Below are 72,089 nucleotides of genomic sequence, written 5' to 3' on the forward strand. Positions count from 1 at the left end.
GGCTTACAGAAGGCTGTCTTCTCTTTGTTCTCACATGGCCTTTTCTCTGTGAGTTTACATCCCTGCTGCCTGTTCTTCTTATAAGGATACCAATCCTATGGGATTAAGGTCCCACCTTTATAATCTCGTGTAACCTTAATTACCTCCTTAAAGATCCTAACTCCAAATACAGTCATATTGGGGTTTAGGGCTTCAACATATGAGTTTTGGGCAGAGACAATTCCATAATATTCCTTTTTCTGGACCGCCAAAACTCATATCCTTCTCACATGCAAAATGCACTCACTCTCATCTCAGACATTGGCAACATCTTAACTCATTTCAGAATCAACTCTAAGTCCCAAGTGTCACTGAAATATCATCTAAATCAGGTATGGGTGAGACTTGAGGTATGATTACTCTTGAAGCAAAATTTCTCTCCAGCTGTGAATCTGAGGAACTGGTCAATTTATGTGCTTCCAAAATATAATGGTAGGACAGGCATAGGATAGATGTTTCTGTTGCAAAATGAAAAAATTGGAAAGAAGAAAGGGATCATGGATTCTTAGCAAGTTCAAAATCTAGCAAGGCCAAGTTTCATTAAATTTTAAGGCTTGAGAATAATCCTCTTTGGCTCAATGCCCTGTCCTCTTGGCCTATTGGGGCAGAAGAAATTCCCCTCATGGTCCTCAGAAGTGGCCCTGCTTTTGTGGCTCTGGGTAGCATCCTTTGCACCTGAGGCACTGGTCAGCTGAAGCCTGGCCCACTGAATCCTGGGAGGAGACAGCCTTACCCTTTAAACAGAGGAGAAGACAGCCTTGCCCCTGGGCAGTGGCACGTACAGGATCATTGTTCCCTTCTCTGTTTATCAATTAATAACTGCTAATTTTGGCTGCTTTGGGTCTTTGGTACTGCATGCAGTCTTTCTCTAATTGTAGCAAGCGGGGGTTACTCTTCACTGTGGTGCCCGGGCTTCTCAGTGTGGTGGCTTCTCTAGCTGTGGAGCATGGGCTTTAGGTACGCGGGCTCAGTAGTTGTGGCGCACGGGCTTAGTTGCTTTGTGGCATGTGGGATCTTCCCGGACCAGGGATCAAACCCATGTCCTCTGCATTGGCAGGTGGATTCTTAACCACTACACCACCAGGGAAGTCCCCTTCCCTTTTCTTGAAGGATTAGGCATGTTTGCAGCTGGATAACTCTAGTGTCCTGTCCTGTAGAATCTCGAAATCTGAAAGCCTTCATTATTTTGTTCTATCTTTGTCTCTTTTAGTCCAAACAGGAATATCTCTGCTTGTACAGTGCCATCTCTGTTCCTGGCTTCTGCTGAGATGTTTGGTTAAATCCATGGGTATCCCTTTATGGAGCAATTGCCCAGCCACACACTTGGTGTTCTCTTCACAACACACATTCTCATTTTTTGTGGTATAGATACAGGCTGAGAATATTCCAGATTTTCAAATTCTGGTTTCTTTTTGCTTAACATTCCTCCAGTTTATCTCACATCTCACATTTTGCTATGAGCAGTAAGGAGAAACCACGCCCTACTTCTAACAGTTTGCTTAGAAATCTCAGCTAAATATCCAAATTCATCAATTTTAACCTCTGCTCTGCACAGGGCACTATAACACACTTCAGCCAGATTCTCTACTGCTTTATAACAAGGATCACCTTTCCTCTAGTTTCCAACAACTTGTTCCTCATTTCTGTCTGAGATCTCACTAATGTCCATGTGCCTAACAGTCCCCTCAAGGCAATCTAAACTTTCTCTAACATGTGCCCCCAGACTCTTCCAGCCTCTGCTTATTACTAAGTCCAAAGCCACTTCCACATTTTTAGATTTTTGTGGCTATAGCACTTAATCTTGTGGTGCTAGAGTCTATATTAGACATGATCCTCCTGAGAAACAGGACCAATGGGAGATTAGTTAATTATAAGGAATTGTCTCATCCTTTAATGGGAGCTATCTAGTCCCAATCCGCAGTAGGGACTGGTAGGCTCAAGACCCAGGAGAGCTGATGGTGCAGATGAAGTCCAAAAGCAGTCTGGTGGTCTTTTGTTCTATTCAGACCTTCAACTAATTGGACAAAGCTCACCCATGTTATGAAACGCCATCTGCTTTACTCAGAGTTCAATGATTTAAATGTTAACCTCATCCCAAAACACCCTTTGACTTGATACCCCAAATACTTGCCATAGGACGGTATTGATGAATCGGGGATGGTTAGTGTTTGAACTACAGCAGTGATACGAATGTGGGGGTCAAGTATCACTGTTAGTTTTCAGGTTAAGGTGACTGAATAGTTGGTGCTGTGACCAACTAAATGGGACAGGCTTGGAAAAGGAAAAGAGGTTAATGGAGAAGATGACAAATTCAGTTTTGAACAGATGACTGTGGAACTAGAGTAGCAGATCTGCCCCAGGGTGAAGGGACAGTGGTGGACACAGAGATGTAGGAACTCTTTGCTCATGGGCAGCAGGAGAAGTTGTGTGGGCAGAACAAAATTTCGCTGAAAATAGATAATGAGATGGGATCCAAAGAGGGACCCTTTGTGTGTTAGGATTCTATTGGTGGCAGGCAACAGAAACCTACTAGAGGGAACAAGTAAAAAGAGGGGGATTTTGTTTAATCGTACATATGTTTCTCATGGAAGCCCAAGGTTCTAGGTCAGCAATGAATTAGAAACGGAGGTTTATCTCTTTGTTTGTTCACTTATTTCATTTTTTTAAGGTGAGAGAGAATCAAACTTGTTTATACACCATTTAGAAGCTAATGGAAGGGAAATATTGAACATAGTTTAAGATAATAAATAATTAATGACAAAAGATCCATGCAGAGAATGGGTTCTAGAACAGTACTTCTCAAACTTTAATGTGCATACAAGTTAACTGAGGATCTTGTATAAAATCCAGATTCTGATTCATTAGGTCAAGAGGTGACATGAGATTCTGCGTTCTAACAGGTGCTCAGGTATTGGTAGTGCTGTCCATCCACAGGCTACACCCTGAGTCATGAGGATCAGGGCAGCATTGTAGGATTTTTAACTAGGATGTGTACACCTCTTTCCCTAAAACATGTCAGGATTTCTCAGAGAAGAATTGTGCTTTAAATTCTGGCCAAATTTATTTTCAATCTCAGGGTAAATAAGCATTCAAAGACCCCTGTAGTTGGAAAATAATTATCTTTTAAAAATACACTTTAATATGAAAATATTCCAACATACAGATGAAAACTCATATACCCACCAGGCAATTGTGATAATTAGCAACATTTTACAGTCTTGTTTCATCGTCTATTGCAGCCCCTCTCACTTAACCGCTGCTGCTAGAGTGTTTGAAAGAAAATCCCACGTACCTATCATTTTGTCCATAAGGACTTCAATGTGTATCTCTAACAAATAAAAATTCTAAAAAATAAGCATAATGCCATGATTACAAGGTCAGAATTTCTAATTGTCTCAAAAATATATTCTCATATTTAATTCATTTGAATCAGGATCCCACAAGGTTTTTAACATTGCTTTATGTTGACCTATCTCTGAAGTGTGTATAAAATATGTAAGTTCCTCCTCTTCTTTTATTTTCAAAGTGTTTTTTGTTGCTGAATAAACTAGGTTATTTCATTTTCTATAACATTTCCCATATTCTGGACATGTTGATGGCATCTTTATATGATGTTATTTAACATGCTCTACTATCTCCTATATTTCTTGTAAAATGATAGTGAACTTAAAGATCTGATTCAATTTGGTTAATTACTTATTGGCCAGAATACATCATAGATGATGCTGTGTAAATTACTTGCGTCACATCATAAGGCATGGAATTTCTTTTTGTCCCATTTTGATGATGTTAATATTAATTGTGGGTTCAGGTGTTGTTAACCTCATCTATCCATTATAAAGTTCCTCATTAACTTCTCATGTAATTATTTTAACAGTCATTGATGCTTGCAAACTTAGACATATTCTTTAAGTAGAAATTTCAAAGTGACCATTTTTCCTATTCTGCCATTTCTCTAGTATTTATTTACTGTAATTCTTCTATAGAGAAGAATTTTCTATGATCAAATATTTCATGCCAGGAAGGCAAGGTAAATAGATTATTTTTCTACTTATTTAATAATTTTCAGAATAGTTATTGGTACCCTAGCAATTTCTAAACATGACCACAAAAATGCAGTTAGCAAGATTCAGACTGTGGGAAAAGTCTGTAGAATAACATTCCCAGTATCTTCAACTACTATTTTGAAAGAGGTGAAAAAGAAGACAGAAGAAGAGTAAGAACCTATATATTAAAAGGACTTAGGTACCTACCTACCAAACTAAATGTGTGAGTCTTATTTTGTCCTTATGTAAATAACTTTTAAATATGACACTCAAAAATCAATTTAATTTGAATGCTGATGAGATATGTGGTAATGAATTATTGCTAATTTTAGATTTGATAATAATATTGTGGTTGTCTTTAGAGATATATGGTGAAATATTGATAGATGGAATAATATGGTGTCTGGGATTGTCTTAAAAATAACATGAAAGAGGATGTGATAAAGATGTGTGAGGCCATGAGTTGATAATTGGGAGAAGCTGGTGATGTTTACATGTGAATCCATTATGCTACTATTTTTGTATATGTATGAAATTTGCCATAATAATAATTTTGAGAGTCTATCCAGGACAGGAAAGTTAAAGTAGCAGTCAAATTAAAGTCACAAGAGTATATTTTCTTTTTCATTTGAGGTCCTTAAACATTTGCACGTATTACTTTGATATTCAGAAATAGTTCTCATTGTATACTTAATTCTATGTCTGTTTAATTGTTTCATTCTCTAACCACTTGGCAACACAAGGACAGAAGCTGTTTTTTGCTTATGTATTTTTAGCATCTAGCAAAATTTCTGGTACATAGAGAATTCTCACCAAATGTTTAATAAATGCTTGATGTTTTTAATACCAGCCTCATATGAAACCAGAATTTCAATAAGGAATTTGCCATTTGAAAAACCACATACATATTGTCAAAAATGATCATCAAAGAGGCTAAAGCAAAAGAAAATTAGGTAATATCAAAAATTCAAAAATTGAGATCTATTTCAAATTTCTGGAGCTATTGTAACTGTGCCATAGCCTACCATGAAGACATCACAGCTTTATCTGTTTTAACTGTTATCTATTTCTTTGGGAACTCTTCATATGAATTTTATGTTTACAAATTGTGATGGAAAGTGATTGCATTTTATTGTTAAGAAATCACTGTATTCTTGTAATAATCAGAAGTTGAGAATGAGGACTGATTATTAGTTTCTCTAATGCTCAACTTATTCCATATTTGTTCGCTCTGCAATGCGACTCTCAGGGCAGATTGGAACTCTAATTAGGGATCTGTTTCCCTTTGATGTTGATGGCAACTCTTATTAGTATTAATGTATATGGAAGCGAGAATAGATCTTTAAATAATTTAAAAACAGCTTTGTGTATTATGAATACAGACATATAAAAGATTTAATGATGTGACTTTTACATATTTATACTATGCTGCACATAAACACACACTCCATGTATTGTATATAACTATTTCTTGGGGACTAAGTGAAGCTCATAAAATCTCGCCATTAATTATGTTGACAGAGGGAATATCCTTTTGTGTTTATTCATTCATTCCTAGAAATGGCTGAAGCTTCCTTTAACAGTGGTCTGCCTGATTTTCAAACCTCAATCTCTTAAATGAGAACCCTCACTTAGATTCCTTACATTGAAGAATACACATTTTTTACAGCCATGGCAAAATAAAAGAAAGAGAAGCCTCATCTTTATGTCTTCATATGTCAGGCATATGAGAGTATACATTTCTTAGCAAAAATGTTTCACAATAGTTGACATTTTCTCTTTTTCTGTGTGTTTCTTTCATAAATATTGTGAGCTACAGCTGTAATCCTTCTTTGGGCACAAGTGACCTACAGTGAGATTGTACTGTATTGTATTTATAAGTCGTAAGTGGTGCTTGACATGGCAGTAAGAATAGCTTGTCTGCGACTTCCACTGTGAGAGGCACTGGGATTTTGTTGGTCAGAGATGTATTTTTCACTTATTATGACACAGCTTCTGCATTTGAATGGTCCAGTTACATTTAACCTACACACTCTGGCTTTATATATGGATTGCTTAACACATAAATTATATCTTAAAGAAACTTCCAAAAGAAGAAAGGAAAAAAAAATAATGCTAAGTAGGTTTTCATTCAGCGATCACAGAAACAAAGCTAAGAACAAACTCCTTTTAGGGTTTATTCTACTGGTTTAGATGTAAGGCCGGAGCATTTCAAATTTCCTATATGCATAAATAATTTTTTTCTTTTGAAGACCCTGCCCCTGAGAAGCAGCCCTGAAATGGTTGCAGGAAAACCCCTTTTGAAGGACTCTCAGCACAGGTCAAGGAACAAACAATGCCAAGGGGCAAGGTCTTTGTTATGCAGGAGGCCGCTGGCCATTTCAGAGCAGCTCGGGGTGTCAGGGAACCCAGTTGATGACAGATGGTGTGACTATCCTTGCAAATTTTTCACCTTAAAATGACAGCCTATGTGGAAATACCGTGTACTCATTGGAGAAAGATACTCTAAAAGCCCCTTGAAAATTACATAAAGGGAAACAGTTTTTATTTCAGGTGTAAATATGGGCTCTTTTGATATTTAAGAAAGCTAGGATGTTTGTAAGGAAGACATAGGAAAGAAGCAAAATGTTTCAGTTCAAAGAGTACTGTTCAGCTACACACAAAACAATAAATAGCAAAAAAGAAAAAAAGAAGAGAGAAAAGATAATCGATACCCTTTCAGATTCTGCCTTTTAAGTGCATATATTGTTTGACTTAGCTCACTAAGTCTGTAAGTATAAACTATGTTCTTTGGATGAAAGACAGGTTCTTTTTTTTTTTTGCTAATTTCAATTATTTCAGAAACCAGCTAAAATAGAGAAATAGTTAGGAAGATTTCCCAGGTATATCCCAGGACAGATATATAATACAAAATTAGGCAATTAACCGCTTTAAGCAGCTTGCTTTAAAAATTGCTGTCAATCTATGACTGGAGGGTTAAAAAACATCATTTTCCTTTCTCCATTTGTTCTTATTGAATCTAAGCAAAAAAAATGAGGATGGGAGAAGTCTATAACTTCGGCAACAATTTTGTATTTCCTTTGCATCTTTAAAATTTTTAATTATATTAGTTTGTCCAAAATCATCAAGGAAATATTGCTAAAATTCTGCGTGACAGTGAGGGGTTTCTAGCTTATATACTCTATAGATTTCCAGTGGCAGTCAGCATCGTAAAATTAAGACATATTAAAAAGGCTTGGTTAATTCTGAATGCAAACATTGTTTGAGGTTGGTTTTAATGAGAAAATCATAGCTGTCATTTCTGCTTCACATTCTCCTTCATGTACTATAATTTGCTCATATAATGCACCGTGGTCTCAAAGTATACGTCAAGGAGCGGAATGAGTTCACAACAAAAGAATCAATAGTTCATTATTTTTTGATTCAATTATTTTTATGTTCTTTTAGTAACCTCATTAAAATTAGAAGATTGAAAATTAAAACAATATTGGGATCAATTCATTAAATTGTAGGTTTATGTTCTTAAATGAAATTTTGCTTTAAGCTTCATGTAAGAAGAATATTAATTTTCTCTCTGTAAAATAGGAGACAGTAGCAGTTACTAAGGGAGATGCGTTGTGGACAGATCCCAGACTGACCAGCTTTAAAAAGTATGTTCTCCCTTTGTTCATTGGTCACTTCCCTCATAAGTCCCCATGATAACTGAAGTCTTCTGTGGTTTACTATTGGAGTTATGTCTCTTGAGATATGGCGTTCACTTGTGTTTTGTAGTTTACTATTTGATTTTTAGGGAAAGAAAACATGGTTGAGTCAACAAGCTAAATTTGGGAGATTTGCCTTTGAATGACAACTGTATTATGAAACCGTTGAGAAAGAGGGGGAAGGAGGAAAGAAGAGGGGAGAGGATGAGAGGAAAGAAAAGGAAGAGAAATAAAAGGCTTCCTCGTGAATACAGACAATTCCACTCTAGCATATTGGCATTCTACGTTGGCTCTTCTCTCCCGTGTTTTTCTAGTGTGGCCACTTGTGATACTAAAATAAGGATAAAATACCATAAAATTCTAAGACAGTTTCTAAAAAGCCCAAAAATTATCTTCAGAAATGGTTGCCTCATCTCTTTTTCCCGACATGGAGAACTGGGCTAAGGAGGCAAAGAGGCACTGGGCACTCACAGCCATGCGGCCGCTAATCTCCCTGTCTGTAGCGCATGCCGCGCTTGTCCTAGTATCCTTACGTTGTTCTTCAGTCTTCTCTATCCAGAATGTAGTGCATTATGCCACTTGTCGTTAATCAGTTTTAATATGTTCAAAATCTCCTCTGAAATTCACTGAGGTTGAGGTGTGCTATTTAGATGAATCCAAACTTTTTCTTTTTTTGGGTACAGTACCTGTCAGAACCTTTATATGCCGACATAAATTCTGAGTGTCAAAACCGAAGCTATAGTATGTGGGATGTCTCTCAAACTTAGACCAGCGAGGTTTCTTCCTCCCATTCTGGAAACAGCTCACAAGATTCTTGATCCAAATGACATTTGGGGGGTAATTTCTGTCAGTGTCATAGTGTCCTGAAGTTATGTGACTAGGGTCAGTGGATAAGAAGGGCTTCACAGAGAGTGGTGGAGACAAACTAGGTCTGAAAACCCAGTTCAACTGCTTTCTCCGAAAGAAAGTCCTGCACACAGAAGGAACACATTTTTGTCATATAGGAAGCACCAAGTCAGGCACCCATTCACTAAATACCCAGTCACTTAAGTATGCTCAGCTGTAAGATCAGCTAACTATCTGTCAGGCTTACTTTACAGAGTTCTGAAGAGTAAATTTTGTTTGTAAAAGCACTTGGAAAATGGCAAAGCATAATACCAACATGAGAAATTATTATCGTTGGATGCAGTCATACAGTAGAAAAAAAGGACAGTATCTAACTTCACAAGTATATGACCCAGTTTTGCAATTATCAAGATGTATAAACTCGCGAAATTGTGTGACCTCTTTGAGTTTCAATTTCATCATCTATAAAATAGGGATAGTCATGCCTACCTCAAAAGTCATTGAGAAAGTCAAATGAAATAACAAGTTTCAAAGCTAGGATTGTGCAGGTATGAAATACATAATTCTAGTAGAGTTTCTTGCAAAGAAATATTCTTTGAGGCCTTACAAGGTCTGAAACACACCAAGAAAATGCTAAATAAAGTTCCTTCTTCTCCAGGCCTTGAGACTTTAGTCCCACTACATTTATCAAAGAAAACTCAAAGACATAACAGTGCCAGAATGAGGAGCTGAGATACTGGAAGTAGGGAACTAGATAAAGTACCATAAATGTGAGTCATCAAAATAACCTCGACTCTCTATTAACCCACTTTGTGAAATGCTCTGAAAATGATCAAATATTCATATCTGGGATGATTTTAGCTGTGTGCCATTATTTGAGAGAGAAGCTCTATTTCATTCCTTCCAAGTTTCCTGTGTTGCTTGTATGAATTCTGCAAAGGACTAAGGAAGAAGAATAAATGTTATTCAATCAATCACTCAGATATCAGCATGTGAATTATGTATGTCATGGTTTTATATTTAGAGTTGATGATATTTCTTTTCCATAAGCCTATGGCAAAACACAGAATGCACTCTTCATTAGCAATACTTGTTGCCAACTGGGGAGAGAAGCTTTCTTGGCTGTTCCAGATTCACATCTCCCTCCACACGTCCACAGAAGTGAACAGGAAGATGTGAACTTGGCCCCAAGCCACAGAAAATGCACATAAGAGAGGAAGTATTTGACTTGTTAACAACACCACAGACGTGCAGATTTTGTTTTATTTTTTCTCTAAGGAGATGTTTTATTTTTTAAGTTAAAAATGTGTACATCCACAAGAGCTGACAAACCATTTTCCCATACAATTAAAAAGGACAGCATATCAGATTTTTTCACTTCAGAGCCGGTACCCTGTTCCCTGTCCTGAGAATTTTCTCTTTGATCTTTCTCTGAGTCTTTTCCTTTCTCCCTTGTTAGATAGATCTTAGCTCAAATGTCACCACTTCACAGCGGTTTCCTCGACCACCCTATCTAATCGGCTCCCTGCTCCTTGTTCCTCTGTAGGCTTTACTTATTGTGTTCACTTCCTGATAATTTGTTTATTGGTTGTCTCCCCACCAGACCTTTTTTTTGTTTCCACTGAAAAATTGGTAAATGTTCTAAACATTGTTGAGTAAAAATGTGTTCAGATTTAGATTAATAGTTTTTTTGTGTTTTGCAATATGACTAGTTATTGACTATATCATATATATATATAATGTATTATGTGTCAGATATTGTTCTGAGTCCATTGCTGGTACAATTATATTTAATCTTAACAACAACACTGTGAGGTAGGTACCACTGTCATCCTCATTTTATTTCACTCAATAAATATTTATTGACTATGATGTAAAGGATAAATATAGGATACGTGCAGTTTCAAACTATGTTATCAGATTACTTTGATCTTAAAATTATGTTTTCAATATAGAAATCCATTGTAAGAAAAAAGTTGTACTGATAAATCTTAGGAAAAAATGGAAGTGAAACCATTTGTTTTTTCTTTAATAAATTTTTATTTTAATTTTTATTAGTTATCTATTTTATACAAATTAACATATATATTTCAACCCCAATCTCCCAGTTAATCCCACCCACCCCCCAGCTTTCCCCCCTTGGTGTCCATATGTTTGTTCTCTACATCTGTGTCTCTATTTCTGCCTTGGAAACTAGTTCATCTATACCATTTTTCTAGATTCCACATATACGCGTTAATATATGATATTTGTTTTTCTCTTTCTGAGTTACTTCACTCTGTATGACAGTCTCTAGGTCTATCCACGCCTCTACAAATGACCCAATTTCATTCCTTTTTATGGCTGAGTAATATTCCATTGTATATATGTACCACATCTTGATGGCCATTTAGGTTGCTTGCATGACCTGGCTATTGTAAATAGTGCTGCAATGAACATTGGGGTGCATGTGTCTCTTTGAATTATAGTTTTCTCTGGGTATATGCCCAAGAGTGGGATTGCTGGGTCATATGATAGTTCTATTTTTAGTTTTTTAAGGAACCGCCATACTGTTCTCCATAGTGGCTGTATCAATTTACGTCCCCATGTCATCCCCATTTTAAAGCTGCATTTATTCAATAAGGATAAAAAACTCTAAAGGTCAAAATCATTGTCATGATTTTCCCACTCAACACTGTGTAATCTTGGAAAGTAACTTAATTTTATTGAGCGTTGGTTTCCTCATCTGTTAAAGTGGGATAATAATACTTCCCTCATGGAGCTTCTTAAACATTGACTAGACAAGGGCATAGGACTGCAGTTTCAGGGACAAATTGCTGTAAAATAAAATGAGCATATTCTTTCTATGCCTTTATTCCTCTACTTTTCACCCAGTTCTCCTCATGATGTCAGTGGAATTCCCTTAGTCTCCAGACAGCCCAAGGCTGGTTACAATCCTATTGTAAAATCTTATTCAGATGGTAGGGCAGATTCAGCTAAGTCAGATATTTCCAAATACAAAGCACTCCACACTCTGGGTGAGTCCTGCCCTTGAGTTGATTATTCGCATGAAAAATGTGGGTTAAGCAAGGAGGAAGGTCCCCAATAGGTGGGAATTTCCCTGAAAATAGATCTTCCAGATTCTGTGCATGGCAGGTATCCATGAACTAGTAGACGGCACACATGAAAGGATCAGCAAGGGCCAGGCATCAGAAGGCCCTTAGAGTCGCTTGCCTCTGACTCTGATTCCCTAACATGTCTTTACAAGATTAGGTATTTAAATTGTGGCTACAAATTTAGCAGCGGGGCCATATTGCTGAACTCCGATATAAATCTCAAGTTGTGAACCACTGGAACTAAGTTGATGATAAAAGTTCACATAGCTAAACATATTTATAGGTGTGGATATGTATGCAACATATGTGTGATATTGTATATGTATGTATTTGTGTAAATGCATGTACATGTAAGCATTACTAATACATATTTAGAAAAAAGTACAAAGAAAAGCACAGGCAAACTTGCTCAGGATCATAAGATCAGTTTATAGCAGGCGTGGGATTGTAGTTCATGTCTATCTGACTCAAATGCTTTTTCTATATTATCAGGCTACCATTTGAGGTTAAAAATTATACACACACATACGGTACTAGTCATTCTTTTTTTTAAGCACTTAACTGTCATTAGCCATGCTATATGTCTCATATGAGCTTCTTAATTAGTCTACAATATAGGTGTTTTTAGACTCAATTTACAAAACAAAAAAGTGACTTCAAAAAGTTTATCCAAGGTTTCATCACTGTTAAAATCACAGTCTCAAAGCCAAGCCATGTTCTCCCTCACCCATGTCTCACCCAGGCTTTCCTTTTCATTCTTTCCTTTTCGCTGTGTTGCTGTTCCTAATTTACTAAGTGTACAGTAAAATCGGAACTGAAAACATGTCATTACTTTCATCATGTTCTGTCCAACATGCTGGAGCTCACATACTTGTACTAATCACTCATGTTGTCTTCTTTCTAACCACATAAAAGTATTTGATTTATTAATAATATGGTGGGAAATGTTAAAGGGAAAAAAAAATCCAGAGGTCAAGCATTTTCTATGTAAACTCCACTGCCTCGTCACTATTTGGCTACTTTAGAGTAAATCAAATCCATTTTATATAATGACGCTTGTCTTTATTATCCCATTATGGCTGCCTTGGCAAGGCAGTAGCGTGTATGCTTCAGTTCTGGGTCATTTGTAATTACAAAAAGATATGCAGGAAACCCATGTACTTCTTGTATGATATTAAAATCTTCCCCTTTGGTTGTTCTGCGCGTTTTTACTGTTTTATAAAGAAAGTGTTAGAAAGCTGTGTTTTTATTGCCCTGATGCCTTTAATAGTACATACTGTGAAACTAAGCTGGATACCTGATTGATGCCATTCCTACCTGTCTGGGAAGATAATGATCAAACATCGAGGGGTCTGTTCTCCAGGTGATGTGTGCATGGAACTCCCATTAATGTTAATGGGAATCCTGCCGCTAAGCACAGTGACTGGAGACAAGAGGCTGAAGGTGTGGTAGGTCCATTAATACTTATTTCTTTCATAGCAGCTGGTTGGAATATAAGTGGAAGGCAGTCCTTTTGAAGCTAACAATCAGCCATATGCAAAAAGTGCAAGATATGTAGATGTGTTGTCAGTAAACTCTATGGATAAAGTATACGTGTTACATTTTACTGTACAAAGAAGTCTTATGAAATACTTATTTTTGAATAGTATTTTCATAACTCATCTCCCTCAAAATGATTATAATAATTCTGTAAAGAATTCTATAAAGAATTTTGATAATTGGTAGTTAATTGAAAAATACAGGTATGAAACTGAAGGGCCAAAAATGAAGTAATTAAAAAGGTTGATGACATAAACTGATTAAAATCTAGACAAGAGAGGAAAAGTATAATACACAGAAAAGATGAAATTTTATGCTTAGGCAAAGTCATATTTTTAAAAAATTCAGAGATAAGATGCATGTGTAATGTGTGTGTGTGTGTGTGTGAATTAATCCACTAATAAAACAACATATACAAATATATATTACTTAATTTACTCTATTACTTACTGAGGTCCAGGCATTAGTTTAGACGCTCGGGATGTTGCATTGACAAACTTGGGTCTTTGTCACATGAAAGTTATAACCTAGGGGCATTAGAAAGGAGAAAGGAAGCTTAGAAATACATATCCAGCCTCTATTTTCTGCAGACAGAAACAGACACCAAGAGAGATGTGTTGACTTGCTCACTGTCACAAAGCTTGCTGATGAGAGAGCCAGTGTACACACACCAATTCAAAAACATTAAAGTGCTAAATAAAAAGAACACCCAACCTCAATTTGTATAATCAGAGAAAATAGTTTTTTAAGTATAAGCTTTATAAGAACGTATCTATAGATAGATAGATAGATAGATAGATAGATAGATAGATAGATAGACAAGACAGACAGCAGCTGGAGGGTCTATAGCCATGGAGGGAATGAGGGGAAGGGAGTGTTGGAGGTCAAGTCTCAAAAGATAGTCTGACATAAGGCATTAAATACCATGTTAAGGAATGTGGGCTCAATCTTAAAAACATTGAGGAAGTGTTACAGGTTAAAACAAGGCAACGTGATCAGATTAATGTATTTGAAGTGATATCGTGATGGTTGTATGAGAAGGAGTGAGTTAAAAGACATAGTCAGCAGAGTCATCAGTTTGGAAGTATATGTGATATTTGATGTAGAGATGCTAGAAAAGGTAGAAAATGAGTGAAGACGAATGAATTTTAATTGACAAATATTTGATAGTGGACTTACAGGACTTGGAAAATAGGAGAGTGAGGGAGATTTGAGAAACCATTTTGAGAGAGAATGGCATTTTATGAGTTGTCAAAATTCAGGGGCTGGATGAACTATCTCAGGGAAAGTGAAGAGATTTGAGAACGAGATGCTGAGGAACTCAGATATGTATCCAGATCTACTGAGCAAGGGGCAAGGTCCCTTGCTGTGGAAATAAATTAGGAAGAGTAAGCATCTGCGGTCTTTTGATAATTTACTTCATATGATGAAAATATTTAATCACTATGGATGTTAAAAATAATTTATAAAACAACGATTACACTCTATTGCTGTAGATAAACTGTTGGTTTATTGAAACTTTCAGCGTTAAGCTACTGAATTTAATTTAATCAGCAGTAAATAATGAAGATCATTGCCAGCCATAAGCTGAGATTGATATATATCAGATTGAATTTGAAAGTGTTCGTGGAATGCAAGTTGGTACCATGAGCAGCCCAGCCTTACTTTTCATAAGAAGTCATACAGCAAACTTCATTCTTGTTATTCACTGACCCCAGAAGGGTGTAGTAAATGCAATGTAGTAAATGCAATATATATTCTAAATTCACTTAGACATTTGGAGTATATCAAGCCATAAAGATAAGCTACATATCAATCCAATGGTATGGAAACTTCAATTTGATTGTACTTTTAAAAATATCATAATATGGGATATACTTTTTAATTGCCCTACCCATTTTTAAATGTCTGTCATAAGGTCTTGCCTCATTACAAGCTAGAAGTTATGGTGATCAAGTGATATTTTTTTACTGTCCAGATAAAAAAGGGAATTACTAACTCTACCCTTTTCTGGTGATGCTCTTAGTTGCCTGGGGTCTCAGTGGCTTCACTTCATTTCACATGAAGAAGTAAAAAACTGACATATAAAAATTCCCTGGAGGGACTATTCATAATTGTTATTTTTTTTAACTTAGTAAAAGTTTTTACATTAAATATAAGGCCTGTAAAATATCAGTGTTCTTTTCTAAATAAGCACACTAATTTATGTCTTATGGCAGAAGGCTATAAATTGAATTTACATTTTCTTTTCTATGTGCAGTTTTTTTTTTTGCAATCTTAAAAAAACCAGGATATCATCTTGTCTAGTCCTTATCAAATGCTTTATATAGTAAATATTTAATAAAGAATTCACTGGATTTTTGAAATTGATGTTATTGTGCTATAATTCATATAAACTGAATGCACCCATTTTGGTGAATTCTGATATATGTCTACACCCATATAACCACCACCTTAGTCAAGTTATACTACATATAATCATCCCAAAAACTTTTTTTGTGCTCTTCTTGTCGTCCCTTCCTGGGACTCCCTCTAGCCCTACCCAGACACTGTTGATCTGTATTCTATGGCTGCAGATTAATATTACCTTTTTAGAACTTCATATAAGTAGATTATACAGTATATACACTTTTGTGCCTGGCTTCTTTCACTCAGCATGTTTGTAAGGTTCATCCATGTTGTTTGTGTATCAATAGTTTGTTTCTTCATGTTGACGACTAGCATCTTATTGTATGAATACGTCACAATTTGGACAGTGGGGTTTCACTTTGTGGCTATGACTAATAAAGCTATTGTGAACATTCATGTTCCAGTCCTTTTGTGGTTATATATATATATTTTTTGCTCTTGAGTAAATACATAGAGGTGTGCTTTTGCTGAGTCATATAGTGAATGTCTACTTAACTGTATAAGAAATTGTCAAACTGTTTTCTAAAGAGGTTATAACATTGTAGAATCCAAAGAGCAACTTTTTCTGACAGAGAGCTCTCAGTATTCCACATCCTCATTTAGCCATCCTAGCAGTGAGTAGCGGTATACCTCCACAGTTTTAATTTCTTTTTCTCTGATTATTAATCATATTGGACCCCTTTTTCATGGGCTTATTGAAATTTGTATATCTTTTGAGAAGTACCTGTTTAATTTCTTCGCCCATTTAAAAAATCTTTATCTTTTTATTACTGAGTTGTATTCTACATGTGTCCAGGACACAAGGTGTTTGTTGGGGGTATGTATCAAGAATACTTTCTTCCAATTTGTGGTTTGTTTTTACATTTTCTTAATAATGTCTTTTGAAGAATAGAAGTTTCCAGTTTATTATTTCTTTCCCTTTGTCCTTAGTTTATTTTGTGTCCTATAAAGAAATCCTTGTTTAGAGTTGCAAAAGTTGAAAAGAGTTTCTCCTGTTTTCTGCTAGAAATTTTACATCTTTACTTTTAGGTTTCATTCTATTACCTACTTCGAGTTTAATTACATGTATGGTGTGAGGTAGGATTTGATTTTGTTGGATTTTTCATACCAGTTGTTCCAGAACAATTTGTTGAAAAGATGAATTCTTTACCCATTGTGTTGCCTTGAAACTTTTATCCAAACTCAATGGACCATATACATGTGGGTCTATTTCTGATTTTCTGTTATTTTCTGTTGATATATATATGTCTATCTGTATGCCAACTCTGTGTTGTCTTGATAATTTTCATTTTATATTAAATATTGAAAGTTCTCCCAATTGTTCTTACTTCTTCAAAATTGTTTTAGCCATTCTAGAATTTTAGTATTTTCATATGAATTTTAGTATTTTCATATGAATTTTAGAATCTGTTTTAAAATTTCTACAGAGAACCTGCTGACATTTTAATTGGAATTACACTGAATGTACTCATCAAACACATCGTATTAAACTTAGTAAACTGACATCTTATTAATTCTGAATCTTCCAAACCACAAACAAGATATATCATTCCATTGATTTAAGCTTTCTTTAACATTACACAACACTGTTTTTTAGTTTTCAGTGCATTTTTGGGATAAATTGGACATTAAGTTTTTTATACTGTTAACGCTTTTATTAATGGTATTTAAACATTATATTTCTATTGCCCATTACCACTGGATTTTTAAAACTTTGGTCAGTGTATGTCTCTCCTCTGCTCAGAAACTTCTAATATCTCTGTGTTCACTTGATAAAGTCTAAAGTCCTTCTGAGCTAAAGTATTTAGTCCCATACAGTCTTGCCTTTGCTGCCCTACTGACCTCCTTGTATTGATACTTCATTTACTCTGCACTGGGCACACTGCCCCTCTTGCTCTTATTTAAACATGCCAAGCAGTATTCCACCCCAGGGACTTGCTCTGGCTTTTTCCTTGAAATATCCTCCTGCCTAGATTCACAGTTGGGACGCTGACTTGCTGTGAGGTCTTCTCTGACTACAGTGCATAAAAGCACATCCCTCTTCTCTGCAGGTTCAGGCCTTGCCTATTCCCTTATCCTTGCCTGATTTTATACCATCTCACACTGTCTATATTTATTTGTTTATTTTAACATTTCTTGTCTCTCCCACCATAAGCTCGTGAGGGAACAAACGTTGTTTTTTTCACTGCAGTAATTATAACAGTGCCCGAACATGGTAATTGGCATGCAATAAATACTGTGATGAATGGCCTGATTATGAGAATTATTTCAACTAGGAGGGCAGAGATCAGATTGCTATGGGCTACAGGGTGGCAAGGCAGTAGAAGAAAGAATGGCTAGAGAATAATGTCTCTCTTTGGGGATGCTTGTTTGAGAGGAGCAACCAGGTAAGATGGAAGCTGCTTGAGGAGTTGGTGTTTCAATCCTAACTAACTGAAACTTTGAGGGTATTTGATTTCTGGATTTCAAGAGTATAATGTTTAAAATATAAGAGATACCAATAAGGGAAAAAGAATTGATTAGTCACTCAAAGCTATTTAAATATACTGAATTAATTTTAAAGGTGACAGTAATTATAATATAGTATGTTTCTTGCAAAGACATCAATAATTGAGAGATTACTTTTAAAAAGTGTAGAAAACAATTCTCGTCTTCCTTGTACTGAGATGCAAAGATAAGATGATGTTTTTTCTTAGGCACACTGAGTGGTAAAGCTTGACCTGCATTTTATTCTCTTTCAAGTTCTTTATATTTCAAGTCAGACTCATGAAGTTTCAGAATATTCATGTATGTTTTGTCCTACAGGATGGTCAACATGACTCCGCATTTTTCTGTGTAATTTGGAGTTAAATTAGCACATTTGGTTAAAGGTCTGTGCTAATGGTACCCATCTAATTAGTTTGTTCCCCATATAAACCAGGTAGCCTTGCTTTGTTTTTTATCCCAAATTGCACCCCAGTGGCCATTTTAAAATTATATGACAGTTTTACACAAGGATGTCATAACAAGGAAATGTGGATGTATTAGTGGAATCTGTAAGCTTTAGTCCAAATAATAAATGTGCTATGCTTTATTGATGCTGAGTCAGTTGAGTAATCTTCACATGTTAATTTTATCTAGTTTACTTGTCTGCCTCTTCATGTGGCATCTCTTTGTGGGTACTTCATGATGTGAAGCTTATCTGGGTGATTCACAGGGCAGCTGAAGACACCTTTGTGTTCTATTTAAGGACACAATTAAAAACTATTGTGACAATTTTGTCTCTTGAGGAATGCCATGGCCTACTTATTTTTATTTTTTTTTATTTTTTAAAGATTTATTTATTTATTTATTTATTTATTGGCTGCATTGGGTCTTCGTTGCTGCACACGGCCTTTCTCTAGTTGTGGCGAGTGGGGGCTACTCTTCATTGCGGTGCACGGGTTTCTCATTGCAGTGGCTTCTCTTGTTGTGGAGCACAGGCTCTAGGCATGTGCAGGCTTCAGTAATTGCAGCTCATGGGCTCAGTAGTTGTGGCACACAGGCTTAGTTGCTCCGCGGTATGTGGGATCTTCCCGGCCCAGAGCTCAAACCCGTGTCCCCTGCATTGGCAGGAAGATTCTTAACCCTGTGCCACCAGGGAAGCCCCCCTATTTACTTTAGAATTCACAGATTCTGAGTTTTATGGTATGTTGGTGAATTTAAAACTTAGAAAAACTGTTATCCTCTTATGCCTTTCTTACTTTTGTATCTAAATGCCTTTTTAGAATGTAATGGATGTCCAACACTGTCTCTTATGTCAGACATTATACTCCTTGCATTTTGCTTTCATTGCTTCATACTTTAGCTAATTAAAAACAGTGGCAGTACCTTTAGTAATCTCACCATGATGTAGTAACAAATCCTTGTACTCTTATACAGGACAAAGAAGAAAATAACAACTAGGATAATAAACAACAGGTAAGAAAGAAAGAGGGGGAACCACTTTAAAATAGCCCTTGTTTAAGGCTAATGTTGGGACCTTAGAAAAGGAGAGTCAAACGTTTAAAAGTAACTTTCATTCCTAAAATCTTGAATAAAACCTAGTCCTCTAGCAATATTTTTAGTATAGCACATATGAGTTTTTGATATTTCGTGGAAACAGAAATTTTTAGATAGCAATAGAGGCAGCAGTAAGTAGGATGCCAAGGATTGAATAAATGTGGGATTCATGCTGAAGCCTGAATAGCCAGAGGACTTAGTGAGTGACTGGATGTCAGAGCATCAAGGATGGTCCGCAGGATTCTGGTCTAAGTAAGAGCATGGATGGAGTTGCTTTTAACTGAGATGGGGAAGACTAGAAGAGGAAGAGATTGGGCAGTGGTAGATGATCAAGGATGGTTTTTGGTAGGAGTTTGCGATCTTGTGAGACATGTAGGTGGAGATCTCATTCTGGCGCTTGGATAGAGAAAAAACATAGGCTGGATCTATAAATTGAAGACTTCTTGGCAAATGGATAGTATTTCAAGCTATAGGAGTGAATGAAATAATCCAAAGACTATATTATGGGTTAAATTGTCAAATTCTAAATCCACAAGTCTCCAAACCCGGACACATCCCCACAAAAGAGTTGTTGAAGTCTTAACTTTCAGTGTTTTATAATATGGCCTCATTTGGAGACAGGGTCTTTTTAAAAAATTTATTTACTTATTTTATTTTTGGCTGCATTGGGTCTTCGTTGCTGTGCGTGGGCTTTCTCTACTCTTTGTTGCAGTGTGCAAGCTTCTCACAGCAGTGGCTTCTCTTGTTGCAGATCACAGGCTCTAGGCATGCGGACTCAGTGGTTGTGGTACACGGGCTTAGTTGTTCCGTGGCATGTGGGATCTTCTGGGCCCACAGATTGAACCCGTGTCCCCTGCTTTGGCAGGCAAATTCTTAACCACTGTGCCACCAGGGAAGCCAGGAGATAGGGTTTTCACAAAGGTAATCAAGTTAAAATGAGGTCATTGGGATTCTAATCTAATAGGATGGGTGTCCTTATAAGAAGGGTCATTTTCCAGGGCCAGAAGTCTTCACATGTGAATTCTATCTAACATTTAGAGAAGAGCTAACACCTATCCTTCTCAGACTCTTCCAAAATATAGCAGAAGGAGGAACACTCCCAAACTCATTCGGTGAGGCCACCATCGCCCTGATACCAAAACCAGACAAAGATGTCCCAAAAAAGAAAATTACAGGCTAAAATCACTGATGAATATAGATGCAAAAATCCTCAACAAAATACTAGCAAACAGAATCCAACAGCACATTAAAAAAATCATACATCATGATCAAGTGGGTTTTAACCCTGGGATGCAAAGATTCTTCAATATATGTAAATCAATCAATGTCATACATCATGTCAACAAATTGAAGGATAAAAACCATATGATAATCTCAATAGATGGGGAAAAAGTTTTGGCAAAATTCAACATCCATTTATGATAAAAACTCTCCAGAAAATGGGCATTGAAGGAAATTACCTCAACATAATAAAAGCCACATATGAGAAACCAAAAGCCAACATCATTCTAAATGGTGAAAAACTGAAAGCATTCCCTGTAAGAATAGAAACAAGACAAGGGTATCCACTCTCACCATTATTATTCAACATAGTTTTGGAAGTTTTAGCCACAGCAATCAGAGAAGAAAATGAAATAAAAGGAATCCAAATTGGAAAAGAAGTAAAATGGTCACTCTTTGCAGATGACATGATATTATACATAGAAAACCCTAAAGATGCTACCAGAAAACTGCTAGCACTAATTGATGAATTTAGTAAAGTAGCAGGATACAAAATTAATGCACAGAAATCTCTTGCATTCCTATGCACTAACAATGAAAAAGCAGAAGGAGAAATTAAGGAAACTCTCCCATTTACCACGGCAACAAAAAGAATAAAATACCTAGGAACAAACCTGTCTAAAGATGCAAGAGACCTGTATGCAGAAAACTATAAGACACAGATGAAAGAAATCAAAGATGATACAAACAGATGGAGAAACATACCATGTTCTTGGATTGGAAGAATCAACATTGTGAAAATGAGTGTACTACACAAAGCAATTTACAGATTCAACACAATCCCTATCAAATTACCAATGGCATTTTTCACAGAACTAGAACAAGAAATCTTACAACTTGTATGGAAATGCAAAAGATCCCGAATCGCCAAAGCAATCTTGAGAAGGAAAGATGGAGTTGGTGTAATTAGGCTTTCTGACTTTAAACTATACTACAAGGCCACAGTGAGCAAGACAGTAAGGTACTGGCACAAAAATAGCAAGGAAGATCAATGGAACAGAATAGAGAACTCAGAGGTAAACCCAGGCACATATGGGCACCTTATCTTTGACAAAGGAGGCACGAATATACAATGGAAAAAAGACAGCCTCTTCAATAAGTGGTGCTGGGAAAATTGGACAACAACATGTAAAAGAATGAAATTAGAACACTTCCTAACACCATACACAAAAATAAACTCAAAATGGATTAAAGACCTAAATATAAGGCCAGACACTATAAAACTCCTAGAGGAAAACATAGGCAGGACACTCTATGACATACATCAAAGCAAGATCCTTTTTGACCCACCTCCTAGAATAATAGAAATAAAATGAAGAATAAACAAATGGGCCCTCATGAAACTTAAAAGCTTTTGCACAGTGAAAGAAACCATAAACTAGACAAGAAGGCAACCCTCAGAATGGGAGAAAATACTTGCCAATGAAGCAACGGACAAAGGATTAATCTCCTAAATATACAAGCAGTTCATGCGGCTTAATACCAAAAAACAAATAACCCAGTCCACAAATGGGCAGAAGACCTAAATAGACATTCCTCCAAAGAAAACATACAGATGGGCAACAAACACATGAAAAGATCCTCAACGTCACTAATCATCAGAGAAATGCAAGTCAAAGCCACAATGAGATATCACCTCACACTCGTCAGAATGGCCATCATCACAAAATCTAGAAACAATGAATGCTGGAGAGGGTGTGGAGAAAAGGGAACTCTCCTGCACTGTTGGTGGGAATGTAAGTTGGTACAGCCACTATGGAAAATGGTTTGGAGGTTCCTTAAAAAACTAAAAATAGAACTACCATATGATCCAGTATTCCCACTCCTGGGCATATACCCAGAGAAAACCATAATCTGAAAAGAAACATGTACTGTAATGTTCATTGCAGCACTATTTACAATAGCCAGGACATGGAAGCAAGCCATATGCCCATCAACAGATGAATGGATAAAGAAGATGTGGCACATATATACCATGGAATATTACTCAGCCATAAAAAGGAATGAAATGGAGCTGTGTATAACTAGGTGGATAGACCTAGAGTCTGTCATACATAGTGAAGTAAGCCAGAAAGAGAAAAAGAAGTATTGTATGCTAAATTATATATACGGAATCTAAAAAAAAAAAAAAGAAAATGGTACTGATGGACCCAGTGACAGGGCAAAAATAAGGATGCAGATGCAGAGAATGGACTGGAGGACACGGTGTTGGGGAGGCGGGGGGCGAAGGGGAAGCTGGGACAAAGTGAGAGAGTAGCATAGACATATATACACTACCAACTGTAAAATAGATAGCTAGTGGGATGTTACTGTATATCAAAGGGAGATAAACTCAGTGATGGGTGAGACCTTAGAGGGCCAGGACAGGAAGAGTGGGAGAGAGTCGCAGGAGGGAGGGGATATGGGGATATATGTATAAATACAGCTGATTCACTTTGGTGTACCTCAAAAGCTGGTACAAGAGTGTAAAGCAATTATATTCCAATGAAGAGCTTAAAAAAAAAAAAGAAGGGGCATTTTGACACAGACACATGCAAAGGAAGAACATCATGAGAAGATGAAGACAGAGATGGGGTGATGCTTCCACAAGCCAAGGCACACCAAAGGTTGCCAGTAAACCACCAGAAGACAGGAGAGAGGCATGACACAGATTTTCCTTCATGACTCTCAGATGGACATCTTGATCTCAGACTTCTGACCTCCAGAACCATGAGACAACACATTTATATTGTTCAAACCACCCAGTTGGTGGTGCTTTATTAGGGCAGCCGTAGCAAACTATGCAGAATGCATGCTCAGCGAAAATATAAGAGATTTCAAAACTGAGCCCTGGAGTTCTCCTTTTAAAATAAAGAGAGCAGACAGAGAAGAGAAAGCCATAAATGAGGCTGAAATTGAAAAGTCAGAGAATTAGGAATAGATCACAATGGTGTGGCATCATGAACGCCAGCAACAGAGTCTCAAGAAGGGATTGATTAACTGCCCTGCATGTTCCTGATAGACAGTGCTGCTCTTTAATGTTGCATTTGGTTCTAAAAATGCCGATTCTGTTACCTGCTTTAGGGGAGAGATTGATCAAGGGGGAATAAACTCATTTTTTTTTTATAAGTTATAGTCCCAACAGCAGGTTCACAGGGTGCCTGTTAGGCTCAGAGCTAATCTTGTCTTGTCTGGAGACTCTGAAGGATATTGTAGAATTTTTTTCAGTAGGTAACTCCATTTCTGACATCAATTCCCATGTGTGGGTTTTCCAATACCACCAAGCAAGTCTCCAACATCAGCTGGGAACCCTACAGTTCAACTCCATTCTGACACTATCTACCTGGAGGTAGTGTCAGATCCCACAGGTTAAGGGCTCAGTCCCATAGGAATGTCCCCCACTTCAGATGCCAATCACAAGTCCATGTTGTTAACTGTAAATCAGGAACCCCCATAACCCCCTTTTTGGGGTTAATTAATTTGCTATAGCAGCTCACAGAACTCAGAGAAACATTTTACTTACTAGATGACTAGCTTATTAAAAAAGGCTATACCTCAGGCACAGCCAGATGGTAGAAATGAATAAGGCAAGGTGTGGGAAAGGAATGCAGCACCTCCAGCCGCTCTCTGAACTGAATCTTCACGTGTTCACCAACCCACAAGCTCTCAGGTCCCTGTCTTTTGGGTTTTTTATGGAGGCTTCATCACATAGGCATGATTGATTAAATCATTGGCCACTGATGCTTGAATTCAGTCTCCAACCCATCCCCTCTCCAGGGTCAGGACTGAAAGTTCTGACCCTCTCATCACAAGGATGGCTTCATTGGCAACCATCCCCCATCCTTAGGTTTCCTGAGGCTTTCCAAAAGTCAGCAGCATGACAAAAGACACCTTTTCTGCTCTCCTCACTTAGGAAGTTTCAAGAGTCTTAGGAACTCTGGGCCAGGAATGGGGATGAGAAGCAAATGCATATTCCTTATTATAAATCATAGTATCACAATAACATAGTCACATGGTTCAAAATTAAAAAGTGAAAAGCTCTCTTCCTGTTTCTCCCCTAGTCACTCAGTTCCCTTCCCCATGAGTACCTCTGTCATTCTTTTATTTTGTGTCTTTGCAAAGACACCTTAGGCTTATACAAGTATTTATAAGAAAATGTGGATATGTATTTCCCTCCTTTGTAAGAGGTGGCATGTTATAAACACAGTTTTGTGCCTTATTTTTCCCTAAATAAAATATTCCAAGTTCTCTTCATTCCAATATACAAAGAATGTCCTTATTCTTATCTTTAACTGAATTGTATTCCATTTTCTGGATGTAATTTATCTAATCTAGTCTTCAGTTGATGAGCACTTAGTTTCTAATTTCTTAGTAGAAAATATTCTGTCATGAGAATACATGTGTGTTCTTCGAATGTGATCAAGTTTATCTGAAGGATAAATTCCTGATAGCAGAATTACTAGATCAAAAGACGGTGAGCTTTTAATTTTGATGGCTATTGCCAAATTGCATTCTGTATGGGTTTCAGCAAATTGAACCTACACTGTCCAAATATAAGTTGGACTTTAAATCATGTAAGATTTTTCTCCAATCTTATTTCAGCCTTAAAGATAGCTTGGGGGAAAAAGGGAAACTTTAATCTAATTCTTAAATTATTTAAATAAACTTGAATTTAAAGAGAATTAAATAAATAAAATCGTAAAGCAAATATTTTAAGCATAGATAACATTCCAAATGTTGATTTTTTCCTTCCCTCTGGTGTATATTACATTACATGTGGCCAGCCAACTTCTTTTTGGTGCTATTATAAAAAGATAAACAAATCCTTCAGAAGTAAAATTTTAAAAGGGACTCCATGAAGGAGTCACTTAAATTATGACTAAATTTGTAAATTTTGATATGGAATCAAAGTATATTTCGTTGTTTTTTTTTTCTGAGAGTCTATTTAAAACATTACATTGTAAAATAAGAAATATTAAGAAAAAAACAAGGAATTAACAGTTCACTTTATCCTACTCATACGAAGTTAAGAACTTTCTTGTAGCTTTCACTACTTATGAAAGAAAAATGATTTCAGGAAGCACATTTCTATGACCAGAGTCAGAAGTGAAAGATTAACCACAGAAACAGAATCACTGTCCTGTGACTGAGGATGAGACAAGGAGAACTGATATTTGGAGTGTCCAGGAGAAAAGATGTATTGATGCTTAAAGGAAGAGTTTTGCAATACCTGATAATGTGATTTTTTAAATCTGGAGCGAAGTAAGGAACCCCTTATCACCCACCCAACTTTGTTTTCCTTTGACAATATTTAAAAGGAAGTGGATTTTGCTCAGTTTGGCCCAGGTGGATGAAAGGGAAGAGGACAAATGACCAGAATTTATATTAGCTAAGACTTGTGTGCTCCTGCTTGTAGACTTGCATGGAAAAGTTATTTTTAAAAACTAGGCTTAAAAAAATAAAGTAAGATACTAGGCTAAGCACAAATTCCAAACAAATAAGGTCAGTAGGTCTCTGTGACCCTAATTCACTAAAACTTGACCAGATCAACCTTCTGAATTAGTTCTTCGAGAAAAAGTGTATTTAAAACTCTATCTAGGCTTGGAACCTGGCCTGATGAGTACTATAATTCTGGCCACTTTCAGAATCAACACAAAGGAACCCTATATCCATTTCCTCTCAGAGAGGATCTTACATAGCTAGGCCTTAATATAGTTTGTTAGCCTAAAATTCTCAGCCCAAGTTTCTGACCATGTGATCATATATCTACTGACAGGATGCACTTAACTTTGTCCATTTTGTGTGAGAGTGTGTGGAACCTGTTTGTGGATACAATGTATTTTAGTATATTTAAATTCATTATTTTTTTTCCTAATAAATCGATAGGTTACTGTGAATAAAAAACTGTAATTTCTTCCCCTTCAACAAAATCTCAGCGTCAGGATCAAAAGAATTCCTCTTTGTTAAAAATCATTCCATTTAAACATCATTCATTAACTCCATGGAATTGATAGAGTTTAACACTTTATTTGCTACTCAGGCCACATTTTTTTTTTCACGGAAGAGCGAAAAAAAAATGAATGAATATTCACACTTAACTTTTAGCTTCAGGCTAAAATGTATTATGCACCGTATTTTGGTTTTTAAAAATAATCACCTTGTCACAGTTCAATGGCAAAGTGAAGTCAACTCTGTCAATAGACACAATTTGAGGGGGAGAAACAGTCTTCACCCCCTTGAGTATCATTTCGTTTGAATGCTTCTGATTTTCTACCTGCTGCTTTTTTGGGAACGCTCCATGGGGCAGTGTAATGAAGTCTAAAATACCCCCCACGGAAAGCTCATCTTTGCTGACAGCACAGAGCTGACAAGTACGAATGTTCTCATACACTGTCCCTATTTGAACACTATATTTTATGTACGTAAAATGGATGTGTAGAAGGTTCCTTTTAAACTCCACCAGCACAGAAAAAACCTGGATCCCCATATGTCTACCAATGTATCACATGAATATATTAACACCATCACATCACCGACTGCTTTCATTGTTTTCCTGTAAATGGAATCATAGTCAGGATATACATTACTTACAATGGATTTTTCAACATATCCCAGAAGAAAGCAAAAGTGTTTTTTAGAAAATGCTTAGGTGGAAAAATAAAAGTAGTAGACATTATCTGTGATAGAAGATATTGGCAATTGAATGCAGCTGACAAGGTTTTTTTTTTTTTTTTTTTGATGGGGAGGGGAGATGGGGTTGTAGAAGACGTTTGAATTCTATTATTTTAAAACTTATTCTCAAAGAAAGGCCAAAATGATTTCCATAATTTTTTGTTGACTCTTTAGAAGACAGGTACTTTCAATTGACCTCTGTCTAAAGCAGATTAAAAGTAAATGAAGATTATTTCTGAAGAAAATCAAGATGTCTTTAATGGCCAGAGTGGTTCAACTTTTCTGCCTTTTTTTTTCATTATTGTTTTTATTTTAATGGCGATCAAAGCCTTTATCTGAAGAATTGGTACTACCCTGGCATATTTGCAGATATTGCACAGCAAATATGATTAAGTAAATCAATGAATTAATGCATGAAGACAGATAAGGGAATCCTAGGATCCTACAAATCACAGAAAAAGATTATTTCTCATATCAGTGTTGATACAATTAATATAGTTTTTTTTTTATATATTATATTTTTGGCCCTGGTCTTGGCACCCTGTGAAAGTTGCTTAAGCTCTTAGAGCCTGGGGTGACAGTGACCACAGGAATAATGTCCAATTTCCCTCTTCTGATAATGATGCTATGAGGTCACACGAGATATAGAGACTCTGAGGTCCTTAGAAGAAAAGCTTAACATGAATTCAAGTGGCAGTCACTGGCAAGAATACAATCCACCTAAGAAAATCTTTGGTTTGATACTCTTCTCTTACATTTCAGGAGAAAAAGTCGAGAAAACTCATATTATGAGAGCAGGCAAAAGCCAGCAGTAGTTCAAAATGGTTGATCCAAGAAAGCAATTGAACCGAGCTGTGGTAAATGAGCAGTGGAAGGCTAACTTCAGTGAATTTCATAAAGGTCAAAGACAGCTTTGTAGACAAAAGTCCCAAGCTGTCTGTGTTCTGCAGCTCACATGATTTTTTTGTTGTAGAATCCCATACATGTGGACCTACTTTTCTAGGGGATTGTAATAAAAGCCACCAGAGCAAGTGTGGGCAACTCTACAAATTAGTAAATGTAACTATAAATAACTTCGTAAATGCCAAATAAATACGCATGTGAGAGACTATGCAACTTGTGATGATTTTAAATTCCATCTTACAAACTGATAAACTTTCTGGACAGAGTGAGAAAGATATGCAGGTAGTACAGTATTGTCAATGTGAGAAGGATTAATGAACTAAGAGTATTTTTGTCATGGTTTAAAATGGCCATCAGTTATGCATTATTTAACAAAATCCAGTTAGGTGGTCAATTACAGATTTTGCTCATTTTTTCATACCATGTCTCCTTTTTCTTCTAAGATAGTTTGTTAGCAAGACAAACTTCTTGTGGTCATTGAGAACAAAGGAAGTGAAAGTCTTATCTCATTATGTGCCTTGAGTCTCCATCCCTTCCACCCCCTCAACTCTGCTCATGAAGCACCCTGGATGTACCTGCATCACGGCACGGACGACACGGATTGAGATTGTGTGTTTACAGCCCTTCTCCTAGAGGACAAGGGCTTCTTTCTTGCCATCACTGGTGTCTGGGAATTAAGTCATTTTTAGTGAATAGAACGGAGTGTGGTCTGTGTGCTCAAGAAATACTACTAAGCAGGTGTTCTTAAAGGGAAGGTCATGCAACTTTAGCTGCAGCTTAGGAGAGCAGGCATAGATATCGCTAAGCTGTTAGGGTCACTATGTTGCATTAATAAATATGGAGCAATGAAAGGTAATGGTACAGCTGGACTGGTAAGGCCCCATTTGGAGTAATGTGTCTATTTCTCAGTAATACGTTTTGGAAGGTCGTTAGTGTACAATGTAATTGGAGAAAGGTTTAAGGAAACTAGAAAAGTTCAACCTAGAGAAGGCTTTTGGGGGCATTACCTTTCTTTTGATTTTGTCAGTTTCTTATGAAGCAAGATTATTTGTGTTTTGTGACTCCACAGGAAAGAAGTAAATGAATAATGATAGATAGAAGCACATTTAGCGTTGCATTAAAAATTTTATTTTTCACTCTTTTAGCATTTTAAATCAAAATAAGTACATAATTCTGTTTACCATTACCATTTTATAAACATAACAATGTTTTCACAATAAAATATAATAGACATAGTCTTATAATAGAGGATAGTTTCCTAATATTAATAAACTTGAGTAAAACCCAGGATATCATTCTTATTTCTCTCAATTTATCATGGGCCAATAAAAACATAGTGAATTGGCCCTGATCTAAGAACTACTTTTGGGAGCCATTGGCCTCAATTACACTCCTCTTTACCTCTCTGAGTCTTTAATTCCATGAATTCAATAAAAGGCAAAGGACAACTGTTGGTAGTAATTTTAAATCAAAGATTTAAATAGAATATTTTTTTAATCTAAGACAAAAAATTTATATAGAGTGTGAAAACATCTTTAATCCCTTATTCATAGCTAAACAAAACATTAATCCCTCTAGAACTGGAAAAGAAAGACAGGGTTGAAACATTTTTTTCACTTGCTTTAAAGCCCCCTAAAATGCACCTGGATATTTCCTCTCTTTGCATTAGACTCAAACTAGATGTCGGTGCCAATTGGTTAGTAAAATGGGACTTTTCTGTTTTCTCATTTTTTCTTCATTCTTTTGATGAGCCGACTGGTTTTAAATATCAAGGACTGTAATGATAGGCCATAATTTATATGTGAGAGTTAGCAAACTCTAAATAAATGCTCCTAAGAACTGAAGAATGTAGTCAGTATTTTTCAAACATCCCATAGCGTTTTTCAGCTTAAAGAACGGTGAAGCTACACGGAGATTTAATATCTTCTTCCACTGGAAAGTAGCCACATTTCTATCCAGTTGTGACTAAAAGAAAATGTATTTAATTTATTATTTCAATTTACAGAAGTGCATCCACAGCCCAAATCTCACTGTAAGACAGAGTATATATTTCATTTCAGTAAAGAATGGCTAAACTGAATCAATATTTGAAGGGCCTGGCACTGTATGGAGGTCAACAGACTCTGGATCATTCGAACTACCCAGCGTGTGTGTGTGTGCGCGTGTGTGTGTGTGCGCGTGTGTGTGTGTGTGTGTGTGAATTCCTCAGTATGTGTGCCTTACTCATTGCCCTGCATATTTTAAAATGACACACTTAGGGGTGTTATTATCCAAGTGCACAAAAATGCCTATGAAACCTGATGCATCACCCACCCTCGTCCTCCCCTCCATCATCTCACACGTAGCTAGCGGCTCGGTGAAGCTCGATCATTCATTTCAGGGTCTTACCCTTCACTTTCTGGACTGAACAACTCTTACATTTAAAACAATTAGTTTTGTTCTGGTTTACAGGCTAAAGTGGTTTATTGGAACAGTGTAAATAAAGTTTTACGTTTCTTTAAAATCTTCCTTTAGAAGAGCCCATGCTACTGAAAAAAATTTTTTTTTCCATGAAGTTTTAGGAATTTGAATAGCAGCCATTATTACTCAATAGCCTTGTTTAAACATCTCCAAAACCTGGGTTTCTGTTACCCACTAGGCTAATCTTGTTTCTATTTTCAAAGTAATATGTACTTTTTTTAAAATGGTTGTCACAAACTAGCACGATTCCTGCATAAAAAAAAATAATCAGTGTTACAGAGGATCATCCGAAAGCAGCCGCTGATAGGACTGTCCTTGCCAAGTGAAGCAAATAGCAGCACTAAATGGGTTCTCTATAAACAGAGACAGAGACATTCTCAGGTCTAACTTAGGTTGATTAACTTCAAGGTCAGTCCTCTACCATGGTGTCTTGTTTCTGTGTGTGTGTGTGTGTGTGTGTGTGTGTGTGTGTGTGTGTGTGTGGTTATTTTTGTTCTCTCCTCTAAGTTCTTCTCAAAACCTTCCATATCCTCAGTTTTTTTTTTGTTTTGTTTTGTTTTGTTTTTTCATTTTTAGACTCAGAGTCAGAGTTGTACCATAGCGCTCGGAAGGACAGCAAAAATATCTCATTGGAGTTCAGGGGCTTGATCAAAGTCGTCTTCATAAAAGCTAGTGAAAAGCATGAGGTGGTCCAGAGGAAGTTTCCATGCCTCCTTCATGGTTTGGCACTGAAGCTCTGCGATAGTCATCCAGAATAGGATTAGCAGAAATGAAATTGTCTCCAACTGCAAGGTGTATATACTTACTTTCATCTTTATCTTGAAACTCATTACTTCCTGATATTTGTTGAGATGTAGCCAAACTGTTTGAAATGCTAACCAAAATAATGTGCTAAATCCTTACTAACTAAAAAGGCCCCCAGACCAATCACATCTAGAATAAAATTTTATTGCAAAGTCCTTTCTAGAGATTTATTTGGAATTTAAAAAAGAAATATTCTACTAACAAATTATTAAAATTATCATTTAAAATTGGTATTTCGCTTTCGAGAGTAATTTGAAATTCTGGACATTTTAGCTGATCTACATCATTTTCTCTTCAGTTTAGGGAACTTTCTGAGATTTGAGGCACAAGTTCTGATAGCAGATGCTATTCATGTTTTTAAGTAAGAAATTTTGATATTTCAGGATAATTTTTTTAAATCCTTAATCACTTCTCTGCTCACTTGACTCTAGACTCTAAATAGACTCTAGCTCTATCAATGAGCCTTAGACTATAAGAACAAGCAGAATATTCAATCCGCAAAGACAGAGAGGAATGGAAAGACTGATGAAGAGATTATGAGGGGTTCATTTATCAACAGAGAAGGATAAGAGTGAGGCATTGTCTGGGGAAGGTGCTAGATAACTATCATTGAAGAGCTAGCAGAAGCACTCGAAATATTCTAGAAGTATTTTGTTCTTACACACAAAATAATACTCTCTATGACATAGTCACTTCTGTGGCCTTTCTTGCACATAAAAATTGAAATTCCAAAGGCATTTTCCCTTATTTCTATTGTTTCTATATTATAATCTGATGTGCTAGGAAAAAAATTAAAATTCAACTATTTTATCTAATTTTAACTAATTTAACTCATTCAACAAATATCTAACTTTTCCCTCTCCTGAAGATTATCTTTTCATATTTCAGTAGATTTCACATTTGAGTGAGAGTATTTAAGAGGATTACACTCTTTACTTTTACCAGTAAATGATTACCAATGGTTGTTAATTTCTCTGGAGCTGTGAAGCCATTTGGAAAGCCCAACAAAGTGTTTGGACTCTACCCTCGACAAAAGCTCACACACACATACAATTTTTTTAAAAATTGTATTTATTTATTTATTATTTTTTTGGGGGGTGCACCAAGTTCTATCATCTGCTTTTATACACATATACCCATATTCCCTCCCTCCCTCGACTCTCCCTCCACCCTGCCTCGACTCCCCCCACCCTCCCCGCCCCAGTCCTCTAAGGCATCTTCCATCCTCGAGTTGAACTCCCTTTGTTATACAGCAACTTCCCACTGGTATACACATACAATTTTAGAAACAATTTTATGGGCTTTACAAAATGAGGTTCATCCATGACTGCTTAAGAAGCCCTAGATTAGAATAAGATAAAATTGTAGCTTAGGTGATAGCTTACTATGACTGAAAAAGGTTTTGTTGGTGCCTTGAAAGTAAAAAAAAAGTAGCTGATAAGGTCCTCAATCCTGGTCGTAATCTTTAAAAATGACATAGTTTATGCGTCTGTAATGAATGTTCAGAATTTTTGGAGTTACACCAACTTCAATTTTAAAGTGAAACTTTTTCATGGCTGTCCTTTGCTGCATTTATTTGAGAAGTGAGAATAATTACCAGTGTGCTTTCCAAATGGATTCCAAGTTAATTTCTATTAGTGACAGGATGTTCAATATCATATGTAAACAAAAAAAGACTACCTAATTAAAAGATTTCTGAAGGAGATTCAATTTTCTAAATGTTGGTGCTCATACTAAATAATATGTCTCAATCGAGCCAGCTTTCATCATTGCCAAGTTTCTGTCATCTGGCAGGTTGTTTCAACATTTAAATTCAAATATTCAATGAAAAAAGCTCTGCAGAACAGGACATTTTTCTGAATGAACACTCTTACCTGCCATCCATGTATGAAACAAACTATCGCCCCACCCCAGTTATCACTGGACAGCCAGTCAGTCATTAAATATTTTTTTAATTAATTAATTTATTTATTGGCTGCATTGAGTCTTCATTGCTGAGCATGGGTTTCTCTAGTTGTGGAGAGAAGGCGCTACTCTTCCTTGTGGTGCATGGGCTTCTTCAGTGTGGTGGTTTCTCTTGTTATGGAGCACGGGCTCTAGGTGCGCAGGCTTCAGTAGTTGTGGCTCACAGGCACTAGAGCACAGGCTCAGTAGTTGTGGCACATGGGCTTAGTTGCTCCTTGGTATGTGGGGTTTTCTAGGACCAGGGATCAAAACCAGTGTTCCCTGCATTGGCAGGTGGATTCTTAACTACTGCGCCACCAGGGAAGTCCCAGTCAGTCATTAAATATTCATTGAATGCTTACTACATGCTAGACATTCAAGTACAGTATACAATCTTTGTCTTAGAGACCACAATCTTTGTGGTATGCTGGAGAGGCAACTGGGATTTAGTGTGATAAACGTTATCATGGAGAAATATGGAATCAAATCTAGTCCCTCATTCAGGCTGAGAGGTTAAGGAAGATTTATTGATCCATTGATGTCTAATTTTAAACACAAAGATGAGTAGAACATAGTATGAGCAAGGCACATGTATTTGGGAAAATGAGGATGGGAATGGAAGAGTTGCTCTGGGACCTAAGACAAAGATAAAATAGGCACAGAGTACAGAGAGCTAAGAATTTTGATCCCAAGAGCAATGTGAAACTAGCATAGAATTTTAAGCAGAATGACATACACTGTTTGAAAGTTTAGAAACATCACTCTGACTGTAATAGAAAATAGCAAGTTAGATGCCATTGAAAAATTGTAGGTGAAAAATGTGGATGACTCAAGCAAAGGTAGGTAATGTACAAGAGTGGAGTATTAACTAATTTGTCAGAATTGATCGTTGAATGATGCTGGAGAGAGAGAGAAGAATAAAAAGCGATTCTCTCTTTTCTGTTTTATGTAAGTTGATAAATGGTAGAACAATGTACAATGAGTGACTTGCTAAAAGAAGAAGGTTTTGGAAGAAAAGAAGGTGAGATAAGTTTGCAGTGTGTTGAGTTGTAGTCAAAAATGAAAAATCTACATGGAGATGCCCAGTTAGTAGTTAAATACGTGGATTTGATGTTGTAGGTAAGTCCTAGGCTCTAAATGTAGGTATGGGTGTTATTCATGCATACACAGATCAATGAAATGATAGACTATAATGAGATTAACCAGGAAGGATGGGGTGGGGGGCAAGGAGAGAGAGAAAAAGAGGGAGAAGGAGGGAAAGATTTAGAGGGAGAGAAGGACAGGAATGGATGGGAAGGGAAAAGATGGATGAGATGCAGATTCAAAGACAGAATTCTGTAGAAACCAGTCCTATAGGGGATGGTGGAGGAAATAATTTTTAAAAAGAAGGCTTAGGAGAAGCAGCCAGAAAATAAATCAAAACCCAGTTGTCCAGATGCCATGAAAAAATAGTGTTTCAAGAAGGTAAGAATTACCAACAGTGCTATATCCTATAAAGAAGTCACATCCCAATTAAAATAATCATTAAAAGGAATCGTTGAATTTATTAATGAATGTCATGAATGTGCCCGACAAACATGAGCTTTTGAGAACAATCCTAGTGCAGGTGAATGAAGAAGCAGAAGCATCCTGGGTTGAGAAATGACGTGAAGGCTGTGAATGGAAACTGCTCCCCAAGTAGCTGGCTGTTAAGTGGAAGGCAGACAATACCAGAAAACAATGTTCACTTCGAAAACATCTTCCATGATTTGTTCATGATTTGTATTTTTTCACATACGTAAAACAAATTGATACCAATGGTGTTATTGTTGACAAACTAAAGTCCCAAATATAGGTCTGAGATTTATTAGAACTTGTGTATTATATTTCCCTTTCCCTGTTAGGAAAATCAGGAAGTTTATAATCATTGTGAATGCTAGTTGGCTTTTATTTTCATGTCATGCAAGAGTCAGAGACAGGTAAAAGGGAGAAGAAAAACCCAAGTGTATTTCTCTTGGGTGTCGATCAGCTGAGGTCCTCCATAAAGGATGGATGTAAGCATATTAAAATGAAAGATTGCCTGCTGTTATTTTAATTATTATTTCACAATGTGAAATAATAATGGTTTGAAGGCCTGATCCACTGAGCATTCGCCCTCGAAACAGTCAAAGGGCTCAGGGTGAGAAAGTGAGTTCGAGTGTGACAAAATCTCCCTGCCGCATTGGGTTCCAGTGATCAGAACCATGGTAGGTTAGGGCAGCTGACCACGATAAAGGTCAGAGGATTCTGGGCTCCTGTGTGTTTCTGCAGCACCCACCATTAGTTTCGTGCACAGGAAATTGCATATGAAATTTATACAGCACAGAAATTCTGATCATCAATGTCTTTAATGTTTGTTAGCGAAATGATAGACTGAATTCTGCACCCAATATTGCCCTGATGCTGTAAATGTGTAAGTTGTTGAGCTAAGAAATTTGTCAAATTCATGGTAATTATTTTTCAGCTTCTAGCAATTTTAATTCATTGGTCACCTCATTGAGTGCACCATACCATATGCTATGACAGCAAAAAACTCTTTAAGATAATTGGGTAAAAATTCTTTGATCATTTGAGTTCAAATAAGGGAAGGGATCTAAACTATTTTGAAAACTATTTTCAATATAATTAATTGAATTAGTATCTAAATCATATTTTCTTGTGTTTTTTTTTTTTCACAAAATCATCTAACATATATCATTATAATGGCATTCGCTATATCTCTTTTTTATAGCTAGGGGGTTTTTTGTGTTTTTTTGTTTTGTTTTGTTGTGTTTTTGTTAAGCATACGGGATGAAGCTGTGGTAGAAAGGTTAAGAAGTTGGGATCTATGAGTAGAATCAGACCATCAATTCTGCTATGGACTAGCTGGGTAATCTTGGGTGAATTGCTACATCCCTCTGTGCCTCAGTTTCTTTATCTGTAAAAGGATGATAGGAATGGTGCTTATTGCCCTGAGATGTTTTGAGGATTAAATGAGATAACTCAAACCTTGATATAGTAAGCATTCAATAAGTGTTAGTTCATTTTGCCCTTTGATGTTTTCTCATCCTGAAAAGTTGAAAGACACAAGGAAGGACTGGTTGGTTAGACTTGAGTTATTAATTAGGAACCAATGGTTGGACAAGAACTGAAAATATCTCAAAATCCACACCTTCCTGGTTTGTTCTTGCAGATAACAGAAGCATCAATGCTGCAGTGTTTGCAGCAGGAATGCTAACATTCTGGGCCAGTGGAGGACTCCAGTCTCAGGTTTTCAACTAAACCTGATGAGTAAGGACCTGGCCTGCTCCTCCCTAATTGAATAGAGCTCACAGTGGATTTACCTGGCAACAAATGCCGTAGGCACAGACATAGGAACCTTCCTTAGGGACCAAGAAGCACCTAGTTATAAATAATATTAAAAACAAAATAAAACAAAACCGGGGATTGTAGGAATTTAGAAATACAAATAAATAAGAAAGATTTAAATTACCATAGGACAATAAAATTTCATCACAAAGTGATCCCTACTCCTAATATTCCGGTGTGAAGTGTATGTGTGTATAGATTTATACACTTATAATATACACGTATAAATTTGTATACATTTACAAAAATAAGATCACATGGGCCATGTTATAATCTATTTTTATTTCACTGAATAATATAGTCATTTTCCTGGTATATTTATATCCCTTGGTATATTTATACAACATCATTATAGATAGTTACCTATGTTTATTTAATGCATACATCATAATTTATTTAACCACCCTATTATTGAATATCTGGTTTGTTCCTATACTTTTGCTACTATAAATAGCACTGTGATGAACATCTGGGCTTACCAATGTTAGTGTGTGGATGTATGTGTGTATTTGTATACCCACACATTTACACACACATATTTCCGGTTCTCTTATATAAAGATGTTCTCTATTTTCTGTTTTTCTCTCTCAAATGTTAAATATTTTCATTTCACCATAACTTAAAGGTAATATAAAAGATGATGAAGCTAGAAAGAAAAATGAGTTATATGAAATAATAGCATTTAGGGGAATTCTCTGGTGGTCCAGTGGTTAGGACTCTGCTCTCACTGCCAAGGGCCCGAGTTCAATCCCTGGTTGGGAAACCAAGATCTCGTAAGCGCCCGGCACATCCAAAAAAAAGAAAAAAATTACAGCATTTACACATTTTTTAGACAGTTGCTAAAATAAACATTCAAAACATTACTTTAAAGGATAATTTGAGCACATAGCAAGAGCCAATACAAAACCCAGGTAAAAATTTTATATAAAGACGCCACACATACAGGTCATATCTACGCATATATACACGTGTGTGTGCCACTCCCTTGGAAGGAAGTGTTCACATTCAACGGCTGATGGCCCAGCTTAGAGATTGCTTCTGCCCCAGAAGCCAGAGGGACTTCAACTTCATTTTTGGCAGAGTGTGGACCATGCCATGTTCTGCCTACACCGGACACGGGTCTGGGTGTCCATGTGCAATTCACACTTGTCTCTCTCCTTGAGTATTCATCTGAGTGCAGTATCTTTGACCTAGTCGGTGTACCTCCGTCCAATGGCTGGCTTGTGGATCCAGAGTCCTGAGGCCATGAGTGCAGTTGGGAAGCTGAGTTACAACCAGATGGTAGAGACGACCACCACCTGCAGGCAGTCCAGCAACACCAACTTCATTTCAGAAAGCCCGATGGCAGAGCAGTCCCTGGAGACAACAGCGACCAGCTGACCACCACGGCTTGTGTGAGCTAATGGCAGCTGCCAGAGAGGGCAGACTTAGCATCTTTCCCCCAAACAACCATTTTAGTGCCATGACTAAGTGCAGGAGTCACGTTGCACCTACTTGTCACCAACCAGGGCTGTCTGTGAGAGGAGCAGGCGGTGTGGGAGAGCACACACTATATGGATGAAGACAGCTGCTTTTGTGACCCTGGCTTTCACCTAAGTCATCCCCTGCACAAAGGCCCTGGAGCAGAGGGTAGGATGGCTCCCCAGAAAAGCAGCAGCAGGTGGACCAGGATTACCTGGTCGCCTTGTCCCTGCAGCTGCAGCAGTAGCCAACCAAGCACATTGGGTCTCAGTGACTTGGCACTGGCCCGGCAACTTTAGCAAGAGGAGTACCAACAGCAGGAAGCGGTCTAGCCTGTGGCAGCGAGCATCCCAGCACTGCAGTGGGTGGGAGGAGGTGGGGAGGGAGGAGCCACATCTGGACTTGCCGTTGGAGAGAGATGCCAGAGGCCACAGCAAGAGTCACACTGTGTCTACCTGTAGCCTTAGCCGGTGCTAAGCTGCTCTGCTCCTCTTTCAAAGGCTGTAGCTGTTCTCACCCAACTCAACACGTGAGATCTGTTTCTCCTGGAAGAAAAAAAGAATCTCTATATAATCTGATACTAACTTTGTCATGACCTCAATTGAAAGAGATATGAAAATTGGCAATTTTGAATTTCTATTATGAAGTTTGGTTACTCTTGTTAGCTTCTTATGGTTATATTTTAGTATTGAACGTTTAAAATAGTTTCAATAGGAATAGTGGTAATGACTGATATCTATAAAAATGTCCAAAATTTAATCAGTTTCCACAAAGTTTTTCACAAATATACACGTGAGACTATCTTCAACAAAATTTCAGAGACCAAATACTTCCTGTGTTTGTATGTGTGTGTGCATGTGAGTGTTTTTTTAATCCGTGAGAGGATTTAGTCTGGTCTGCTTGACACAGGGTGATAGGTCTAATTAACACCTTTAATCTTTTTTAATGGTTAGGCATTCTCTCTTTGGTTTTGAGGCATGCTGAAGATAAAAGCATGGGAGGCTGGAGGTTAATCCTTCCTGTTCTTTATTTCTTAATTTCTGCCACAGGGACTCCCTTTCTGTCATGGCTGTTTATTCAGGAACCCTGATGATACGATTTGAGTAAGAGATAGTTGGTTTAGAACTACCATTCAATATTACTACGTATTAAATTATAGGGGCTGTAATTAATAACTGCTAAATGAACCAATTCCTATTTCTTATATATCATTTTTATTATTGTGCTTAAGAAAGTAATCAAATAAATGCTTTTAGAACTAATAGTGAACTATTAGTGAACTATAGTAGCACTATTCCTAGAATCATTCTAGCAAAATGGTAACAAGAGTGGTAAACAACCCCAGATTTTGTTAATCAAGGATGTTACAGATGAATAGTAGCTTATTGATGATGATTTGCCTCTTCTCACTAACATAAAGAATATTGAATTTCCTATGGTATTGATAGTAAAATACATTAAACTTTGGCATTCAATAAATCATAGAGATTTGACTTTTCATCTTAGAACTGAGATTTTTTTTTAATGTCCTAATATGTCTTAATAAGATAAAATGTTGTGACTACTTGCCCCAGTAGCAATTTTTTTTTTAGAATTTTGGAAAATATACTGAAATTTTGTGTGCAAAAATGGACTCTTCTTCAAAATTGTCCATTTGGAATTTTAAGCAAACTACAGATTTGTAAGTATTTTGGAATTAATAGATTTGTATGACTAGAGACTTCAGCTCAGACTAATATATCTTAATGCACTAAATATTAAATATACATACACACATATCTTCATCCAATTTTGTTTTAATTAAGCCAATATGCTATATCTTCAGAATTGTAACTGAGGAGGAGCTTGTCAAAATGTGACTTGTTTTCTTTAAAAAAGTAGAATTAAAATAGTCTCAATTTGACAAAGATCATTCAACATTCCTGTATTATGCGTGCACACACACACATATACATTCTAAAGATCTCTAACTTTAGGTAAAAAAAATTCAGAGGTCAAAAGAGTGCTAATTAAATATTTTAAAATGGAACAAATTCTTTGAAGAAAATACAAATATAGATAAATTATAAATTAAAGCACTTTCAGAATTCTCTAATATGAGTTTTTTCAGAATATTTGTTAAAATACATGTGTGGAACACATTCCAGAAGAAAAATATAATGATCAGATGTACCTTTACTTCCTGTTATGGGCAATGATTTCATTCTGAGTGGATAACTACATAAGGTGAAAAATATAATGGTCTAAAAGAGATTTATTTTCTTCCCAAAATATTCTCTTTGGTCATTTGTGAGGGGGAAAGAAGAATAATGACTAATATGACAGTGATCTAATAAATGAGTTTGAATATGACCTGCTTTGTTTCTTTATAAACCTAACTTTCCCAGGAAAAACAGATGATTATTGTTCATTCTCCCTTTTCTGTATATATTTTTTCTGACTATACAAGTTTTATATGTTCATTGAACATAGCTTAGGAAAAAGAAAATCCCTGCTGTCAAATAGCTCAAGACACAGTGAATAATTCAAGGAAATATATACAAGGACCAAACTATTGGTAGAAAAACAGAACTACCATTGGGTTTCAAACAAAATGAATGGAATGACCAGGAGAAGTCAAAGTGGGGAACTGATCTTAGATGTGTATCCTGAAGAAGGCTGGGAGCAGAGAGCTGGAATGAATAGAGGTCATTCTGGGTAAAAGGGTTGCGTGAAGAGAAAGGGAGAGACGTGCCTGGGTAAAGAGACTGTTGATCATGGCAAGGGAGACTGAAAAGCTTGGGAAAATTATGGAAAAAATAAAAACTAGGCAAAGAATTTTAGCAGTCAGTTTGTAGGTCATGTAAAATAACTATGAAGGGAGACATGACTGCAAATGAGACTTTTAAAAGATTATCATTGCAGTCTTTTGTCCTGTGGCTTTGCTCACACAGGAACTGAAGGTGAGGGATCAATGATGCTGCTTTTGAACCTACAGTTTATAAAATGAGAAAAGTTTGAACTCGGATGGGACATAAAGTATGGATTGACATGACTTGGGGTGGGTAGTATGGAAGACAGAAGTATCAAAAATGACTGAGATTTTGACCCTAAAGTACGAGAAGAACGGAAACGTTTACAGAATCAAATAACAGATGACAGATTAAAAGACAAAACAACAAAAACTAACTGAAATGCATCGTCTCAGCCGCCCCCACAGCCCAATGTCATTAAAAGCCGGAACCCTCCGTTCTCCCTCTTCACTAGCTCCTTGACTGTGTCAACTCATAACTTGACAACGAGGCTGACAGTCCCATTTGCCCTAAGAGGCCAAATAGCATTCACTGTCATTGCAAATAACAGCATTTCCTCAGTGAAGGTTGAACTAAATTACTTTAACAAGGCTAAATTAAAAATCAAACATGTTGATGCATTTAATGTGAGGCACAGAGGACACAAAAGATCATCAAAAATGAGTGGCAATATTGATTGTCATAAACAACCCTTCATGGAGGAAAAGAGATTCAGTGCTGACCCCTTGAAATGCAGTTACCCTGTTCCTTGTATATTTACTCACAGGTTTTGTAATTTAGGAGAATTATTTCTCTTTTGCCGTATTTTATCTTTAATGTGTTATCTTAGCCTTTCCTTCCTCACCGCAGTCTATTTTTCTCCTAAATGAAGATAATGGTGCTAATAATAATTCCATCTTAAGTTTAGAATTTTGTGAAAGTTGCATTCTTTTATGTCCCATGTGTGAAGTAGATAAATCATCTAATTATACATACTTCACAGAAAAACATCTTATGGATTTTAAATATGTTCTGACAGATCACTTGGATATTGTGAGGCAGCAAAATTGTTATTGCCTTTGCTCAACATGTACTGCATTTTCATCCGTTTCCTAAAGGAAGTATGAGCCATCCCTGGGGCCTCACTGTTTCAGAGAAGTTTTAATTCTGTAAAATAGAACTGGATGGTCTTTTAATTTGCTTTTGTTGTAAAATGTTGGAAAACACCATGGGATTATCTGACATTTGTTGAGATTTCATCTTTAGAGCTGACCGTCTTAAATTAAATTCTTACAACTCATATCTAAGAAAATCTGAGATGAGGTTTAAAAATTCTGGGAGAAAGACTGAACATTAATATGATAATTCATCATAGAAAATTTGGGGGATTTTCTTTCACCAATTTGGAGGAAGGACATATTTTGTAATATTTACTCTTCATCTTCATGGACAGTTTTACCAAATCCTGGAGTCTCATGTGACTATCATAAGGCCCCAAGTAGAAGAATTTCAGAAAATTTCCGTATACTGTGTCAAATAAACCATGGAGTAGATTGCTAATGGAGTTAAATGTAAACAAGTACATTTATAACCAAGTACTTGGTTTTGTAAATTTATGATTGATCCAGTCATATTAGGGTGTTACAAAAAACTGGAAATAATTTTGGAATAAAATTATTGCATAAGTCCCTTATCTGTTTAATTAACATTAAGTGTGATAAACATGCTTTTCTGCCTAATATCTGTTATCAGAATTGCAGTACTCGATAGAATATGTCATGAATGTGAACCATATTAATAGGTTTTTTTTTTCTCACTGTATATTTAGAATGTACTTCAGCCCTGACATAAAACATTACATAAATTATATCCCCATTCTTCAAACTAATATCCCAATAAATCCATAATTGTATCTCCAGACGTTTCTGCCTACCCTACAACAAATACATCTTTATGTATTTCTACTCTAGCCTACATCTTCAGCCTATGCATTCCTCTCCCCAAGCTTTCTCTCTAACACATAGGTTTGATTATATCCCTCCTGTGCTTCAGAGCTGTGCCTATAGAATAAAACTCCTTAAGATGATACTCAAAGCCCTTCAAAATCTGACTCTGGCAAACATTTCATTCTCTCAATGAATATTAAACCTTTGCCTCATGCTAGAACTTCTGTGGCAGCAAGGGTTCCTGAGAGGAAGGAGAAGACATAGCCTCTGCCCTCATGAGCTCACGGGGAACAAGAGATTACAACCCAGTGTGGTCAGTGCATCACACTTGTGCATATATATAAAGATGAACTCAGATTGGAAGCGTTAGGGAGGTTTCCCCAGAGGAAGTGCTGGCTGAGACTTGTTTGATGGCTAGAAATTCATCAAACAGAAAAGAGGTAAAGGTTCTTCTGGAAAAGGAAAATGACCTTCACAGAACCTCAGAGGCATTACTGAATATAATATGATCTGAGAAAGGCAAGCAGGGTTCCCTGAGACTGGTGTGCAGGATTCAGTAAGAGCCTTGGAGAGACGGGGATGTTGGAGCCGATTACAAGTAGCTCTCTGTGCAAAGCGATGTGGTCTTTATCAACCAATCGGAGGAAGCATTAAAGATGTTTTTAAGAAGATGCATGAAAGATTACCTGTGGGGAATAGCACAAAGGGGAATGTGCAGAACAAAGTGAGGACCAGTGCAAAGGAGAGCAGGTAGTTAAGTTAGAAGCCAGTGCCCATGAGATATGAGGGAAGGCAGACCAGTGACATGTACTAAAAGCAGAATTGTCATAATTTCATGACAGAGGGGATAGAAGAGTGAGGGAAAAGGAGGACTACAGGATGGCCTTGTGTCAATGCTGGTTTGAGACTACAAGAAAGAGAATGCAGACAGAGGAGAAAATCTGGCCAAGCAGGGTAGAGAAGAGATTAAAAAGGTTAGTTTTGACCCTACTGAATCTAAAGTCCCTTTGGGGATCTGAGTAGCAGTGTCCCATAAGCAGTTGGGTAGAGATGTCTCTCGATCAGAGGGTAATTCCAAGCTTAGTTATTGCTCTAGGAACTATTGGGATACAGCTAATACTGAAAGTTGTCATAGCCAAACAGGGGCATAAAAAGTAGCCAGTGATATTTCAGAAGTCTATATTCAGGACAACTTTTTACCAGTTTAAATTTATAGGCAAATTTGGTGCAGCTCTTTATCTGCTCCTATTTTTCTCTTTTTTTCCCATCTTTATAGCCTCAGTGAATCTGCTCATCTTACCTTTTTTTCTCCTTTCCTTCCTTCCTTCCTTTCTTTCTTTCTTTCTTTCTTTCTTTCTTTCTTTCTTTCTTTCTTTCTTTCTTTCTTTCTTTCTTTCTTTCTTTCTCCTCCCTTCCTCCCTCCCTTCCTTCCTTCCTTCCTTCCTTCCTTCCTTCCTTCCTTCCTTCCTTTCTTTCTTTCTTTCACTGTGCTGGGTCTTAGTTGCCATTCAAGGTCTCCTTAGTTGCAGCATGTGAACTCTTAGTTGCGGCATACACATGGGATCTATTACCCTGACCAGGGATTGAACACAGGCCCCCTGCACTGGGAATGCAGAGTCTTAACCACTAGGCCATCAGGGAATTCCCTGCTCACCTTACCTTTTAGCCAAACTCTCTACTAGTAAAAAAAAAAAAAAAAAATATATATATATATATATATATATATATATATAAACTGTTACTACATGATGCATCAATGAGGTTTATAGCTATTGGGTAAAAAAGGATTTGTAATAGGGCATCATAATAATTTCACAAGTGATGGTATGTTTTTTCTCTTGTTTAGTTAATTAGGCACCCACCCCCTGATTGCCTGTTCCATTTGAGTTGCAGTGCTCTTTGAAGGTGTACTAATTTCACAAAACTCAGCATACCCTCAATACACTGTACCCTCAGTTTTTCAGTACTTAAAGTGAAAAATTTATGTCTTAGGCATATATTTTTTATTTGGATAGTCTGTTTGAATTATATGTATGTATTATTACTGTAGACTTATTCTTTCTTTTTATTCCCCTTAACTCTCACTGCAGTGTACCAGTCTCTATTTGAGCCAATCGTGCAATTACTTTAGTTATTTTACTTGAGTGTCCTAAATCATCCACAATATTAAAAAAGAAAATTCTAAGGGATTAAGTCAAAGCTGATAAAAAACAGATGACTGTATATCAAATTCTAGTTCACAAAATCTAAAACTGTGGTGAATTGTTCTAAGGATGTAGAAAAATTTTTAAATTGCACTGTCATTTAATGGAAGAACAAAAAAATTAACATTTTTCTGAAGTAAAGAAAAATCTGATAAAAATCCTGATATTTTGCAGAAAAGCAATGTCATAAATAATGTTATAAAATTACTATCCAAATACTAGGAACCAAAAACATAAGATAAATAACTGTGGATAGAGGAAACTATGGTATTTCTTCATTTTATAAAACCATCCAATAAATCAGACAAATAAGGAAACAATTCAATGATTCCTACATGTGTCAATATTTTTTTAACCATGAGTCAAATATAGCTCTTGTGCTACACACTTAAAGTAGCCGTCTTTTAATTCTTCCTTAAGAGCTACAGGAAGTTTATCCATTTGGGTGGACGTCACTACCAAGATGATCTTTGTTGTTGTGGGGCTTCCTCTTACTGTGCTTGATTTGCCCATTACAAAGGGCAAATGAACTCACAGTTGACCCTAAACTCACAGTTAACCAGTTTTCCCCAGCTTTATTGATAACATTGGGTAAGTTTAAGGTGTACAACATGATCATTGAAATCAGTCTTTTGGGGGGTATTTAATCGGCAAACACTATAAAACAGGGGTTTTTTTGAGTTGGTTCACCAGCTGTTTCCATGCAATGTGCTAAGTGCCTTCCATGTGCCACTTAAACTCAGATGACCCTCCCTAGGAATGCATGTGCTGGTCATTTCTAGATGGCATAAATTCATTCTGAAGAAATCTCTACTCAGAATTAAAATCAAAGGTGGGATTAGTGGGGGAAATTTCTTGAGGTTATTAGTATTCAAGTTGGCCTTGCTGTGTTGTCAGTGAGGAGAAGAATGGAATTTCCAGACAAGTGCAGAAGGATTATTTAAAATAGGGATGCAAAGAAAGCAGAGAATCATAGTAAAATTGCTGAATGGGTGTATTGATTTTCTATCAGAGTTATAAAGAATCTCCATAAAATTAGTGGCTTAAAACAGCACAAACTTATTGTCTTACAGCTCTGGATGTCAGAGTGAAAAATGGGCCAGAGGGGCTGCATTCCTTGTGAAGGCTCTAGGGGAGAATCCATTTCCTTGTCTCTTCCAGCTTCTAGAAGCTGCCCACATTCCTTACATTGTGGTCCACATCACTCTTCTTTTCTTGCATCTTTTCTTGGACTCTAACTCTCCTGTTTCCCTCTTTCATTTAGAAGGATGCTTGTGATTACATTGGGCCCAAATGGATAATCCCAGATAATCTCCCCGTCACCAGTACTTTAATCACATCTGCAGTCTCTTTTGCCATGTAGAGCAGCATATTTATTTATTTTTACTTTTACATTGCTTTTTTTTTTTTTTAAGGAACTTTTACTGAGATACAGTTAACATACAATAAACTGCATATATTGTACAATTAGGTATCCCAATCTCCCAATTCATTCCCCCCCAACACTCCCCGCTTTCCCCACTTGGTGTCCATATGTTTGTTGTCTACATCTGTGTCTCTATTTCTGCCTTGCAAACCAGTGGATTTGTACCATTTTTCTATATTCCCTATATATGTGTTAATATACGATATTTGTTTTTCTCTTTCTGACTCACTTCACTCTGTATGACAGTCTCTAGGTCCATCCATGTCTCTACAAATGTCCCAGTTTCATTGCTTTTTACAGCTGAGTAATATTGCATTGTATATATGTACCACATCTTTTTTATCCATTCATCCGTTGATGGACATTTAGGTTGCTTCCATGTCCTGGCTGTTGTAAATAGTGCTGCAATGAACATTGGAGTGCATATGTCTTTTTGAATTATGAGGTTCTCTGGGTATATGCCCAGCAGTGGGATTGCTGGGTCATATGGTAACTCTATTTTTAGTTTTGCAAGGAACCTCCATACTGTTCTCCATAGTGGCTGTATCAATTTACATTCCCACCAACAGTGCAAGAGCGTTCCCTTTTCTCCACACCCCCTCCAACATTTACTGTTTGTAGATTTTCTGATGATGCCTATTCTAACCGGTGTGAGGTGAACCCTCATTGTAGTTTTGATTTGCATTTCTCTAATAATCAATGATGTTGAGCAGCTTTTCATGTGCCTCTTGGCCGTCTGTATGTCTTCTTTGGAGAAGTGCCTATTTAGGTCTTCTGCCCATTTTTGGACTGGGTTGTTTGCTTTTTGATATTGAGCTGGATGAACTGTTTATATATTTTGGAGATTAATCCTTTGTTTGTTGATTCGTTTGCAAATATTTTCTCCCATTCCGAGGGTTGTCTTTTCGTCTTCTTATAGTTTCCTTTTCTGTGCAGAAGCTTTGAAGTTTCATTAGGTCCCACTTATTTATTTTTGTTTTTATTTCCACTCTAGGGAGTGACTCAAAAAAGATCTCGCTGTGATTTATGTCAAAGAGTGTTCTTTCTATGTTTTCCTCTAGGAGTTTTATAGTGTCTGACCTTACATTTAGGTCTTTAATCCATTTTGAGTTTATTTTCGTGTATGGTGTTAGGACGTGTTCTAATTTCATTCTTTTACATGCAGCTGTCCAGTTTTCCCAGCTCTTTTGCCATGTAGAGCAGCATATTTAAAGGTTTGGGAAATTAGGATATGGGCCTCTTTAAGAGGCTGTTCTTCTGCCTAACACAAAGGGTAACAGAGCCCAGTTGATGATGGGCCTTAAATGGATGACTGAAGAGATTAGACAATTACTGATATTGAGCAAGGGAGTGATTTAATGAAAATAGTATGTTAATAAAAGTCGATTGCAACAGATGGCTCATTGAAACTGGAAACAGTTTCTATAGTAGAGTATTCTCATAATCTATGTAGGAGTGATTAGAGCACGCACTAGGAGATGGCATTGAAATGCATGGTAGCACCAGGTATGGCCAGGCTTTGACGTGGACAGATACTGATTTTAATAATATAACAGTGTTTTCAAGACATAATTTACACTTCATACACTTAGCCTATTTAAGGTGTACAATACAGTGGTTTTTAGTATAGTCACAGAGATTTGCAACCCTCAGTAAAATTCATCTTGAAACATTTTCATCACTCCTAAAACAAACAAACAACACCTGCAGTTGTTAGCCAAAACTTCTCATTTCTCTTCAATACCTCAACCGTATGCAACCAATGACTTCTCTACAGATTTGTGTATTCTGGACATTTCACATAAATGGGGATTTATAACATGTAGTTTTTGTGACTGATTACCTACACTTAACATGAGGTTTTCAAATTTTATCCATCTGGTAGCATGAATCAGTGTTTCAGTCATTTTTATTGCCAAATGCTGTTCTATTGTATGGATGTGCCACATTTCTTTACCTGCCTATCAGTTGGCCAACACTTAGATCATTTCCACTATTTGGCTATCATGAATAATTGGGAGTTTATAATGTTATGAACATTTGTGTACAAGTTTTTGCATGGACATACGTTTTCATTTTTATTGGTATATACCTAGAAGTTGAAATGCTGTCATATAGTAACTCTATGTTTAGAGAAACATTTTGAGGAACTGTTTGCCTTTTTCCCAAAGTTGAACATGTCATTATACATTCCAGCCAGCAGTGTATGAGGGTTCCAACTTTCATACCTTTGCCAACATTGCTATGATCTGCCTTAGAAAAAACTTTAGCCATCCTGGTGTATATGAAATGGTATCCCCCTGTGGCCTTGATCTGTATTTCTCTAGTGACAAATGGTGTTGAACAATTTTTATTGTGTTTATAGGTCAATTATATATCTTCTTTGGAAAAATATTTATTCACATCCTTTGCCCATTTTGAAATTGTATCTTTTTATTACTGAGTTACACATTTCTTTATATATTCTGGATGTAAATCCCTTATCAGATGTATGTATGCAAATACATTCTCCTGTTCTGTGAACTGCCTTTTCATTTTCTTTGTGATGTCATTTGAAACACAAAAGTTTTTAATTTTGGTGAAGTCCAGTTTATCTATTCTTTTTTTTCTTCTTTTTGCCTTAGTGTCATATCTATGAAGGCTTTGTCTTACCAAGTTCGTGAAGATTACTCTTAGATTTTCTTCTAAGAAATTGAGATTTATGATCCATTTTGAGTCTAATTTGTATATGCCGCAATAGAATGCTTCAGTTTTATTATTTTGCAGGTGGATATCCAGTTATCCCAACACCACTTGCCAAAAAAACTATTCATACACAATTGAATTGTCTTCGTATCTTTGTCCAAAATTAATTAACTGTTAATGTGAGAGTTTATTTCTGAATTCTCAATTCTGTCCCACTGATCTTTATGTGTATACTAATTGCAGTAACCCACACTGTCTTGATAACTTACAGCTTTTTTAGAAAGTGCTGAAATCATGAAGTGTGAGTCTTCCAGCTTTGTTCTTCCATTTCAGGACTTTTGCCAATTTGGGGTACTATAAATTCTTGTATGAATTTTAAGATCAGCTTGTCAATTTCTAAAAACAATCCTGCTGAGATTTTTAGATGAATTGTGTTGAATCTGTAGGTCAATTTGGGAGTATTACCATTTTACCAATGTTGTCTTCTAGTGCATGAACTCAGAGTGTCTTTGTATTTATTTAGATCTTCTTTAAATCCTTTCAACAATGTTTTGTAGTTTCCAGAGTATGTGTTGAAATTTTATTCCTAAGTATATCATTCCTTTGGATGCTATAATAAATGGAATAAATTTTTTCTTTGATTTTAAGGATTTCCTATATATAAGCTTATGTCATCTCTAAAAAGAGTTAGTCTTACTTTCTTCTTTCCAGTCTGGATGCATTTTATTTCATTTTCTTGCCCAGTTGTCCTGGCTAGAAGCTCCAGCACAATGTTGACTAAATGTGGTGAGAGAGGACATACTTTTCTGGTTGCTAATCCTAGGGGGATCGGTCAGTTTTTACTGTTAAGTATAACCTTAGTTTTTCATATCAGGTTGAGAAAGCTCTCTTCTATTTCCAGTGTGTTGAGTGTTTTTATCATGGATGGATATTGTGTTTTGTCAAATGATTTTTATGAAGCTATTGAGATGATAACCTGGGTGTTGTTCTATTTTCTATTGATGTGGCATATTATATTAAGTGATTTTTGAATGTTAAACTAACTTGCATTCCAGATATATATCCCACTTGATTATGTTGTATAACCCTTTATATACCTTGCTAGCTACTATTGCTAGTACAATCAATCCTCATTATGTGCAGTTTCCGCGTTTCTGAATTCACCTATTAACTAAAATGTATTTGTAACCCCCAAATCAATATTCGGGGCACTTTCATGATCATTTGAACATACACAGAATGGTGAAAAATCTGAGTTACCCAATGTACACATTCCCCGTAGAAGCTGGAAAAGGTGATACTCTGCTTTCCTATTTCAGCTCTCATACTGTAAACAAAGTCCCCTTTTTGTGGTCTATTTACTGTCACATTTTCCCACATATTTGTGCCTTCTGTTGTTGATTTTGGTATTTAAAATGGTTTGCAGCATTAGTTCTGAAGTCCTGGCTAGTGTTTCTAAGTGCAAGGAGGCTGTGATGTGCCTTACATAGGAAAGCTTTGTTCAGGCATGAGTTATAATGCTGATGGCCATAAGTTCAATGTTAATGAATCAGTGATATATAGTAAATAAGATGCCTTTAGGCAGAAACACACATAAAACAAAGCTATTATTGATCAGTTGATGAAAATATTGTGACCAGAGGCACTCAAGAACATAACCCTATATTTCTTTTATGAGGAATGGTCCAATTCAGTGTTCTTAGTGGTTTTATACTACGTAACTTCTGTGAATAGTAAGAAAATGAATTTTTAAAGAATTTTCATTTATATTCACTGGAGAATTAGTTGGTAGTTTTCTTGCCCTTTTTTGTTTGCTTTGTTTTGTTTTGTTTCAGGTTTTGGTATCAGGGTAATACTGGCCTTATATAGTGACTCAGAATGTGTTCTCTCTTCTTTTTTGGAAGAGTTTGTGAAAATTTGATATTAAGGCCTTCTAAAAAATGTTTGGTAGAATTCACCAGTGGAAAAAACTGGGTCTTAGCTTTGCTCTGTAGAAAGTTTTAAATTTTCTAATTGTACAGAAAAAAGTTAACATAGCAGGCCAAAGATCCTTAGACAGTTCAGCTTACAGCTAGCTGGTGTCTGGGAATTCAGATTGTGAGAGGGTTCCCACTGTTCCCAGAATTGATAAGAGTAACCCACTATTCCTGTTTGTACAAACCCACCTGTTTGTACAAACAATGCAGTTTATGCTGAACACCCACTTCCTTCTGGGAGTCTAGAATTTTGCTCTGTACCAGGCAGAGGCTGTCTCTGTGACCTGCTTCTGGATGCTGAGTTGCCTGTGAGCTTTCATGACTGGCACAGGCATTCACATAACTCTTTGGTGGGGAGATTAAGCAATCTGGTGTGACTCTAGTGAGTGATGACCCTTAGATGCATGTGCCTTGCTTCTCCTTATCCACATGTACCTTTTCCCTTTGCTGATTGTGCTTGGTATCCTTTCACTAACATAAATCATAGTCACGAATACAATTACATGCTGAATCCTGTATGTGAGTCCTCCTAGTGAATTACTGATCTTTAGGGTGGTCTTAGAAACCCCCCAAATATTAATTCAATCTCTTCACTTGTTAAAGGCCTATTCAGATTTCCTATTTCTTCTTGACTAAGTTATAGCAATTTATTTTTTCCTGGAATTTTTTCATTTCATTAGAATTAACTAATTTGTCAGCCTGTAATTATTCATAACCTTCCTTTATAATCCTTTTATTTCTGTAAGGTCTGTAGTAATGTACCTTCTTTCGGGCCTGTGTTTAGTCCAGCTAAAGGCTTGTCAATTTTGTTGATCTTTCCAAAGAATCAACATTTGATTTCATAGATTTTCTCTATTGCTTTTCTATTCTCCATTTCATTATTTACACTTGATTCTTTATTATTTCTTCCCTTCTGTTGGTTTTAGGTTTAATTTGTTCTTTTTTCCAGTGTTTTAGGGTGGAAAGTTAGCCCACTAATTTGAGATCTTTCTTTTTTTAAATTTTTTACTGTGAAAAGGCCTTTATATATTGCAACTGGATAACTATGTAAGTTAATATTTATACTGGTATCCCCCACTACTTGAATGTTCGCTTTACACTGCTTTGCTTTAATGAAAGACCTGCCATTTTCACTAAACAAAAGAAATCTGAAGAGGATTTTTCCCTCTTAACGAAAAAAAGGCGAAAAGTGAAAATAAGTGTTCAGCTTTTATTTTGCAATGAGCCGTTACAGAGGCAGCATGCACTGGAGCACAGCAGCAGGAGTGGTACCATGCTCCTTCCTCAAGAACTACCTTTAGCATCTCAGCACTAACCCACCACAGCTTTGAATTATGTCTGCGACCATTTATGCTTTATCTCGATTTATTTTGTGCGTCTGTTAGCAAGATGTGTCCTAAGATAATTGTTTCTTTGCTTTGCACCATTTTGGCTTATGAAAGGTTTCATAGGAACACTCTACTTTCAGATAGTGGGTTAACCTGTATTGTTATCAGTTGCCAAATCCTATAAATACCAACAATAAAATATCTATTAAATTAGTTCTCTTTCCTGTTGCCAACACTCAGCACAGCCATGTTATTTTTTAAAAATTGAAGTATAATTGACATATATCATTATGCATTATGTTGCCTTCATGTGTATAGCATAATCATTCTACATATGTATATATTGTGAAATGGTCACCACAATAGTTTCAGTTAATATCCTTCACCCACACATAGGTACAAATTTTTTTTTTTTGTGATGAGAACTTTTAAGATTTACTATCTTAAAAGATATATTGTATATTGCAAATATACAACACAGTATTATTAACTACAGCTACCTTGCTGAACAGTATATCCCAGGACTTATTTATTTTATAACTGGAAGTCTGCAGCTTTGGATGGCCTTCACCCATTTTTGCCCATTACCCATCTTTTGCTTCTGGTAGTAACTAATTCTTCTCTGAATCTATAAGTTCTTTTTCTGTTTTTTTGTTTGTTTGTTTAGATTCCACTTATAAGTGAGATCACATGATATTTTTCTTTCTATGCCTAAATTACTTCACCTAGCATAATGCCCTCAACATTTATCCACCTTGTCACAAATGGCAGGATTTTCCTTTTATGGCTGAATAACATTCCATATTATCTATATCTATATCTATATCTATATCTATATCTATATCACATTTCCTTCATCCATTCATCTTCAATGGACATGTAGGTTGTTTCCATATGTTGGCTGTTGTAAATAGTGCTGATGATGCAGTGAACATAAGGATGAAGAGAGTTTTTGAGTTAGTGTTTTCTTTTCCTTTAAATATTCAGAAGTGAAACTGCTGGATTATATAGTAAATCTATTTTTAACTTTTTGCAGAACCTCTATACTGTTTTCCATAGTGGCTGCACCAATTCATATTCCCACTAACAGTGCACAAAGTTTCCCTTTTCTCCACTTTCTCATAAACCTTGTTAGTCCTTTTCTTTTTGATAATAGCCATTCTAACAAGTGTGAGGTGATTGTGGGTTTTATTTGCATTTACCTGCTGATTAAGAATGATTACGTTATCTTCATGTACATGTTAGCCATATGTATGTGTTTTTTGGAAAATATATCTATTCAACTCCTTTGCCTATTTTTAATTAGTTGTTTTTTGTTTTTTGGGGTTTTTTTGCTATTGAATTGTATGAGTTATCTATATATTTTGGGTATTAATGTCTTGCCAAACAAATAATTTGCAAATATTTTGTCCCATTCAGTGTGTTGCCTTTTCACTAACCAATTGCTTTGACTAGGACTTTCAATACTTTGTTGAATAAAAGTGGTGAGAGTGGGCATCCTTGTCTTGTTCCTCACCTTAGAGGAAAAGTTTTCAGATTTTCACCGTTGAGTATTACATTAGTTGAGGGCTTGTCATATATGGCCTTTATTGTGTTGAGGTATGTCCCCTCTTTATCCACCTTGTTGAGAGTTTTTATCATAAATGGATGTTAAATTTTGCCAAATGCTTTTTCTGCGTCCATTGAGTTAATCATATGATTTTTATCCTACATTTTGTTAAAGTAATGTATCAAATTGATTGACTTGTGATGTTGAACCATCCTTGCATCCCTGGAATAAATTCAACTAGATCATGGTGAATGATCCTTTTAATGGGTTGCTGAATTCTGTTTGGTAATATTTTGTTAAGAATTTTTGCTTCTATTCATCAGGGATATTGGCCTGCAATTTCCTTTCCCTACAGTGTGCTTGTCTGGTTTTGGTATCAGGGTAATGCCGGTCTCGTAAAATTTGTTTGGCAATGTTCCCTCCTCTTCTGTTTTTTGGAAGAGTTTGGGAAGGATTTGGCATTAGTTCTTCTTTAAATGTTTGGTAGAATTCACCAATGATGCCATCTGGTCCTGAACTTTGTTTGTTGGGAGATTTGTGATTACAGAGTCAGTCTCCTTACTACTAATCAGTCTGTTCAGATTTTCTATTTCTTCATGATTCAGTCTTGGTAGGTTGTCTGTTTCTCAGAATTTATCCATTTCTTCTAGGTTGTTCAATTTTCTGGTCATATTAGTCTCTTATGAACCTTTGTATGTATGTGATATCAGTTGTAATGTCTCCTCCTTTATTTCTGATTTTATTTATTTGAGTCCTCTATCTTTTTTTTCTTGGTGATCCTAGTTAAAGTTTTGTGTATTTTGTTTGTCTTTTGTAAAAAAGGTATTTATAGCTATAAATTTCCCTCTCAGCACTGCTTTTCCTACGTCTGGTAAGATTTGGTATGCTTTATCTTTTTTGAATTAATCTCAAAGTATTTAATAATATTTTTTTTGTGTGTGATTCTTCCTGAATCCATTGATTATTTAGGAGGTGTTGTTTAATTTTCACATCTTTGGGAATTTCCCAGATTTATTTCTGATTTTGATTTTAATTTCATTCTGCTATCACTAGAAAACGTACTTTGTATAACCAATTATTTTAAATGAAGCCTATTTTATGACATAATTTATGTTCAGTTTTTGAGAATTTTCCATGTGCACTTGAGAGAAATGTGTATTCTGGGTTACTGGGTGGAGTTTTCTATATATGGCTGCAAGTTTATTTGGTTATAGATTGTATATTCACTTCCAAAGTGATGCAATTCTTCTCTCATGGTTTTCAATACCATTTCTATGTTTATAACAGCAAAATTCATATTCTCCATCTAGGATTTTTCTCTTAACTTTATGTCTATACTTCTTTACTCACTTACCTGTATTGGTTAATGACTACATTCTTCCAGTTACTTGTGTCAAAACTTTTGTATCAATCTTGATTCCTTCCTCTCATATCTGTTGTGACAACAAATTATGTCTACTCTATCTTCAAAGTAGATCTGGAATGCAACCCTGTCACAGTTCTTCTCCATGTTATTATCATCTATCTTCTGGATTATTGCATTGCCCCTATGGCCTGCATTCAATGCCTATTTAAAATTTTAAGCCTGTCTCTGATATTTCACATACCCATTCTTTGCTTTATATGTTTTCTTTAACATTCATTTTTCATGATATTAATATTTTACTTTTTAATTATGTTTATTATCTATTTCCTTCAATAGCATGCATAATTCTTGAGAACAGGTTTTTTTTTACTTTTTAAAAATCACTTCTCTATCTTCAGTGCCTATAAGAATGTCTGGTACATAGGTAGAAGCATAAACAGCTCTTTTTTTTGAATAAATGATTAAAAGGCTTATAATAATTTGGGGAAATGGGACAGAAGGGAAAGTAAAAGAAAGAATGTCCAGGAGATAAGAATTTTTGAGTTGTTAGTATAGAGGTGATTTAAACATTTACGTGTATAAATTCTATAAGTTTAGAGGAAAGTCAGCAGATAGGCAACAAAGAGAATCACTAAATTGGTGGCAGAGAGAGAAGAAACAACTCAGTTAGTAAGAGATACAGAGAAAAAAATCACAGACATTACCCTGGAAACTAAAAATGAGGAGACAAGCTATGTGAAGTGTAGTGGGGATTCTGAGGCATGTCAGGATAAAGAAACCCAATTCCATTTGGAAAAGACATTGATGGGTCCATAAATCAGAGTATAGGGGTTTAAGGAAGTAAGGGATGGCTAGTGAGAGCAGTGGGATGTGGAGGTGGGTTGCTTGTTTGAGCAGCTTAGCTATAAAATAATGTGAAATGATAGGAGAGTGATTAAAATGGATCAGTGGTTTCAAAGAGGAAGAACTTTTACAATTTTGGAAAATCATACACAATTCAAGAAGAAATGAAAGAGTTAAAGGAAAAAAACTGAAGTAGAAAGTGTGGTCCCTAGTATAGGGATGTGGTTTTTTTTGGAAGAATGGACCCCATCCGAAACAGAGGAGGCCAAGTTTTACCCTGAGAGAAGACACCGTGTATGTATATAGCTTAAAAAGAATCGCAAGAAGAGGACTGTTGTCTTAAAGTGAACACATTGAACTAATGGCTGGTACTCATAGGATGATTTGAAAAATCACTATGGGGAGAACATAGTTTCAAGTAACTGAGGTTAAACCCATATTGGGAATTGCCTTTCAACTTGTGTGGAAGCCTCTCAGAAATTTGCTTAACTCTGACTCCCAAATATCCAATGCATGTGTTTGAATCTGGAAGCACCTAGCGTGATTTTGTGGCCAGTGCACATCTAATCCAAAGACTGAAAGCTCTCTGACTGAGTAGGTGTTAACAGTCAGGGCTTGGTTAGTAAGGTGGTGAGGCCCTCCCTCTGGGCTAGCTGCTCCAGGCAAATTTCTCTTTTGACTATGCCTGAGGCTGGCCTTGGGTCTGAATATAACCTGGGAGGAAAGGGACTGCTTGAAAACCCGGGTTCTACCACTCTTCTTTCTCTGATCTTGCCCCCTTAACCTCTTGAGGCCCCAGGTTTTTGTAATCTGTACCTTAATTTCCTCATTGACCACCCTAAGAGTTTAATGTGTGGGTAATTTTTATCGTCTCTAAAAAGATACAATTTAAGCACTGCTGATATTGTGGGTTAAGATGAAGGATTCCTCTGTTTATTTATATTAATAGTGATGACTTTGATGTTGAATGCCTTGATTTACTTCCAAAAATATATTTGTTCATTTGTGAGTTCCCTCTCGGTAGTTATTTTCATACAAAATTGAATGCTATTCTTGGCATGGTAGAAAAAAGGTGGCTCATTTAAGAGGTCAAGAGTAATATTTTGTGGTTAAGACTGATGTTGGTTTAATGCTATTCATTCATTGTTATTGCTATTGTTACGTTATGTAAATAAAACTAGCCTTTCCCTTCAGTGTGGCTGTGTTGCGGATTTAATTAAATGTGAAATTGGGGAAGGGCAGAAAGGCTTATCAGTTTTAAAGAAATTAAAAATGGGTTCTAACAATTTAGAGTTATAAAGCAATGTAGTTTGTTTAAAGTTAAGATATTAAAATAGGTTCTTTAATCAACCACTGTTCTATGAACAGATCCAATCCATTAAAAGCATTCAATAGAACTGTATTTCCTACATAAAATTATCACATGTCAGCATGGCTGCATAGTATAGAATTGACCAATGAAATGATTTTTTACTTTTAATTGAATGTCAAAAAAATTTCAGATTTCTGAGTAGGATACAGAAGTCGTTTCTGGTCAGCTATATTATCTGGAATACTCTCAAGTAACATAATGGGATAATGGCCATTTTGCTATTTAAAATCTTTCTATTAAGAGCATTTTGGTTTTCAGCTAATTAAAATTCTACTTTTTTTGGTGGTACTTTTCTGAGTTGAGTGTTTTACCCTTCCAGAATGTGGGGTTTCTGCCTAGGAAAGAATATAAATGTAGTTCAGTTTTTTTTTTTTTTTCACTTGAGCACTGGTATAGAGGCATCTGTGTTCAATATTCAGCACTTACATATTAAATACAGTTCATTCATTACAGATTATTTTCCTCCCTCTCTAATTACAGAAGATTTGTGCCTAGTGAAAAGTCATTATTTATAATCTTTGGCCAATTTATTTAGGGCATTAGTTAAATCTTTATTCTTTCATAATATGGGGAAGTAATTATGATAGAAGAAAGAAATGCCAATTTAAAAATAGAGGCATTCTTATCATGTTTTTTATATGAACAAAAGGGTTTTAAAAATAGTTTTAGTTTGGATTAATTTATATTGCAGTGTACAGCTAAGAAAGGAGTTTACATTTGGAACCAAAATGTGGAAAATCCATAAGCACTAACAGAGAAATAATGCTGCCCAGTTGATTACTCAAATTTGACTTAATCAGTATTTTTGTCTATTCCTATAAAACTGAAAAGACAGTTGGTCATATCAATTATGGTATAAATAATGATCAGTATCAGCGCGGTATAGCCAGTAAAATATATTGTTTTCAGTAAAATGAGCTAGAGATTTTTAATCCAAGTAACAGGAACTATATTTCCTTCATTATAGTTAAATATCTACCATTTTATTTTCTTTTTTAAAAAAGTCTATTTTTTTCAACATTATTTAAAATAAAAGAACAAAATCTGGGATTAAAAAAAGCAGCAGCTGCCCATCTGTCCCAACCACACACAATTGTTCAAATTGACAAGCTGTATTGAGACCCTATTCCAGCAAATGTGGGACACTGCATTTGCAAATGACTAAAAAGCCATACTGATATTTTAGTAGCATTTTTATATTGCCTCCTTCATAGATGAAATATGGTATTCTTTTCTTAAAAAAAAAAAAAAAAAGACCTCACTATGTCACATGATTGATCGCTATAGAGTTTTTCTTTTGAAAGACATAAATCTGACAACGCAGAAGAGCAGATTGCATAGATGGTATTCATATTGTTCTGTTTTATAGCATACAACTTGTTTAGTAAAGTATGTTTTAAAAATGGGGATTGTGTGTCGTGAGCTGTACCGTGTTGCAAAAAGCAGCTGGAAAACATGCAATGTGCCATTGTCCTTTGAAGAGAGCAATAATATGGCTACCAGAAGATTTCTGAGAATGCCTGGTGTAAATTTCAGCCATGGACCACGTGACCGAGTCTAAAATGAGCAAAGAAAAATTCTTCCATGTTACTGTATTTCAGCTTCAAACCTTCTGAATAGACAAACTCACCTTGGTGAGGTATCTCATGTATCTAATTTTATAACCAGAGAAGAACAGAGTCCAAGTCCCAACTTAGAGATAAAGTGTTCAGGATATAACGCCAATATCTTGCAGGTACATGCGCATGCCTTGCTTTTTAACATGCATATAAAATGGCTACATGTAGAAAGGCGTTATAACCATGGTAATTGTCGGGAAAAATGAATACCGAATGTTAGAATTGTCACTATGACATGTTTTGCACTACCTACGTGTTAAAAATCCCTCTATGCCAATAATTTGCATAACATGCTTAGACAAGCATACGTTGTCCCTCAGTTTCTTAAAAGAAATGACCCAAGTTAACAGTGCAGTAAGAAATGTATTCCTATTTCATTATACACAGTTAGCATGGGCTAGAGATGATCCCACACCAAAGAAAAGAAAAATGATAGAAATAAGGAATTTAGGGAACTGTGATACTGATAGTTCAACAACAACTCTGTATCTATTACATACATAATATATATAGCAATTTTGCAATTTTAGGAAATTATTCTTATTATGAATGTGTTTCTTTAAGGAAAATTCTAGCCTAGATGGTCAAAACATATTTTGAATATTTATTGTAGCCACTTGGTGTTTCAACTGAAAGATTGAAATCTACTACTTCAAGTATTTGTAACCAGTACAGTTGTTTTCTAATATGAATGTTAAAACCAATCGTCAAATCTGAAGAAAGAGCAGGCTTTGGGGATCCTTGCACAATTTTTTTTGACAACCGACAATCAATTTATTTAAATGATTTAAGCATCTGCAGTGGTGACTTCAATTTCGAGTCCTGGCTATACTTCACCTATCATGTACTTTTATTACAAGCATCATCTAAAAAGTATGTTATTTTAATAGACCTACTCCAGTAATATAAAATGTGTTGCAAAAAGGAAGAATTTCTGCACAGCAGCACTGGCTGGCACGGCTGCACTGAAGCCCTCACACAGTCTACAAAATAACACAGCCAACCTTCTGTACTTGAAGGTTTCATGCCCAGTGCAACTGCTGCATTTGCCTTTTTACTTCCACTGTTTATCTAAATCATAATATAAAAGTGCCATTTATCAACTCGGGTTTGAAATTGCAGACCCTTTAGCTGAAGAAGAGTAGCAAACACAAATAAAGACTCATCAGAAAGAGAAGAATCAGTGTCATTACTTAACAGAAAGAAATCTCATGGGATTGAAGAGGTTGACCTAAATATCTTGTTTTTGCTAGAGATTTTCTATATACTCACCTGGGAAGTGAGTAATGAAAGAGAGTTAGGTAGTTTTGCATTTTTTTTTTTGTTTTTGGATATTTCAAGCTGGCTTCTTAGCTGCACAAGTTTCCGGCCAGGTAAACTCTGTTGTGAGGATCAAATGGCAGGTCCTGTGTACAAAGCACTTTGTTGCTTAAAACACAGTGAGTTTTTCATCAATATTAAGTTCTTACCCCTTCGTCATTTCAGATTTATTTTGAACATTCTACTTGTGACACTTGTACTATTTGGCTTCAATTCAATAGTTCTAGATTTTGTATGAATTCCCACTTCTTTTAATTAAGCTTCTGACTGTAACAAGCTCTTTAGTAAGCCGTCTCTTTCTTAAGTGTGAAAAGTCATCTGGATAAAGGCTGATCAGTGATCCTCCTTTTCCTCTCCTCTTTGAAACCGAGCAGCAACTATCTCCACCCCTACCTAGATCCCTGGTGTGAATCAAGCTCATCTTTGGGGGGCCAGGGGCTGAGATGAGACTGAATCACAAGCTGGAGAAGAAAAGATCATTTTCAATAGCTGTTCTCAAACAGCCAAGATAGATGTTACTTGATTCATGTCTCTTAGTCTCCGCTCATCCATCTCGTGCATCTATATTACAGCAACAGATGTCATCCTTGCGAAGCATACTAGCTGTGCTACCTTCTAGGCAACACTTCAGGTAATTCAGTGGAAGATACTTTTTTTTGGTACCTAGCGCCATACGTCACTATCAGGTTTTCTTTATGTTAAAAAAGAAAAAGAAAAGGAAAAAAAAGAGAAAGAAAAAGAGATTCTTTATAATGTCTACACTACATTCATTTCAATTATTTTCCTTCTTTGTCTTAGTAGAGATAGAAAATAACTGGTTGGATTGAACTAATTATCTTCTCTTTAGCGTCAGCTCTCATGTGGTGGATCAGACACGAGGTTAAGAAAAAGGTTCTGGCTTCATCACTGTCCTACTGACTTATTCAGGGAAAGTTGCTCACACTCTCTAAGACAATTTCCAGCCTGTAAAACAGGGAAAGTCGTATTTTTAATTGTCCGGAGTAGTGCCTGTCACATTAAATATGTTAATAGTAGAGGGTGAGATATTATATTAACTCAACAATTCAGGTTCTTACAACCTTGCTATTATAGAAAGTCACATAAACTGCATACACTCTCCATACACATGTATACACACGCACACATACATACACTCATCCAACATAATGCCTCACTGTACCCTTCTTTTGTTTCACTGCCATATGTGTTGTGGCTATCTTTCCATGTTGTTATATACTATGTTACATACTACAACTTCAGCTTTAATTTTAGTATAGCATTTTATAATAGGTATATACTGTAATTTAATTAGATTGAATTATAGCCATTTTGATAAAACAGACTATTTTTAATTTTTTGTTATTATAAATAATGCTTCAATAACATCATTGCATCATCTTGGTTTTTTGTTTTATTTGCTCATTTTTCTGTTTGTCTTATTTTGCAAAAGAAAATTTTTTATTGAAGTATAATTTATTTACAGTATTGTGTTAGTTTCAGGTGTACAGCAAATTGATTCAGATATATATATACATATATATGTACATACGTATTCTTTTTCAGTCTTTTCCATTATAGGTTATTACAAGATATTGAATATAGTTCCCTGTGTTATACAGTAAATACTTGTTGTTCATTTTATATATAGTGGTGTGTATCTATTAGTCCCATACACCTAATTATCCCTCCCCCACCCTTTCCTATTTGGTAACCATAATTTTGTTTTCCATGTTTGTGAGTCTCTTTCTGTTTCGTAAATAAGTTCATTTGTGTTATTTTTTAGATTCCACATATAAGTGATATCGTATAATATCTGTCTTTGAATTACTAACTTAGTATGGTAATCTCTAAGTCCATCCATGTTGCTGCAAATGGCACTATTTCATTTTTTATGGCTGAATAATATTCCATTGCATATATATACCACATCTTATTTATCCATTCATCTGTTGATGGACATTTAGGTTGCTTCCATGTCTTGGCTATTGTAAATAGAGCTGCTATGAACATTGGGGTGCATGTGTCTTTTTGAAATAGAATTTTTGTCTTTCCCAGATATACGCCCAGGAGTGAGATTGGTAGGTTGTATGGTAACTATTTTTAGTTTCTTAAGGAACTTCCATACTGTTTTCCATAGTGGCTTCACGGGTTTACATTTCCACCAACAGTGTAGGAGCGTTCAATTTTCTCCACATCCTCTCCAGCATTTATTATTTGAAGACATTTTGATGATGGCCATTCTGACTGGCGTGAGGTGATACCTCATTGTACTTTTGATTTGCATTTTTCTAATAATTAAAAGTGTTGAGTGTCTTTTCATGTGCCTGTTGGCCATTTATATGTCTTCTTCGGAGAAATATCTATTTATGTCTTTTGCCCACTTTTTGATTGGGTTGTACAAAACAGAATTTTGACATAATAAAATTTGACCACTTTTTCTTTTATTTTTTCTAGGTTTTATGACATGGTTAGAAAGGCTTCCCCTAAAGCCAGTTTATAGATATTTTAAGCATTGCTTTCTATGAATAAATTCATAATTTCATTGATGCAAAAAGAATTATTACTGTGTATATTCTTGTTATTGTTGTTAGAAGTAAGAAATGAGGGAGAGATCCCATTTTACTTTTTCCCAAAAGGCTAACCAGTTGTTCTAACATTATTATTGAATAATCTATTTTCCCACTAATCTGAATATTTTCTTATCACATATTATTGAATTTATCTCTAGATTGTCCATTATATGTATTTGGTTTGCTAAAGTTTGCACTGGTAGCACACTTCTTAAAACGCTACAGGTGTTGTGACTAAAACCATTATTTATGAATTGCAAACATAAGGATTTAGAGGTCAGTAGGGAAAATCTCCAGCTCAAAGAATAATTGGAAGTATTGGCTCTGTGATTTAGGGAGTTTGAACGATGTCTGCAAAAGATAGGTGGGAGTAATGACAGAGGTAACAAGATGAAGAGTGAAGAAAAATATAGATGAACAGCATTGCAATTCCAAAGGGCGTTGATTTGCATTTTCCCATATAGCACTGTGTACATTTGTATCAGAGGGAGAAGGGATATGACTGGATGGTTCCAGCACTGAGATTTAAATGGTGGTGGTTACAGGGCTAACTGCTGTGGGCTTGAAGGCGCCAATAAAAAGCTAGGTAAAATGATGACCTATGAGGCTGAGGCTGGCCGCAGAAGGACATGAAGCCAGAAGAACACAGATCTACTGAGAAGAGAAGTAAGAGTAGTCATTAAATTGTAGATACTGGTGAAATTCAAGAGTATGTTAAATATTAGAGAGACTTAGAGAGATTTAGATTAGAGAGAACTGAGTGGGTAGAGTTGTGGTCAGAGACGAGAATTTGAAGTTCGTGTGGCTTCATGTATAAGGAATCCACTGTAATTTCCTTCTTGTGGGTATTTTTATACAAGAAAATGATCAGAGGGGTGAGATACAAGTTAGAGAAACACTTTGTGGACAGAGAGAGTGTAAAATCCTTCTGCTATAATGAGGCAAGAGGAGGTTTAGAAGAAAAGGAGGAAAAACTATATTTTAAAAAACAAAATCTTATTAGGATTCTATTCCTAATAGAAAAAGAGGAATGGCCAGTATTTTGGAAAAAATAAAAGTGGATCTGATCTAAAATGTGGTGCAGAATTGATGATGGGGCAGGAGGAGAAAGAGAAAGTGGGTATAAATATTTGAAAGGAGTTCTCCAAGTTCAATTAAATGCTTAGGCAAGTCCCCAAATTAAATTAGATGCCAAGAAATAGTTGGCAAACAAAGTGTAGTAATTAAGTGCCATGGGGCGAGGAATGAGGCTGAGCCTGGCCACATTGTGCCACCTCACCCTGGCCTGTTCAACAGTGTATAATGGGGAGCTTAGCCAATGAAACAAATAGATCACAGTCCAAGATGGAACAAAAAGATAACTGAAACCAGATACTAAGGATAAACACAACTGGGGCCAGACATGTGGATTCCAAGGGCAGCTCTGCTTTGGCCAAATGGGCATTTACACTCTGGTATAAATAATGTGCCAGGCTCCTGGGGTCCAGCCTGAATGATGGAAGATGCAGTATTCACAGATGAAAGAAAAGCAGACTGTAAATTAAGACACTGTTAATGTCTTTCAAATAAAGATATGTATGGGTTTGTAGCCTGGGTAATAACCAGAGTTTCAAGCTTTATCTCCAAAAAGAAACAAGTAAGAGAGAAATTTAAATTTAAGCAATAGAAATTGACTAGGTTTTTTAAATCTTGTTACTTCACAGTCTGCTAATCCGTAATTTATAACAGTTCAATGGGAAATGGATTGAGATTTAACATGACGTGTCTTTAAGAAAAAAAGACTTCTTAATTAAGTTAATAAAGTAAATTGTTCTGTTCCTCTAGAAAGAAATATTTATCTTGCTTAAACATTCAGGCTAGTTTCAAGTAGCTTAATAGGAGCTACTTGGTACAAATAATGTTTTTCAAATGTTTATTCTAATAATCTAGACATTTTGCAGAATATCTACTTCACAACACTACTAGTACTTTTATATTACTGTCTGTAAATGAAAGTCACTCAATAAACTTTACATTTTTTTCCCATGTATTTCAAACTTTATAGTGTTCAAACTAAACTTCCTCCCCAAAATTAAGCTTTTGCACAACATGTCTCCTACCAGCTCCCTGTTTTCCTTTTCTAATGGCCTTAGTTGAGGCTTCCTGACTTCTCAAGTGGATTATTGCAAGTCTTCTGTGTCCTGGGGTCGCTCTGGCACAGACACTGTATCTCATTGGTTTCTTTCTTTCCTGGTATCCATCTGAACTCACTGTTGCTATAATGATCTTTGGAAATGGTATCTATTACTATTACCTTTTATAAAAAAAACCCTTTAATGATTCCCTATCGCCTAGAGAATAGAGTCTAACATCTTAATGGTGATCTTTCACATCATCTGCCAGCCCTAAATTCCACTCTTAAAGCCTACACTCAGGTTTATTTGCTTTTTTAGGATATCTACCCCTTCATTTTTCATGCTTCTGTAACTTTTTCCATCCTGGTCATTCTTCTAGAAATGCCTTTCATTACTATCTCTGTCCGTTCTAGGAGAGACGAACAGCTCACGTATCCAGATAGGATCAAGCTTTATCATTTTTCATGCTTTCTCAACCATTGGTTGTTTTTTGTACACACCTACTAAAGTCTGTAAACACATTAATAAACAATAGTAATGAAAGCTAATGTTTATTGAACACTTTTACTAATCACTTCATGGATTATTTATTTAAAATTCACAATTATATGAATATGATACACATTAGCTTCTTTCTCTGACACAGATCCTTTTTCAAGGTAATTTAGTTGGTAAGTGAAGGAGCTGAAGTTGGAGCCATGTTCTACTACCATGTTGTCCAGTGGTACTTACTTGTTTTTGGTCTGTCTTCCCAAACTACAAAACAAACTCCAAGAACAGAATGCTTCTTCAGTATCCCCCACACCTAGTAGAGATTGTAGAATGAAATGTACGATTTTAAGAATAATCAAATAGTGATATGAACTACTCAAAGATGTAGTGAAATCATTAGTAATACAATTGTAAGATTTAAGATTATGTTCATCCTTTCTCTGTTAAAGTATGAAAAGTTTTCCTACTGCATCTATAAATTTTCATTTGAATAAATACCAAATACTTCTGGTTTTCTATCCAACAACATACTCTACCTTTACTTCTTTTTTAAAATTTTTATTGAAATATAGTTGCTTTACAATGTTGTGTTAGTTTCAGGTGTACAGCAAAGTGATTTAATAATATATATATGTATATATATTATTCTTTTACATTGTCTTCCATTATAGGTTATTACAAGATATTGAGTATACTTCCCTGTGCTATACACTAGGTCCTTATTGGTTATATATTTTATATATAGTAGTGTGCATATTTTACTTCCTTGCTAAAAGAAGTCTGAATTTGGCAAAGGTATTAAGGGCCACATACTTAAGGAGATGCTTTAAGAGTGCATATTAATTAATCTAAGCCAATCAATTATTTCTTTTGTGCTGGTGATTAGTTTAGGAATGAGTGTATTGTACAATTCTAGCTGGAAGAGCCAATCTTCCAAGAAGTTTTCAGGAAGGTTTTATTACTCTTAAGAAGGGAAATAAGAAAAAGACCCTCTCTCTCTTCTGGGGTTTGGATATGTGCAATGATGTGCTTCCTGGTGCTCTTGTAAACATCTTCGAGGGTGCAGGACTATTTGCATCCTCAAAGGGTGAGCAGACTATTTGTTAAGGCAAAAAGGAAAGATGGAAAGAGTCTGGGTTCTTGTCTTGGGTGAGATGCTGAACTAGTCATTTCTAGAACTGCTCTATCTCCGGACATCTTATATGTGATGATATTTTCTTTTCTGTATATGTTACTTTTTATTTTTATTTATTTTTCTTTTTTTTTAAGAACTTTTATTGAGATACAGTTAACAGACAATAAACAGCATATATTTAGAGTGTGCAATTTGGTATCCCAATTTCCCAGTTCATTCCCCCTCAACCCCTCCCCGCTTTCCCCACTTGGTGTCCATATGTTTGTTCTCTACATCTGTGTCTCTGTTTCTGCCTTGTAAACTGGTGGATTTGTACCATTTTTCTATAGTCCACATATATGTGTTAATATACGATATTTGTTTTTCTCTTTCTGACTCATTTCACTCTCTATGACAGTCTCTGGGTCCATCTATGTCTCTACAAATGTCCCAGTTTGTCTACTAACTTTGGGTTTTGTTTGCTCTTCTTTCTCTAGTTTCTTTAGGTGTAAGGTTAGATTGTTTATTTGGGATTTTTCTTGTTTCTTGAGGTAGGATTGTATTGCTATAAACTTCCCTCCTAGAACTGCCTTTGCTGCATCCCGCAGGCTTTGAATCATTGTGTTTTCATTGTCATTTGTCTCTAGGTATTTTTTGATTTCCTCATTGATTTCTTCAGTGATCTCTTGGTTATTTAGGAGCATATTGTTTAGCCTCCATGTGTTTGTGTTTTTTACAGTTTTTTTCCAGTAATTGATTTCTAATCTCATAGCATTGTGGTCAGAAAAGATGCTTGATACGATTTGAATTTTCTTGAATTTACCAAGGCTTGATTTATGACCCAAAATGTGATCTATCCTGGAGAAGGTTCCATTTGCACTTGAGAAGAATGTGTAATCTGCTGTTTTTGGATATAATGTCCTATAGATATCTATCAAATCAAGCTGATTTATTGTGTCATTTAAAGCTTGTGTTTCCTTATTAATTTTCTGTGTGGATCATCTGTCCATTGGTGTAAGTGGGGTGTTAAAGCCCCCCACTATGATTGTGTTACTGTGGATTCCTCTTTCATAGTTCTTAGCATTTGCCTTATGTATTGAGGTGCTCCTATATTGGGTGTATATATATTTATAATTGTTATCTCCTGTACTTGGATGGATCCCTCGATCTTTAGGTAATGTCCTTCCTTGTCTCTTGTAACATTTTTTATTTTAAAGTCTATTTTATCTGATATGACTATTGCTACTCCAGCTTTCTTTTGATTTCCATTTGCATGGAATGTCTTTTTCCATCCCCTCACTTTCCGTCTGTATGTGTCCCTAGGTCTGAAGTGGGTCTCTTGTAGATAGCATATATAGGAGTCCTGTTTTTGTATCCATTCAGCCAGTGTGTGTCTTTTGGTTGGTGCATTTAGTCCATTTACCTTCAAGGTAATTATCGATATGTATGTTCCTAGTACCATTTTCTTAATTGTTTTGTTGTTGTTTTTGTAGGTCCTTTTCTTCTCTTATGTTTCCCGCTTAGAGAAGTTCCTTTAGCATTTGTTGTAGGGCTGGTTTGGTGGTGCTGAATTCTCTTAGCTGTTGCTTGTCTGTAAAGCTTTTGATTTCTCCATTGAATCTGAATGAGATCCTTGCTAGGTAGAGTATTCTTGGTTGTAGTTTCTTCCTTTTCATCACTTGAAATATATCATGCCATTCCCTTCTGGCTTGCAGAGTTTCTGCTGAGAAATCGGCTGTTACTTTTATGGGAGTTCCCTTATATGTTATTTGTTGTTTTTCCCTTGTTGCTTTTAATAACTTTTCTCTGTCTTTAATTTTTGTCAGTTTGACTACTATATGTCTTGGCATGTTTCTCCTTGGGTTTATCCTGCCTGGGACTCTCTGAGCTTCCTGGACTTGGGTAGCTATTTCCCTTCCCATGTTAGGGAAGTTTTCAACTAGAATCCCTTCCAATATTTTCTTGGGTCCTTTCTCTCTCTCTTCTCCTTCTGGGACCCCTATAATGCAAATGTTGGTGGGTTTAATATTGTCTCAGAGGTCTCTTAGGCTGTCTTCAGTTCTTTTCATCCTTTCTTCTTTATTCTTTCCACATCAGTGATTATCACCATTCTGTCTTCGAGGTCACTTATTCGCCTTTCTGCCTCAATTAATCTGCTATTGGTTCCTTCTAGTGTATTTTTCATTTCCGTTATTGTGTTGCATATCTCTGTTTGTTTGCTCTTTAATTCTTCTAGGTCTTCGGTAAACTTTTTGATCTTTGCATCCAGTCTTTTTTCAAAGTCCTGGATCATCTTCACCATCATTATTCTGAATTCTTTTTCTGGGAGGGTGCCTATGCCCTCTTCATTTAGTTGTTTTTCTGGGGCTTTATTCTGTCCCTTCATCTGGTACAACGTCCTCTGCTTTTTCATTTTCTCTATCTTTCTGTGGCTGTGATTTTCAGTTCTATAAGACAAAATACTGCTGATACTGCTTGATACTGCTGTCTGCCCTCTTGTGGAGAAAGCTATCTAGGAGGCTTGTGGGTGCTTCCTGATGGGAGGGACTGATGGTGCATAGGGCTGGGTGGGTGGAGCTCAGTAAGACTTTAATCCAATTTGGTGGGTGGAGCTCAGTAAAACTTTAATCTGCTTGTCTGCCAATGGGTGGGGCTGTGTTTCCACCCTGTTGGTCATTTGGCCTGAGGCCACCTAGCACTGGAGCCCACAGGCTCTTTGGTGGGGCTAATGGCAGGCTCTGGGAGGGCTCAGACCAATGAGCACTTCCCAGAACCCCTGCCACCAGTGCCCCTGTCTCCTCAGTGAGCCACAGCTGCCCCCCACCTCTGCAGGCAACCCTCTAACACCAGCAGGTAGGTCTAGTTCAGTCTCCTATGGCGTCACTGCTTCTTCCCCCTGGGTCCTTGTGAGCACACTATTTTTTGTGTGCCCTCCAAGAGTGGAGTCTCTGTTTCCCCCAGTCCTGTGGAGGTCCTGCAATCAAGTCCCACTGGCTTTCAAAGTCTGACTCTCTGGGGATTCCTTCACCCGTTGCTGGACTCCCAGGTTGGCAGCCTGATTTGGTGCTCAGAACCCTCACTTTAGTGGGTGGACTTCTGTGGTATAACTGTTCTCCAGCTTGTGAGTCGCCCACCCAGTATTTATGGGATTTGATTTTAACGGGATTGCGCCCCTCCTACCGTCTCATTGCGGCTCCTCCTTTGTCTCTGGTTGTGGGGTGTCTTTTTTAGTGAGTTCCAGTGTCTTTCTGTCAATGTTTGTTTAGCAGTTAGTTGTAATTCCAGTGCTCTTGCAAGAGGGAGTGAGTGCATGTCCTCCTACTCCGCCATTTTCATCCTTGTATATGTTACTTCTTAAAAAATTTTTGTCCTTCAGCAGTTTCATTACAATATGCCTGGGTGTGATTCTCTTTGTTTTTGGTCTACTTGATGTTTGTAGGTGGATATATTTGTTGTGGGTTATGATGAAGCTTTGGCAAATTCTTTGCTATTATTTTTTCAAATATTCTTTCTAGCCCATTTTCTTTCTTCTCTTTTTCTGTGACTCCAGTTATTCATATGTTACATTGTTTGCTCTCATTTCACAGATTTCAGATGCTCTGTCCTATTTTCTTCTGTTTTTGTTTCAGCTTGGGTTTTTTCTGTTAACTTGTCTTCAAGTTCACTAATTCTTTCTATTCTTTGTCTAATTTACTGGTAAATACATCACATGAATCCTTCATTTCTGATATAATGTTTATTTCTACTATTTCCATTTGGCTCTTTTTAAAAATGATTTCCAGGACTCTGATGAAATTTCCTCCCAGTTTACTTGTATTATCCACTTTTTCCACTTTCATTTAACACAATTGTCATAATTATTTTAAAGTCCTTATCTGAGAATTCCAGTATTTGTTCCATTTCTGCTTCTACTGATCTGATTGGTCACATTTCTTTGCTTCTTAATATGTGTCATAATTTTTTAAGTTGTATGCAAGGAATTATGTCTAAAAGAATAGTGGAGACTGAATAAATGATTGTAAAGCTCAGAAGAAAGCAGGCTTATTTTTCTCTTAGGCTAGGAGAGTCAGGGGGCTGCATTAATCTAATTTATAGATGAACTGAGACTCTTGTTTCAGTTTGATTCAATTTACCACTGACCTCAAATGATTTGAGATCAGCATCAAGACATTCCCTTCATCATGGCTGGAGATCTAAGCACCCAGGAGACTCTGGGCACCTCTTGTGCTTTGTAACCCATCACCAGCTTTCAAGCCATGGGAGATCTCAACATGTTCACAGCATGCTGCCAGGTGGTTGGGCTGCGGTATATTCTCTTCTCTCCAGTGCTGACCCCAGGCTTCTGTGCCTTAGGTGACTTTTTTCTACCCTGTTTCCATGTGCCCTGTTTTAGAGGGCTGAAGGGGTAGATTCAGTGAAGGTCTGGAGTACCCATGAGGGGTTTTTCTCAGCTCTTTGGCCCTGCGCCCAGGTTTGGCTAGCCCTGCACGCATGGAGGTGGTCTCTCCCAGCTTTCCTGCCCTCCGCCAGCCATAGGCAGCCACTAATTCATGCTCTCTGGAGGATGGGATAGTCTACCCTGCTCTCAATATTCATCAGGCCCTTGGCTCCACTCAGTCTTCTATGTGAGTGCTCAAGGAAGGCCTAAGGGAAAGAGTTGGTGGGTGCGTGCAGATTCTGTATGTGGCTACTGCCTACTGAATTCTGACCTGTCATGCCTGTTCATAATGGCCTTAAAAATTTCAAAAAATTTCAGTGATTTTTCTGTACCCCTGTCCTTCTCCTCTCACTGCTCCTCCAAGAAGGAAAGTGGTTCTGAGTCTCTTTTC

General features: G+C 36.3%; 1 pseudogene; it reads left to right on the top strand.

Moving 5' to 3' along the window:
* The first annotated feature begins 34,716 nt into the window (after positions 1-34,716).
* Positions 34,717-39,026, top strand: LOC130854285 (ubiquitin carboxyl-terminal hydrolase MINDY-1-like; annotated as a pseudogene).
* The last annotated feature ends 33,063 nt before the right edge of the window (positions 39,027-72,089 follow it).

This window comes from Hippopotamus amphibius, chromosome 5 (genome assembly GCF_030028045.1).
Source record: "Hippopotamus amphibius kiboko isolate mHipAmp2 chromosome 5, mHipAmp2.hap2, whole genome shotgun sequence".
Taxonomy (NCBI): Eukaryota; Metazoa; Chordata; class Mammalia; order Artiodactyla; family Hippopotamidae; genus Hippopotamus; species Hippopotamus amphibius.